This window comes from Perca fluviatilis, chromosome 8 (assembly GCF_010015445.1).
Source record: "Perca fluviatilis chromosome 8, GENO_Pfluv_1.0, whole genome shotgun sequence".
Lineage (NCBI taxonomy): Eukaryota > Metazoa > Chordata > Actinopteri > Perciformes > Percidae > Perca > Perca fluviatilis.
This window is the reverse complement of record NC_053119.1, coordinates 36,054,974-36,106,775: the sequence shown is the minus strand read 5'-3', so window position 1 is coordinate 36,106,775 and position 51,802 is coordinate 36,054,974. Positions and strand designations below refer to the sequence as shown.

Sequence of the window (51,802 nt, the reverse complement as noted above, 5' to 3'; positions counted from 1 at the left end):
CGGGCCTCCAGCGGCTCTGAGCGATGGGCGGAAGGCTGTAGTGTCTGAAATGTCTGATGAGGATCGAGGGAATGAGAAGAAAGAAAGACACTAAAAAAAATAAATAAAGAGGAGTGGTGGCAAATCACTTGGAGAGACGAGAGTTTGACAAGCACGTTTGACTTAACAACTTTGCTGTGTTTTATGACCAAGAGAGGGCGAGACAACATGTGCGTGCATGAGTCTCATATATATATATATATATATATATATATATATATATATATATATATATATATATATATATATATATATATATATATATATATATATATATAGTGTGTGTTTAGAAGTCTATAGCCATCACTACACAGTTATGTTCTTGGGTTTATTCATTCCTCCACTCATCCTTCCACTCACTCACTCATCCATCCATCCTTCCACTCATCCATCCATCCATCCATCCATCCCACCCCCTGGGGCTCCACGGCTGCCCGATCAGACAGTCCAGTTCCACGTCTCAAGGGGTGAGGCAGAGAGGGGGGGTGGGGGGGTGGGGTGGGAGGCGCTGTGAGGTCACAACGGATTTGACCCCCTTAAAAAAATGCCCCCTGACCATCTGTTACTTTTTTGACCCTCTTTTTCTTCAAAAGTTCCTAGCACATGGAGATGGTGACGTTGATGCCCAGGTTGCCGTTCTCGGCGAACAGCTGTGCGATGGACGTGTCGAACACGAGGCAGTCGCTGTTCATGATGGCCGTGGCGATGCCCTCGTGGATGGAGCGCGGCGTGGCCTCCCAGGTCAGGCGGCGCCGGTGCCCGTTGAGCTCCAGCCGGTAGGCGAAGTTCTCCGCCTGCTTGCGCGTGCCGATGAGCTGCACGATGGCGAAGAACTGCTGGTGGCCGTCGTACTTCTCCTGCTTCTCCAGCACCAGCATGAAGTGGAAGCCGAAACACGACTGCATCATCACCCAGTCCACGGCGCCCGGCAGGTTGATGTCCGTGGCCAGGAACACAATGTCCTCCCCCTGGACAGAGACACACGCAGGTCAAACTGGTTCAGTCGGCATTCGTTAAGGCTACAATTTCTATTAGGGACGGGCATGATTACTCGACAATCGATAATTGATTAAGAATTTCGTCGATGACGTTAATTTGTTATCGATTTAACTAATGCTGGTTGCGTTGCGTAGTGAGAGTCTTGAAGCAATTAAATTAGTTTCAGTGTGGCAGCAATTAAACATTTTACCACCTGGGGGCAATATTTGACTCCATATTCAGTTACCTGGCTGCGAGTTTCCGTTTTGATTTCAAAAGTAATCATGAAGAGGACATGGCGAAGTGTGGCGTGAGACCATTTAGATAAATATTTTTGTTTTTTTAAACGACTTAGTTCACTGCAAACACTGAGATGCCGTGTATAAGTACAACACGGCCACGACTCAAATGATGTAGCATACTGCTAAACAAAGTGCACCCGACCCTGGTTAATGTCGGTGGCGGCCGCGGTGCATCCCGCTCTCAGTCTCAACCTAGCATAAACTGGGCGTTAGCACGGAGGAGCTGCGATGCACAACGAGCGGAGAAAATGACCCAAGGGACCTGCGAGTTCATTGAGATGGATATTGGAACCAGCATATCACATTTCACGACGTACCATCACCAGACTGGTAGGAACTCACTACGAAGAACAGAACAAGGTTCCCCGGGCTGGCCCAGTTAGCGCGGATCGAGGTCTGTGCATCCCGGCAACGCGGCTGTTTTGGGCGGCTGGACTGGCGGTCACCAGGTAGCGTCTGACCCCCGATCATGTCAACATGCTTATCTTCCTCAACAGAAATCAGTAGACTGGTGCAGAAGTTGTATGCGAGTTAGCCTACTGGTTATTTTGTTATTGGGCTTTGTCCGTGTCTTGGATAGTTTGGAGTTACATTTTGACAAAACCTGTTAGATCCAAGTATTATATTTTTGGTTATTATTTAATAGGATTCTTTTTATTTATTATTTTGGAACAAAAAAGGGTCTCCGTTTAAGAACGCCGGCTCGCAGCTGCAGGCTCTGCTGCTTCAGAGCACCGCAGCGCATATATCTATAATCTAGATCTATAACCTCCAGTTTAAGATCTCCTAAAGGAAAAACAAGCTGTATTTTTGTATTTTCATTGCATTTTTAATTTATAAAAAGTTAAAATAATTAATTTTAATATAAAAATATGAATGATTAATCGATAGTCGATCGTTAACGATCGAAGAAAATTTTATCGAATGCCCATCCCTAATTTCTATGCTCTTGAAAACTAACATTTCAGCTAGTTATTTTGCAGAATGAGCCAACATTAGGGTTGGGCAATATATGGATATTATATCGACCTTGATATACAAGACTAGATATCGCCTTAACCCTCGTGTTGTCTTCCATTCGACCACGTACTTGTCGTCCTGTAAATCACCGCTTTTTCCCTTTATTACATAGAGACGGTGGATATGCAGCAAAGGGCAGCGGGCCAGACCCCAACCCGCGCCGCTGCAGAACTCCGCCAACATGGGGCGAACGCTCTTACTGGGTGAGCCTGACGCTGCCCCAATCAACGTTTTTTCATGACCTTTTCCTGTCTTTTATCATCACTTTCGTCTCTTTTTTCAGTGTTTTTGGCTCTTTTTATTTTTTTTAAACATTTAACGCTTCTTTTCACTACCATTTATAAACACTAACACCAACTTATTGCCAGTTTTACACTCATTTTTGGAATTCATGGTCAGTACACCTCATTTATAGCAAATTATACCTAATTATTGAGTTAAAAAAGTAGAAATTATGAATTAGACAAAAAAAAAAAAGTCAATGAAAGTAAAGATCCTATCTTTTGTTGTACTTGCGAAGCGCTGTGTGGAATCATCCAAATTAGGTAGAAGCCCCCCCCCCCCCATATTTCTGATCTAGACATTTTGAGAAACACAAGGGTTAAATAAAGGCTGTATTACAGTAAATTTATGTCATTTTCTGAATTTACCAGACTGCTGCTGCGGTTATTATTATTATTATTATTATTATTATTATTATTATATATATTTTGTAAAAGCACCAATAGTCAACCCTAGAATATCGTCGCAATATTGATATCGATGTATTTCGTCAAAGATAACGTGATATTTGATTTTCTCCATATCGCCCAGCTCTAGTACAATTAATTAGAAATAAGCATAAATTCAAATACTTTCTTACTAAACCATTTATCACGGAGCAGCACGTACAGCTTATTATTAAGCAATGGCAAATGTGGGGGTGTCATAGGGGGTAGTGTGAAACTGATGGAAAATGCAATCTGATGTCTGGCGAGTCACATATTTTGGATACCGACCGGACAGGAGTATGATGGTTGGTAATCGGGGGCGTGGTCATTTAAGAAGGATACTCCAGTGATTTTAGTAGTGGACTTTCATAAAGCACTTACAAGAGACGCGCTCAAAATAAGAACGGTCAGATACAGCAGCAGGAGCCGAGATGCACTGACATTTAGTCATTTTATCTTTTCTTAGACGTCCCATGCCTGCAAAATGCCAGCGAGTTTGTAGTAACACATGTGTAGTCTCCGTGCCAGCGCTGAGACAACCCTGATGGCATAATTATTGTCTTTGTGCGGACAAAAGCTCCTTCAGACCCGAACCGTGATAATTTTGGTCACAATAAACGTGAGGTTAAAGTTTCATATCGTTAGATCCCTATTCTCCCCCCCCACGCGTAGTTTATAAAAGAAGCCTGGGAGACGGGTCGGTGTCTGACCTGCAGCGTGGTGATGGACTTGTGCTGGTGCATCAGATGAGGCATTACGGCGTCCAGGGAGCCCTGCCACTTGCAGGAGGCGCCGGGGCATGGGCACGAGTACGGCCGAAACTCGCACAGCTCTTCGTGCTCCGTCTTGTCGGTGTGAGGCAGCGTGACTTCGCAGCCCGATGAGGCGTACTTGCAGGGGAAGAGGACAGAGTTGGCCACCTTCTCCATGGCCAGGTTCCTGATGGAGCCCAGGGGGCCTCGGCAGGTGGGGCAGCAGGTGAGCTTGGGCCGGCAGTTGGAGCATACCTGGGAAGGGACACATGAAAACAAGGTAAGCGTTTAGCCTCCGCGAGACCGTCGAGGACATTCTGAAACGTCATCATGGGCCCAAGCACCCACGGTTTGTATTCTGGTTGGCCAACTAAACATTCCTCAATATATACTATAATTTTCTTTCTAGTGCCAGCAGTTTGAACTACAACTTACATTTGAGCCTGTAACTTGGAACATTTTCCTTCACTCTCGGTCAATCAGTCCATTCATTTTGCAGCTTTGCTCATGACAATTTTTAAACCTAGTCAAACAATATTTTAGGTGAGATTTTAGGTCGAATATAGGAGCAAATACGAATGAATATTTCCTCCGTTTTAAAGCTGCGTCAAGCAATCGGCTGGATTTGACCAATTACAACACTGATTTGTGAAGCTCCTACTGAATGAATATTGACCGTGATTAGATACATAACATTGGAATTCAGTATCTTGTCATTTACTTACTCCAGCGGGACAGAATTTACCTTCAACTCAAATACTTTTAATTGCTGTCTGGATAATGTACGACTGAACCGCAGACTTTATTAAAATGCTAATTTGTACACTTTATATTTGTGCGTAGCACAAACACACTGCTGGTAGCTGTGCATACAGGTTCTCACTGAGCTTGGTAATGGTAACACGGGAAGCTGTGCTATACACGACTATTACTAAGGGTATTGTGACTATTAAATCGACACTATTAAAGCCTGACTTGTTCAACAGGAAAACTAGCCCAATAATGAAATAGAGCTGGGCAATATATTGATATTATATCGGTATCGTGATGAGACCTAATATAGTCTTAAGCCCTATTCGCACGGGATAAGTATTACCTGGGGACCTCTTGTAGTTTATAAATTACCCCCACACGTCTGTATTTCGTCTGGCGCATTCACACGGGATAACTGAAGTCTGTATTTTACTCAAATTTACAGACATTATCCCCCGGATATGATGTCAAAACTTTTCATTTATAATTGACAACGCAGCCAGTTAGACCCCAAATCACAGAGATGCCGATTCGCACGGGACTAATATTATCACAGGACCTCCGTTTTCGGCGAAATATGGTAGGTCATTTGCGGGGGAATTATTACTTTACAAATTACAGACATGACCGATTCGCACGGGATTAAGATCACAGACAACCTCCGCGATTATTACAAATGACTGGAGGTCACCAGGTAATACTTATCCCGTGCGAATAGGGCTTTAGATTTTGGATATCGTAATATAGCATAAGTGTTGTCTTTTCCTGGTTTTAAAAGACTGCATTATGGTAAAGTGATGTCATTTTCTGACCTTACCAGACTGTTGTAACTGTTCTATTATTTGCCTTTACCCACTTAGTCGTTATATCCACATAACTGATGATTATATCTCAAAAATCTCATTGTGTAAATATTTTGTGAAAGCACCAATAGTCAGCGCTACGATATCGTAACGGTATCGATCGAGGTATTTGGTCAAAAATATTGTGATATTTGATTTTCTCCACATTGCCCAGCCCTATAATGAAACCATCTTTCCCCATGAGGGAATGTTAATTACTTTACACCAAGGCGTCAAGTTTGGCCCGTGCTCCCTATGTTTTGGCCCACCATGGCATTTGACCTGCTCATGCTTATTCTCCTCTTAAATTTGAAAGTGCTGTAAAATTCTTACTGTAAAAAGGAGTACAAAATGTACTTTTTCTGCAGCTGAACAGTAATTAATCTGAATTTACAGCAATGTAAAGCTCAATGCTGATTAATTAAATTACATACATAAGTTTTATTCATGAAGATGTACAAGATTTATAGTATTCTCCAACATCAACATTTATTTTTGGCACGTGGCCTTCCATCCAGATACATTTTGGCCCTTCATATGAAAGAATTTGGCCACCTCTGCTTTACACATTCAACTTTATGCAGTAGGCGTACAACACATTTACCTTAAAATGTAATGCAAGTGAGAAACTCGACAGGACTGTGAAATGTACTGCGTACAACAACCGGCTCTGCTTACTTTCCAGGCTGGTCAGTACATACCAGGTGTCCAGACTGGCACTGCAGGATGGGGGGTAGGACATAGTCGAAACAGACAGGGCACTCAAACAGGCTGGCCAGGTCGCTGTTGGAGGCAGTGGTGCCTGACAGGGTGGGCACGCGCTGGGAGGGGGGGCACTTGGAGGTTCCTGTGGGCAGCGCGGTGGCAGTCTGGCGACTCATTTCTGATAAAGGGAGAGGGCCATGATAAAAGTGTTCGGACATGATAAAGAGACTGACAACATGGGGCTGGCATGTGTGATATGACATCAAATCTTATTTGTAATTCCATGCAAAAAAAACAAAACATAAAATAATTTCTTTATACCTTGTTTTTACCTTGGTGAATATATATTGTACTGTAGTAATGTTTACTAGCTCACTCTAGTTGTAACCACTTCTGGTGTCAATATGGTTTTTGTTTTGTCATCAGGTGAACAAGCTTTCATCATCATCATCGCCATCATCATCATCGCCATCATCATCAGGTGAGAGATTGCCATTTCAATGTGGCCCTCAAACAAATATTGTGCTGCATGAAATATAACTTTCCTCCTTGTTTGCCTTCACCAGTTGCACTTTTCAGTTTACATGGTGACATGCAGGTACTTGCTAAGCTAATCTAACCTTGTCAGTGCCACTCGCTTCGCTTTGTAGCGCTCAGCGATAGAAGCAGAGCCACATTCCACTGTGTGTGGGCCATACACTGCATCTTTAGCCATCAACAATAACGCACACATTTCTGAATAAAGTATGCAATCTCTGTGATCAAATGTGCATTGTGACTGTATTACTACGCATGTCATGGATTCCGTAAGCGTATACATGTAAAATCAAATATACAAACACCAAACAGCTTTACTGCCTTACAGAAGCATCCAGTGCGGTTACCCACTTGTCTCAAACTCTGTAGACTAGTCATCCTACCTACACCTCTCCATTTGTCTAACTGCTGTACAGCAGTGCTTCAAACCAATTTGGCTGTTCTTTGGAGAGTTTAGACACTGGTAACTGCAGGCATTTGGATTTCATTTGGAGCATCTGGACTCTTAAGGGGGTATATACCATCTTTCTATGCTACTATACTGTATGTGGAATGAGCACAGAACATGTCTGTATCCTATCTGGCTGTCTCTTTATGGTCTGAGCCTACCATGTGCAACATGACTATTATTGTCCCAGCAACAAGTCAGAGCTCTGCAGAATATATATATATATATATATATATATATATATATATAAATAAATAAATAAACCACCAGACACTAAAGTGAATTCAGATGTGGTGTGTGGAGCTGCTGTTTCCTATCGTGCTGAGCAGTTGCCTTGGTAACAGGTTTGTGGTTAAGTATGGGATGGCCTGTGAAGCAGAGAAAAGGAGAGAGTAGAGAGGAGGACAGTAAAAATGATGGGCAGTATGTGTTCGGGGGGGAGGAGAGTTACTGGAGACAAAAGGAAGCATGGAGGGAGGAAGATATGATAAACAAGGAAGGGGGGGGGGAATGAGACAGCAAAGTTTAGAATCATGCAGGGCAAGTATATCCGAGGTGGACAGAAAGAGCTTTTAAAAAAAAAAATTAAAAAAAAAGGTAACCGGAACATTGAAAAATAAATGAGGATGGGTTAAGAGGACACTGGAGGAGGATTGCAAATGTTAAAATAAGCAAAGAGTGGACGCAGCAGTGTGGGTGTTGAGATAAAAAGGGAGGGAAGGACAGGAGGATAAAGGAGATGTTTCACAAGTCAGGTCTTTTCTGAACAGTATGGGGTTTGGGGTGGGATGACCGTGCATAGTCAGCCCCCCCCCCCCCACTCCGCTACCTGGCATAGTTCATCCTTTTTATAGCACTACCCACAGACAGATGCAGCACACTGAGACCCAGAACAGAGGGGAGAAAATGTGGAGAGAAGAGAGGATAGTATGTGTGGGAGGTGAAGACAAAAAGAAGAGAATCAGGTGGTGAGACAGCGCAGCAATATGTACACAGACAGTACAACAGCTGGGAAATTAACACCCACCAGCAAAATCCTGCCAAAGCTTTAGTAATGGCGCCTCAATGTGCCTGACCTAGTGGCTAATTTAACAATTTGTACGTGTTGAATAAAAAACTCTGCTGGCGTCTGGGAACATCATAGGTGGTCTTTGCATGTGCTTCAGGAGCTTAGTGGTTAATGCAGCATTCAAGTCCTACTTTTTTTCTTTTGACCTCTTTTTGATGATTCGATGTTGACTACTTCTATGATTAGCACGTAACCATTAAAAAAAAAAAAAAAAGTGTTCTAGTGATCCTACCAAGGAGGCATTTTTTTTTAAATTGTGATTTTTTTTTTGTTGACATCTTTGACCACTCCCAGAACATTTTTGGTTGGCGAATACCAAATGTGATGCTTTTATCTACGTCATAACTACTTGCATAAGCTTCCCTTTTACATCTAGCTTGGTAGCTGGCAGCACTGCCAGCAGGCAGACCACTTCTGTAAGTGCATCTGTTAGGGTAAAGCCTCTCTGCACGCACACATGCCAACTGCAGAGGTTAAAAAACTGGACCTAATGAGAGACAGTATTAGCTAGCTGTAACTGTGTCTGCCGGCTTGTAAACACATCTGCTGTGGTGGAGATAATGCCTTAGCAGCTATTTATAGAACTTCTTAGCTAGCTAGCATGCTAGCAGCATGCCTGAGAGCAGTGGGACCAAATTAGCCCAGGACATTCAGCCAGGCCAAGGCCAGGGTCACAGTCCGCTAGCATGCAAGATTGAAATAACTAACACGTCGTACAGGCAGTTACTAACTAGAGAAATGCAGTTTGAAGACCATGCAATTCACCCAGAAAATGCTTCACATAGGAGCAATTTGTAGAATTGGGGTGGTACTACTATAACTATATTATATTAACTATATACATTGCTGTAATTTGTCATCTCTTTAAGTGGTCATCTCTTTGAGCTGCAGTTGCCTTAGTCTCTTTGCATAGCTCCCTCTTCTATCATCTCATACTCTATTCTTTACATGTCCTCTCCGTCTCCTCCGCTTCATCTCTTTCCACTTAATAACTTAAAAAAAAAAAAAAAAAATAATCCAAGGTAAACTTCTCTTGGGGAGGTCAACCTCTGAAAACAGCATCAGATTGCTGAGGTTTGTAATAGGCTACTCGGGGAATTTATGGATTTAGTTTTAATCCAGATTTGTGTGCTGAATCCCTGTTTCCGACATGCCGTTTTGTAACATGGGCTAACAAGGCGCAGCACCGTATATTTTACAATTAGAGCAGGTCATTTCACAGTTTTTGAATTGGTCTGAAACTTGTCTTTCGACTGCCACTTCTTAGTAACATTACCGGTCTGATAAATGTTTTAGACACACTGCTGTTTGCACTTGTCTTTCAAGTTCCAGTGATTTCCTTGAATGGGTTCCACACGTGGACGTATACGTTTTACCCAGGAGGTCCCATTCATGTTTTCATGCAGTGCTTCCGGGAAGTCGTCCCACATTCCGCACGTGACTCCGCACTGGTGCAGTTGTTGGCTGAATCTTATGAGACAATGCAGTTATTTGTGCTGGAATTTTCCGCATTATAAGTGCTGGATTTGCGGGGATCGATTTTTTTTAAAAAGTACGCCAAGAAATGACGCAAAATCCAGCACTGAAATTCAGGCCCTGAGTAATCCTGAATATTTCTAAATGTATGGTATTTATATAAAAATAACTACAACTTACCCATAGCATGCACTTAAATGTGTCGTGTATGTCCATGTTAGGAAAATAATGTAAATCCTTTTGCTAAAACTGGACTAGTCATTTTTGTAAGAGTTGAGGCTCACTGCCAGCGGTGTGTGTCTGCGTGAAACACTGCAGTGCCGTCTTCATGAAATGTGCGACCGCTCGAGATGACAAGTGTGAGTGGACCTCAGAGAGAAATGTGGCAATCTGCCAAGCTGGACTGGCTGGATCCAAAAAAAGAAAAAAATACTTAAATTGTAACAAAAAGATACATTCCCTCTTTAAATTGGTGAAAGCAGCCTAGAAAACGATACATGGTTTACAGTTAATACAACTTGAAAAAAAAAAAAAAAAAAACTGCTGCTCAGTCAGCAGAATTCCTGTATGGCTAAACACACTTCACTGAAATAGAACACCACTAGACCTCAACCAGGAGGCCAGGAAAGGGGGGGGGGGGTTAAGTGTTGTAGTCTCTCAGAGTTGAGAAATGTTTGAGCTGCCACACCCAGTCCTTGTAGGAGTGAATTAATTTATTGTTTTAATGTACTGTAATTCAACTATGAGGGTTTCATCTGTTTAGAGGTTATATTGATATCCACTTAAAATTTGAATTCTGATGAGATGGTCAGTCCCTGATTATCACTGGTGCACAGCAATGTTTGAAAAAGCCAGCTCAGTTGCGATTGATGTGATTAACGCATTGCTCCCGATTGGCTGAGCTATGGAAACACTTTTGGGATTTGGGCACGCCACCAACAGCAGAACCGGTGATAGTATAATGGCTGTAAGAACAATATAAACAAGTTCTATTCACTTTAAGAAAATATTAAATAGTTTTGTTAGTGGTTTAACGTTATATTTAAACATTACTACTATCCCTAATCCTAAATCTTGCCTGGCTAACTATTGCCTACAATAGCTAGTTGGCTACATCAAGTAGCAACAAGCCCAGCTAAAGAGATCCAGTGGGGGGGATAAACATAGTATCGCTTTTTCAGTTGGCACACTGGGAGCTAAGAAGTGACCATAACAATAAATGGATAGAAAGATCGTCATCGTAATAACGCGCATCAGTGTGGCCATAAACACGCAGCTCAGGAGACATCCTCCGGAGCAGTGGGGAGTAGAGAGAAGGACAGTTAGACCCAGCGGGTCAGCGGACTGCAATGTAACGATAAAAAGGGAAAAGGAGTGAACAGAAACATGTTGCACATCTCTCTCCGTGTTGGAGAAAGAGTAAATGGTGCTACATGTTGCCTAAATGGAGCAAACGTTTGTCACAAATTTGTCAACAGAAAAGGCTGCTGGAACCATTTTTCATCAAATACAACAGAAGATGGACAGGGGAGACCGATGAAGAGGGTGGGAAAGACACCAACAGAAACAAATACCAACCTTCGTCCATAAGATTTCCAAATAAGGCTTTCGTCTTCTCTTGAAATGTTGGGACCTCTGAAAAAGAGAAAAAAAACAAAGAACAAAACAGAAGGTAAACAACATGACTTTGGGGACAGAGCTAGAAAGTAGTGTGAGAATCATACCAACTAATCACACCACAACAGTACACCTGCAATAACCATGAAGTAACAGCGAGCAAAATACTCCTGTCAGCGAATGAAGAAGTTAGTAGGTTAGGCCTGGTTCTGTCATTTCTGACAGTGGGTATTACACATGCCCCGAGTCAGTTCACATATGAAGCAGATCTGATTTACACAATGACAGTCTAATGTTTAAAGTAACCATCTCTGCTGTGCCAACAGGCTGTAAGAGACCAGTAAAAAAGGCCCTACCCATCTTGTGCACCTCCATAGACTATGCAAAGCTCATTCAAGGCATTTAAGGCACTTACTGCGCTGTTAATGCAATGTACATTAGACTAGACTTTTGAAAGCATTCCTAATGTGCTGTCTCTGTTGGCTCCACACTGGTTTCCCATATTTCACACAGCAGATAAAGCTCCACCCGCGAGTTAAACTTTGTGGCTCCTACAGTATGCGGCTGATGCATCACTTTCCAGAAGTGATCGAACAGCTGGCTGAACGCCGTTTCCTACGCCGATATTAATGAGATTTTAACTAATTTACTATCAGAACTTAGAGGTTATATAAAAAAATAAAAATCTCTAGAATCTTGGCCCTACTGTGCATTTTCAGATGTTTCTGGTGGAGCAGCAAGCCCGCCTGCTGAGCCCCGTATATGAGCACGAGTAACGAGTGAATTGTAATCCTTTAAATCCTTAAATACAAAACTAGTTTGCCGTCTTTCCCATGGATCGGACATTTTATGGGCTATGCTTCTTTCGGACTTCTGTAAATTGAATAATTAGCTGCTGTAATATCGGCGATACAAAAATAGTAGCCCAACCCTAGTTCATATGCTCACTTTTGACCACATAGCTGCAATCAGCCCAAGAAGATATCATCCAGTCCTTAGTGTATTGTATATCTGTCATTTAAATACATTTACAAAGCAATGTTATTTAGCTATGTTTTAGCAAAATACCCATCACCACTTTTGCAGCCACTGAAACCATAGCAACATAGTAACGTAGTATACCAGCTGCAGAGAAGCTGTTCTCCACTGAAACAATAATAAACAGAGTCATTATTTTACGTGAAAAATACACCTACACTGCTTCAACAACCGTGACAGAGCCCTGAAATACCTGTAATGGGATAAGAGATCACTTCTGAAGTGGTAAACACAATCAGGATACTTCTAAATTCACTCTGGCCCTGGTTTCAAATGCACACGTAGTCAACAGTATTAAGATCACATGTTACAAGGTTTCGACATTTTGGACACAATTAAACACAACATGTCAGTGTGTACACCATAAACAGAAAGAGATCACCAGCTTCGTCTCTCCACTTGCAACACCGTTTTTTAAAACAACACAGCAGGCAAACCTAGCAGACAGAAAGTATATTTTCTAAACAGTGTGTACCTGCATGTCATCTTTAGTCAATTTGTTGTTGGAAAAACGGAAAAGATAACCGGGCATTCCTTTAAGAAGCGCTGTGACATTCCCTCAGTTATTAAGAGTCACACAAATGGTCAAATCATGTGACCGAGGCAGTGATGCAAGCAAGGTGGAGCCAATGTAAACAATACACAATGTATAAGCTATACTTGTTTTACATAATGACAGGGCATCCTCATAGAAAGACGTAGAGTTTCCAATTTAGGAACGCTAAAAAGGCATCTGTGCCATATAGATGGATTAATCCAACTTCAGCAGATTATTCGGTGATTTATGCACCACAAATGGCAAACCAATGCTTGCCAACACATGCCAAACGTGTTGCACTCAGACTGTATATTAAACGGACAGAGCATGTGTGACGTCACCCACTGGTTTGTGGAGATCGGCTATGAGTCGCCGAGTTTGCCGTTACGAGCGCAGCCGTCCTGGTCGCGGATGTGACGATTTTAGACGAGAGGGAGGAGTGAGGGAGGAGCCCTTACACTCTACGTTACACACTTTCACTGGCAATCACATCATAGCCACACACTGAAACACCCCTTGCTTTATCGCCGATTTTAAAATCAACGAGACTAAAATTCTAAAAATAATTCTGTGTTGCAGAAGATTTTAAACTAGCGATTGAGACCATAAACTCTTCATGAGAATATTTACCGAGGTAACAAATCAAGTGAGAAGTGGGTCACTTTCTCATAGACTTCTACAGAAACCAAACTCCTTTTGCAACCGCACGTGTCGCCCCCTGCTGGAATTCAGATAGTATGCAGGTTTAAGGCACTTCCGCATTTGTAGCACTTCGCCGAACCGGATGCTTTGTCCATTAAAATTATACACAGTCTATGGTTGCACTGGGAAGGCAGTAAGTCCAGCTCTATTGTTTCATTGGTTATCAACACTGTCTAGGCAAAAAAAAAAAAATCTTCCAGTGGTTCAAGCTGCATTATAACATACGAGTGTTTTTTTAAGAAGAAACATATTTGCTTTATCTATGTTGAATCCAATAAACACAATGGCTTCAAGCAGTTTTAGTACAATATCTTTACTAGGGCAGGGCAAGTTAACGGGTTCTCATTAATTAACGCAATTATTTTATTGCGCATTAACGCAGTTTTTATTATTTCTTTTATTATTGTAAGTCTGTTGCTCACAGGCTTTTATTTTGTAAAAGTCTGCGCTGACTGCTGTTGCACTTGCAGGAAACGGAAAAGAAAAGAATTGGCGGATAAACAAACCAACAAACATGGAGAAGGGTACGGAACTTTTGCATGGCCATTTTCATTTTAAAAAGTTCTTCCAGACGGCGCAGTCGACAGAAACAAAGTTATTTGTAACCACTGCAAAGTTGAATTTTGTTATCACCGGAGTACTTCCAGTCCGAAAGGTTACCTAAATGCAATACACACCGTTGATACCAGCAAATCATTCAACGAAACAAACAGTGGCGCAAGGCTTCGGCAGACTACGTTAGATGCAGCGTGTGGGAGAAGTATAGATTAACAAATGCCATAGCGAAGCTGATAGCTACACAGTGCAGGCCCATTAGTGTTGTGGAGGACGGCAGTCTGAGAAACGCAACAAATGACGGCAGGTATGAGATTCCCTCAAGACGCACCATCACAAGAAGAATACACGTGTTGTATGAAAAAGGAGAGGACCGCAAAAGCGACACCTTTACAACGTGTTACTCTCACTGGGGACTACTGGACATCACTGGGTAACCATAATTACCTCGGAGTTGCAGTGCATTATATTGATGAACAGTGGGCGCTGCAGTCACATGCTCTGACTGCAATGAAAACAGAGAGACATTATGCTGAAACATTTGGGCTTCACCTCACTCTAACAGGGACATTTGGTACTGAACATAGACTGGTTATGAGTAGGGCTGAAACGATTCCTTGATTAACTCGAATAATTCGATTACAAAAAAATCCTTGATACAAAAGGACTTGCCTCGAAGCTTCGTTAAATCAATGTTACCAACGTTGTATCGCTGACGGACGGTGTTTCCGCACGGAACATTATTACTGTCGCACAGACACGGCTCAGTCTGCTGCTGGCGACCTATGCTGGCGACACTGTCTATGTGCTTTGATTACATTGTTTAAGTTGAGATTTACACAAAATATTTTATGTAACGGCTACTGTATAAACAAAATGCTGACGTTAAGAGTTTGCAAAACAAATGTTATGGCAGAACATTTTAAATAAAAATTGTAAAATACACTACTTTTTAATTCATTATTGGATTTTGCGTATAACAATGCGATTAATCAGGGAAATCATGCCCAGCCCCAATTTTTACACATCGCAAAAACTGTGTACTATGTGAGAAGTCAATAAAATCTAGTTTGAGCTAAAAGCTATAGTGCATCTTATATTAATAAAGATCCGTTACAGTCAAGCAAATGCAAAGGGAGTTGAGACAAAGCTAATTAAGCTCCACAAAACTCCCTCTGTATGGCTATGTTCAGATAATGGTGTAGTCCGGCGACATCTGCGCGCAGGAACTTGAGTGATTTGCTTTACGTCACTGTTGAGAAAGAACATCAGCGTTCAGCTTTGCAAAGTTTGCAAAATACGTTTTTTAAAACTTTAAAACAAATGCAGTGTCCGACATCAATTCACAAAAAAAATAAAATAACTATCGTTCATTATCGTTTGAGGTAAAATGTGCAATTAATCATGATTTTGATTTTAGGTCATATCGTGCAGCCCTACTATTTACCTCATCAAAAAACAAATAGTGCGTGTGTTTGGAGTGTTGTGAGCTCCTCTTTCTGGCTCGCTCATCACTCATCACTTTCCACACCGGGTGTTAGATACTTAGTAGATACTCCAAAGCCTACTTTTTCAGTGGAAGTATAATCACCTTTGACATGATTGTTGTTGTTCAAATAAGCACCGTTCAAATAAAAAGTTACTGAACTAAAATAAAACCGCAGATTGTAGTTTCTGTATTTATTAGGGGTGGTAATCACCAGAGGCCTCACGATACGATATCCTCACGATACGATATTATTGCCGTTTTAAACATTTTGCAATATTCTGCGATATATTGCAATTTACGACCTTCCCCCCCGCCCCCGACTTCAAATTTTTCCCAATTTCAAATGATGTCCCCAAAAGGAAAATTTTGTCAACATCTGTTTTATCTAAAAAGATAAATTTATGTCTGTTCATCTCACTTCAATTTTATTGCTGCAAAATGGGATTGTCAAGCAGACAGACTGACCAACACATATATCATAAAAGATCGATACTTGGCCTCTGTGTATCGATACAGCATTGCCATGAAAAAATATCGTGATATTGATTTTTTTCCACCCCACCCCTAGTATTTATTACTAAAGCATTCATCAGCAATACAGTAAAAATGGGGAAAATGTAAAAAAATTGCCTTGCAGGTCGATTTACGGTGTGCGCCCCTACATTTAAAAAAATATAAATAAATTAAAAAAAATAGTCTGGAGCCCTGCACAGTGCACAGCTGTTTGGGCGGGGCTATATTTTGTTTGGTGTATTTGAAGAGTTTCTCCATTCTCAGCGGAGAGGGATGACCTAGCGATGCAGTCTTTCAGGGTTTACACCAGAGCTGTATAGTAACGAAGTAGAACTACTTCACTACTCTACTTAAGTAAGTACTAAAAAGGCTGTATCTGTACTCTACTGGAGCATTATTTTTTTCTCTTACTTCCACTTTTACTTGAGTACATATTTTCGATGAATAAAATACTTTTACTCAGATACATTTTTTTTTATGTGCCGCATCGTTACTGTTGTGAATCCCTTGCGCTACGGAGACTGTGCAAGTTACAGTGTGTGTAGTTACGGCTACGTTAGTTACGGCTACGTTAGTTACGGCTACGTTAGTTACGATAATTATGTAAATTACGTAAGAAATCCCAGAGATTGCATCGGGTTTCTTTTTATTATGGCAGTCGCCAGTTCAGAAGTCAGAGACGATTTAAGTTTGTATTCTTTCTATTTAGCCATTGTTGCAGCAGAGTAATTTATTCCCGAGTTGTTTCAGTCTGCAGGGAGTAGTGAATGTTAACGGTCTGACCCTGTGATGTGAAGCTGCTAGTTTATCTGTAGGTTGCTAGCTTGCTAACTTTCCTGTACATCACACACGTTACTAGCTAGTGGCGGGGGTCATAATCTTATTTTACCCACAAAGAATTGGCTAACGTTTTAGACCAAGCATTAGCAACTTGTCAACCAGCACCTTTATAGTAGGCTAACCTTAAGCTGGATCGATCGATATTGAAATCAATCAATATCAATAAATAAGGTCTCTGTTGTATTACTGTGTTGCAAAGTGGCATGTAATCAATGACAAAACGATGCCATGTGGTGGGAAAAAAAACACGTATTGTGAGTTACAAATCGTCACAGCCCTAATAAATTATGCATATTTATCTAGTCATTAAAAGGAAATTTCAACAGGCTGGACGAGGCCAGCTCTGTAGACCTGTATAGGTCCTGCGACCACCTGCGACTGTTTGGTTTCCGTTGCAACGAGTTCTGCGAGGCCGGCGTGCCCTGCGTGTGCCTCATTTGCACGGAATCTGTTGCGATTGTCAAAAGCAGAAATATTAAAAACGCCACTATGTGAAACTAGACACAGACACTTTGAGGCAACTTACCCACAGTAGTCTGAGGTGAGGACGTGGAAAATCAATGTCCTCAAAGCCTAGATTTCAGCAATCTACACAAGTCCTGCCTCACTCTCTCACAGTGCAACACGGGCACCCTAGGTGTCACGGCTCTTACAACACATACCAAAGGGGAAGACCATCAGGCCATAAAAGAAATGTTGACAGAGGGTTCAGCCTGAAAAATGTCAATGTGTCTGATCTTATGGATCGGATTTGTGATTCATTTTTAACCTAAGAAGTTTGTGCTTCCATCTTTAAGCAAATATTACGCTAAGGTCAGCCTAAAAGAGCACTTTATTTAGTTTTCCTTTGAGGTTTTATTCTTTTTGGACTGAAATAAATATTTACAAAGCAAATTTAGATAAGATTATGGCACTTTGTTTTTCATTTCATCAGCCGGTTTGAGTTTAATGATTTTTGCATTTTACCAAAAAGTTTTAACAAAGCAGCCTGAAAGACAGAAAAGAGCAGTGTTCTATCCTTTTGTTAAGGTCCTCCCCAAAACATAAACAAAAACATAAAAGAACTTTGTAGGCTGCATTGTTAAAATAAAAATGTTGAATAAACTGATTCCTTTATTATTTGTAGGTATCGAATTGTTCGGACCTCAGCAGGGGCAGAGGGTTGACTTACTGGACCTCTTGCAATTTAAAGGGAAACTTCACCGATTAGCATTAAGCTTTGTATCAGTAGAAACCCGGTAGTATTTTTGAATGACCATGCTTCCCTCCCTCATGTCCCCCTGAGAGGGGAGATCTCTGTATTGTGAGTCTGGAAAAAAGCCTCAGATGACGCAAAATGACGATTTTTGCGTCATCTGAGGTTTTTTTGCCCAGAGGCAAAAGACTACAGCCTGTATTAGGAGCCACTTCCGCATAGCCCAAAGGGGGTTGGACTGTCGGCTTTTTCCGGAGATTGCAGAGGAAAAAACGAGTGTCAGCCATCTTGAATCCTCGCTTAGCTTCTCAGCAGGAACAGAAACTGTTCATCCCGACGGAAATTTTAGAACAACAATTATGTGCATTCAAACTACCACACACGTGTACCACCGGGATACATTGGTACAGATCGGAGAATATGAAGGACACTTTATTACAGACGCAACGCTCGACACACTACGCGAGCTTCGCCTGCATGGAGACCAGCGGTGGTGCGCCACCGCTGGTCGATTCCTGTGGCATGCTAGATTCCTGTGGCCGGTAAAGAGACCTCATCAGCGGGGAGCGTTGAACGAGTGTGCCGGTGGAAAGCTAACGCTAGCCAGCCATCTCATTCACCAATCCTGCTTGCAAGTGTCCGCTCATTAAACAAACTGGACTACATCCAACTTTAACGAAACTCCCAACGTGAGTTCAGAGACTGCTGTGCTGTGTTTTTGTTGTTGTGGAAATATTGCTGTGGACAATCCAGCCTGCTCTCTGTCACCGGGTAAGACTACTAGTGGAGGTGGGCTGTGTTACCCCGGACTGCCTGTTGCAGAAATGGGGTGATTTGTATCCAACTAACTGCTAGTGGAGTTTGTGACTGTAAAATGCCGACAATTCTAGCTACATCCCACGCAAATGTACGGCTGTGTTTATACTCACCCACCAAGAGCTAATGCTAGTAGCTATGTGTTAGCCTTCTTTTATTACATGGCTTGCTTGAATTCTAATGTAGAATGCGGTCTGTTATTTCTTGATAACAGACCGCTGCTAAGGATAACACACCGTTGCCATGCAAAAGCAGAGCGTTGCCATGGACGCAGTTCTGTTCACTCTGGAGGACAGCTATCAATCAATCCGCTGAAAGAAGTCTGGATAATTTAGCCTATCAGCTGTGGCAAAAAGTGGGGAAACGTGGAGCAACTTCTGTCCTCCAAGCAATGACCGCAGATCTGATGAGCGTCTATCGCTAGTATCTTTCTATACCGTCTATGATTGCTAGCTACGCAGTAAAAGCCGTAGGGACAACAACGCTAATTAGTTAGCTTACATTGCAACTTGTTTAACGTTAACTTACAGGTGTGTCAACATGCAGCGGCTCTGCAAAAAGGAAACGAGATGAATGAGGACATAAACGTCCACATAAATATTCCCAAAGAAGCCATTCACCGTGTCTCACTTCACCGTCAACAGAAATGTTCAGTTTACTGTAAATTAGAGCAGCCGATAGCCCGCTAGCTCACTACAACGCTTCAGCTAATGTTGTGTCAATTCCTGCAGTGATTAAAACAGCAGTATGGGTCATTTGTCCACCACGGCAGCACCCCATAAAATATACGGCTACTACCACAGCCCGTAAGGTGGTGTTGAGTAGCAAATAGACGAAGGATTGCATTACAGAGTTTTTACGTTGCTATGGACGCAGGATTCCAACCGTAGAGACGGAACGGACTATTTTCTCTAGTGGAAGCAATACAATCGTATTTAAATCAATAAACTCCCATTTAAATCAATATTTTGTCAAGTTATTAGTCAAATTATTGATTTATTTGGTAAGTAGCCATGTAATAAGCGGGATAATGTAGAGCGAGGCGGTTGTTATAGCGAATACAACCCCTTCAGGCTGATTCAAGACCTGATCAAGTCCTGATCACCCTGTCGGGGTTGTATTCGCTATAACAACCGCCTCGCTCTACATTATCCCTTACTTATTTGTATTTATTGGCTTTGTTGAATTCTAATGTAGAATGCGGTCTGTTATTTCCTGATAACAGACCGTTGCTAAGGATAACACACCGTTGCCATGCATAGCAGAGCGTTGCCATGGACACAGTTCTGTTCACTCCGGAGCTATCAATCAATCCGCTGAAAGAAGTCCGGATAATGTATCAGCTGTGGCCAAAAAAAAGCATGTTCTAAATGTGTAACACCACTTGAGCCACGGTGAAACGTTTTTTTCGTGTATATGGTTGAAATGACAATAAAACACACTTGTTGAGTTGATCGTCTCACTTTCTGTCTGTAAAGGGTAGGCGTAGCTTGGGAGTGGCCTCATACAGCAGCAAAGCAAGTGCATTCTGGGATTTGGTGTCTTTCATCCATATGAGCCAAAAACACATTTTCTGGCTTATCTCGGCCTAGAAGGCACCAATTTCAATTTTCTTTTCACATTTCTACTACATTAGTGACCCAATTTAAAGATATATTCAGCTTTCCAGCAGTGAAATTTCCCTTTAAGTTGAATACCCCTGTTCTACAGTATTGAGGAACAAAAAAAAAAAAAAAAAACTATTGCGAATCCCAAAATTGAAAAGTTAATACCAACTCAAATATCCCGATATTTTTAACCAAATAATGTTGATATTGTGGCGATATTGTAGGGTTGACAATTGGTGCTTTCACAAAATATTTACACAATGAGATTTTTAATAAATAATCAGTTATGTTGATATAATAACTATGTGGGTAAAGGCAAATAATGGAACAGCTAGAACAGTCTGGTGTGTTCAGAAAATTACATCACTCTAATGTAATGCAGCCTTTAAAACCAGGAAAAGACAACACTTTTGTTATATCAGGATATTACGATATCCAAACTTTAAGAAGATATCTAGCCTCATATATTGATACAATATTGATATATTGCCCAACCCCAATATCAACACAATGAACAAACATCCAAATACTGAATATTCAGGTCCAGCCATAGTAAATCGGTGTCACAAGTAAGGCTGCAACTAACGATTATTTTCAGTGACTACGTTTACATGCACATAATATTCCGGGTTTTGCCCTTAAGGACGATATTCCAACTAAGCTGTTTACATGGCTAATGAAAGTGCATATTTACATGTAGCCATGCACGTAATCTGAGTTAAAAACCCAGATTGAGACTCATATTTCCAATAGGCTTTATATACACATGTCCAAAGAATGCCTCTAAAAATCAAATAAGACTGGAATATCCCACGTCTTAAATCGGAAAAAGGCCTTATTCAGAACACCAAACCGGAATATGCTGTTTACATGACCTGTATCAAATTCGGGAAAATTGTCATATTTGGAATAATAGTGAATATTGGTGTGCATGTAAATGTACTCAGAGTTGATTAAATCGGTCATTTATTAGTAAATAAGTTGTTTGGTCAATAAAATTGTGAAAAATGTAGTCACTGATTCACCAAGTCCAAGATGACGTCCTTAAATGCCTTGTTTCGTCTACAATTCAAAAGATATTCAGTTTATGGTCCTACAGGAGTGAAGAAAATAGAAAATATTCACAATTAAGAAGCTGCAATCAATTTTTCCTTTCTTTAAAAAAACAAAAAAAAAACATTTATCAATTATCAAAATAGTGGGCGAGTAATTCAATAGTTGATTAACAGCTCTAATGGGCTAGTCACAAGTCTATTAACCGGTGGGAAAATGTCCTTACCATGGCATCACTAGCCTGCAGCAAGTGTCAAATTGCCTTAGACAAAAGTTATTTATTTATATTTATTTCTATATATAGATAACACTACAAAAAGATGCATATCGACATACAGACGCCCTGCAGCACTACACACAGATGAAGAATGGATACACAAAAAGGCAAATATTTCCTGAGACAGCTAATTCTACACTGAGGATAGTGAGAAATAAAACCGAAAAACACAAAGGGAGAGAAGCCAATAGGAAGGAAGGAAGGGTAGCATACAACTGAGGGAAAAGATAAGCTACAGTAGAGAGGATATGGAAGAAGACAGATGAACGGAGCACGAGCAGAGGGGGGAGAAAGAAAACTAGCTGGGCTTCTACACAAAAATGCCACTCTTTGTGCTCAACTCATAGCCCACTCTTTATACACACACACACACACACACACACACACTTTTGTTAGCCAAGCTCCCTGAACATAAAGTACCAATTTATCAACCTAACAGAGCTACGGCCGGACTGTGCACAGGAATTTACGACATTTTACAACAGCTCAGCTGCAGCTACGAGGACAGTTGCACATAACATATTAAGCTAATGAGGAGAAAAGGGTGTAATGCGTTTCCAGAAGTAAGAGCGCTTTCATGTGCATTATATTTGTAAAAGCTCATTCACCTTTAGTCCTGTGCATGCTCCTTGTGGCTACACATGAGAAGAGTCGGTACAAGGAATTCCAGGGCGGAGCTTGCAGTGCTACGCTAGCTGGCTTTGGTTTCACTTGGACCAGAGACATAGGAGTCGAGCATTCACGCAGCCCGTCAACACCATATTTCGCTGGCCTTTTCCATGGAAACCACACTGTTGCCGCTGGCCAAAACTCACCACAAAAACAGAGGATCACATCTGTGTCCAGACAAGGACAAATAGTAGCTCAATACCGGGAAAATAATAGCCCGTGAGGGGATTGGACCGGAGGACACCAGAGTGTCTATGTCCATGGAATCCAAAAAAAAAAAAAAGTCCCAAGTCCCTAAGTCACTGGAACACCAAGCAAAACTGGCATTCACCAGACCTGCCTATCCAGCCAAAATTGAACGCCAAAATAAAAAAAGAACACCACAGTGCTTTTGCTGCAGCACAGAGAAACTCACTGATTTGCTTTCTGTTAAAACTGAAAGCCTTGCACATATAGTCAACAGTGTGTGAGCAGTTTGTCAGTGTGGTCAACCTGCCACTCCCTGGCTCCTCCCAATCAGCCACTAGGAACTAAAGGCAACATGAGGGTTGAGCCAAGTCACTGCAGATTGTATTCAACACTGAATTATCATCCTGTTTAAAAAAGTTCCACAGTTGTATTTCCTGGTGCCAGATCTTTAGGGACCATTTGGCACAGCACCACTGCAGCCTTAAAAGGGTATATCCTCTTCCAAAACCATTTTCCAAACTTGCAGGTTTGTGGCACAAAAGCACAATTCCCACAGAAAAAGAAGGGCTGAATTGTATAAAATAAAAAATAAATCTTGTATGGTTTAAAAAGAGTTGCTGGAAGAATAATCCTTTGCTGGAAAACAAAGCCCTGCTCTCTCTTGCTTTCCCGGTGGAAGAGGAGAGGGTTGTAGCTCGAGAAAGGAAAAGGAGGGAAAGTCCCGAACAAAGTAACTCTCCCTCTGACTTTTTTTTTTTTTTTTTTTTTTAAGCCATGTTCTTTCTGTCCCATGGAGTGTGGTAGGTGTCACTGCTGCTGGGTGTGTTTCTCTGCAAGACTGAGAGAAGCTAAGCCGGCATCCAATGTCAGTCCAAACAGAGCATGCTCACTCACACCCTTCCCCTCTTGGCGGCTCCCTAAACAAACACATAACCCCTTCTTCTCCACGACACATCATTTCTCTTTCACACAGACTAGGACTTGATTTTTACAAATTGTGTCTGCCCCGCTACACTTCATCCTTCATGTCAGTATCACTCCATTTTCATCTCTCTGTCCCACACTTTCTTGCATGCTTCCCCTGCCCCGAGCCTGCATATTTTGCCTTCTCTTTTCCTCGATGGCCATTCTTGCTCTTGTTTTTTTTTCCCCTCTGCCCCCTCCCACCGCCCAGCTCTGTGGTGTGCAAGTCTCAGATTTCAGCCTCGTCTGGCTGGGAGGCTGCACCACCAGCTGCCCTCAGTGACACCATACCTCACTGCCTTTTCTTTTCATTCTAGCCTTCTATTGACTTCCCCTCTCAGTTTGCCACAATGTAATAGGAGTATGTATGACATTCAATAACTTCACACCGCTAATTTTGAAATATGTGTTAAAACTCTGGCAGTGTGGTGGGTTACCACCGAGATCTGACCGATTTGCGAAATTACAGATTTGACCAAAAGCCACAATGTGCAGATCAAAACAATGTGATGCATTTCTCAGATCATCATCCCTCATGATGATGAAATTGTTAACCGTTAGCCCTTTAGCATTCGGCCCCCTGTTTTTCTAGGAGCGGTAGGAGAGGGAGACAGGGAATGTTTAGGGGGAGAAGGCAGGTCAACAGTAGGGGTCACATAATTCAACTGAATTAGTCTCTTCTCTGAAGTGGCATACATCATCTGAAAACTGGGAATCTAAAGATTAACTTGAGATGCAACTCAGCCCCTTGCACCAAACCTGTGTAACTAAAAACTTGACACACAGTTTAACTATTTTTAGTACCTGAGAAATGACAAAGAAATTGTCTAAAAAAAAAAAAAACTTCAAAATACAACATTTAGACACCAAGACCTCAAGAAACAAACAATCCATGCTGTGATTTGGTATTAAAAAACTTGACAATTGGAGATTTCTGCAAGAATTGCATTTTTTGAGTAATTCTGTTCTAAAAACTACTTAGAAACCCCCTTATTATCAATATACCTAGGGAAGCCATACATCCTCTGAATGCCCTAGGTCTCTAGTTTCTGGTTGTTTCATGAGGCTGGGATTATCCTAGGATGTCACAACAGGTCAATTTATACAGTGACAAAAGTTTCCAAAAATGGTCTCACTAAATTAAAATACCTACTTTGACTAACAGCATAATATAACACATTTACAATGCATGAGAAAAACTGCATGGATATTGCCCAAACAGCATGAGATTAGCCTAAAGTGGGCATGTCTGTAAAGGGGGCACTCCTGGGTAACCCATGGAATAGGCTTGGGCGATCTCTAATATTTTCAAATCGTCCAATCGTGGTTACTAGAGACCACCGATAGGCAATCTGATGAACATGTAATTGGTCATAACATAATAAGGACATACAGAGCAGCTTTCACTTTCATCAATGAAACTGGCAACACCGGCTTGGCTGTCCTGCTTGACATGCTTCTGTGTTGCTAAGAGCTTCAGTAGCTCGTTGCAGTTATTTTTTATCATATTCTTTATTACAGCGGCGGATGGGTGACTGTCCGAAAGAAGCACAGCCCATTAGGGCTGTTATCTTGCACCCGGTGCGGCGCAAAGCTCGACCCAAGTGTCTTTGCTAGTTTAAGACCGACGCAGTTGTCAATTCCCCGTCCAGTGCCCATGTCGTTAAAATAGAAAATGCACCCGCCCATGGGCGTGCTGGTCTTACAGGGAGGTGTGTTCAGGTGAATTTTTGGCGTATTGCCATCTTGAGGAAGCGGAAAGTGATGGCGCCATTGAACAACAACAAAGGCAATAAAGCAACATTTCATTGTTATTTTAACAACCCATTAGTACCTCTCTCTCTCTCTCTCTCTCTCTCTCTCTCTCTCTCTCTCTCTCTCTCTCTCTCTCTCTCTCTCTCTCTCTCTCTCTCATATATATTACAATGTAAAATAGTATGAGGATAGGATCTGCTTTCACTTCACACACGAGAAGATCAGTTTCTTCTCCTGAAAATCTCTCCTTCCTGCTTAGCAAATCCGCCATCATAATAGCAATGCGCTAAGGTGCAAACGCGCCAGGCTTTTAAAGGGAATGGGAGCTGACACTCAGTTTGGTTTATGGGCATGTTACGCCCAAAACACACCTATGATTAATTAAAGGCACCACGTACAACCTTCTTGAACCATGCGCCTGAACCCTTTCTTTCCACCGTTAAACTAGCAAAAGTGGATTCGTACACGCCCTAAACGCACCTGCGCCAGGTGCTTCTTGCCGTGTGCTTCGATCGTTAAAATAGGGCCCCAGATGTCAGGTGCATGAAAAAGGGACGGCAAACTGCTTTGTAATTAAACGTTAAGGATTTAAAATTCACTTGTGCTGATTAACGTGGCTCAGCGGGCGGACTTACCACTCCACCAGAAAATAAACAGCAGGGCGCAGATTCTAGATATTATAGTTCTGATAGTAAGTTAGTTAAACATCGCTTTAAAAATATGCATAGGAAAACCCAATTGTTGATTAATCTAATCGCCAATGGGCACAAGCCTATTAAGGGTGGGGGAAAAGAAAAATCTACGATAGCGATATTTTCCATGGCAATACTGTATCAACACACTACACTAAGTATCGATCTTTTATATGTTGGTCAGTTGGTCTGCTTGACAATCCCATTTTGCAGCAATAAAATTCAAGTGAGATGAGCAAACAGAAATGTATCTTTTTAGATAAAACAGAAACAAACAATTTTCCTTTGGGGACATAACTTGAAATTGGGGAAAAAGGTAATACATTGCAATATATCGCAGAATATTACAATGTCACAGGACCGGCTACAGCCCCTGAAAAGTTTGACCGGGCCAGCCAGCGGGCCGTCGGAGTGGCAAAGGGATTAACTTGTTACTTGAATCATTCTAGCTGTGAAAAAATGTTCACCCCCCTCCTCGGCTCCTTTCTTTTACAGACTCCCTCTCTTGCACACACTCTGACTCCCTCCCCCTCCATAAACACAAACACAAAACTGATCTAGCCAGGAAAAGAAGCCCAAGTGAAACCAAAACATCACTGTGAGCCAGAATCTGTCTGTCAGCAGGAGATAAAGTGATAGCTAGCTTGGTGCGTACAGAAAGACTCTGGCCCCTTTCAAACGTAGCACTAAAATACACCTTGGGTGATTCAATCATAAACAGTCAAACAATTCATGGTCCACAACGCCGTCATTATAGGTGCCCATTTCGAAACCAGCACACAGTTGCACTACCTCCCTTAAAAACGGCAAAGCAGTGAATTAAAGTCCTTCACTACCCTCCTAGAACTATGCAGCATTAAGTTGGGCTTTAACGTCAATCTCTGCTAATACATCATTATGGGGCTGCAACATGATTTTCATTAATGATTACATGGCCTGCAACATTTGATAAAAAGGATGATCCAGATTTTTATTTTTTTTTATTTTTATAAAAACAACAGCCTCCTAGGCTTTGGTTTACTTAATTTGTCCCCACAAACATAGCAAGTGTGAGATGAGTAGGGGGCCAAAATCATTCTACGTTTAATAATATATCTGGTAGCACTAACATACATTTACAGTGACATCGGTGCTTGGTCCACATTAGAAAAGCTACAGGCTAGGCATGTGTAACCGGGACCGAAGACTGGACACTCTTTGCGTCAACCCAGCCTGAACTCACGGATACAGCTACTCATACGGACGTTACCCTCTGATAACGCCTGCTTTCCAGCCTGGACGGTGAACTTTACCGCTGATGAGCACGGCTCTCCCAATTTCCCCGCGTCCTGTCAGTGACTATGTTTACAAGCTGTCAATTTTCAGATTATGGTCGGGTTAAGGTCACTATTCGGGTTTCTGAAACATTCGGAATAAACCGTTTACATGCGTGAGCAGAGAGAGTTACTCCTGTATACATGGAATTTGTAATCAATTGGCAATATCCGACGTAACGGGCGACGTACGGTTAGCGTGTAGCGACTACTGGACAACCACTTAACCAACTTTTCGGTCACCTTCTTATAAATCTCACTATCTCGGTACTTTCTGCCATCAACAAAGACATATTCATGGTTTTCACCACACTAATAAAGAAATTTGTTTCCTCCTCGCTCCAAAAGTGTGGTGCTGTGCCTCGCCATGTTTACCTCTACTTCTTGTTTACTTCCGGTATACTGCGCGCAGGTTTTCTGCATTGAGACACACACACACACACACACACACAACACACACACACACACACACACACACACACACACACACACACACACACACACACACACACACACACACACACACACACACACACACACACACACACACCTATGTTTTCTGGCACATACAAGAAGTTCCTCTACTCAAAAGACCAAGATTCCTTGCGAATAGAACATGCACAGAACACAAATCAATGTTCCTTTTGATGGGGATATGCTGATACGCGTTTACATGACCAAAATTTCGGGTTAGAAAAGGGGTAACTCAGGTAGCATATTTGGGTTTTTAAAAACCGGAATATGAGCATATTCGGGTTTTTGCCGGTGTTTACATGGCCGGGTTATTGCTAATATTCCGGTTTTGAACAGGTTATTGGCTGCATGTAAACGTAGTCACTGTTTCAGTTGCTCATCCTCCTAGCAGAGAGAGAGCTGATGACTGTTCACTTGAGTTCAGTAGAGTAGACCGCTCTGCAGAGGTGTAATTGCGACTTCATGACATTCCAAAATATTCTGAAGCGGCCTGCCGCCGTTATGTGTATATAGCGGAAACACTGCAACTGCTAGCATCAACCGATAAAAATTAGCCGTGTGACGAGACACCCAGCTCACGAGACGAGACACGAGGTTGGGTTTATGAGGTCGGGACGGGATTTTAACACCATTTTAAAAACGGTCCAATGGCATGAAAATTTCACTTTGAGGTTTTTTAACACTAATCTGCGTTCCCCCAGCCTGCCTATGGTGCCCCAGTGGCTAGAAATGGTGATAGGTGTAAACCGAGCCCTGGGTGTCCTGCTCTGCCCTTTGAGAAAATGAAAGCTCAGATGGGCCGATCTGGAATCTTCTCCTTATGAGGTCATAAGGGGAAAGGTTACCTCCCCTTTCTCTGCTTTGCCCGCCCAGAGAATTTAGCCCACCCATGAGAGAGAGAGACACACATCATGGCTTTCAAACAAGCAAAGTGGCAGTTGGTCAAGACTTCAGATACAGTATTAGGGGACCACTAAGGTCTATATAAAAGCATCGAAAGAGCACCATGTTATTGTACCTTTAAAGAAAGCGTCAATGAAGAAATACAACTGAAAAATGTGTCCTTTATTCAAATCGAAAGTCACAAAATCTAAAACTTCTCTCCAGTATAACTAACAGTTGCCATTACTTATTCCATATATGGTGGAGAGCTAGTCTCTTTACTCCGAGAACCAAGGTTACAACATAACCGAGCATTTTCTGGCAGTAGTTGAGACCAAACGTTTTGTACTTTCAATTTGTCATTTTACAGTAGACAGAGAAATAAAGCTTATTTCACTATGGTTTCACAGTGATTGTGTTCTAAAGCACAAATAAATGACCAACAAACACTCAACAGATGATTTTGCGAAGACAAATGCTCTTTTCTCCTCCTCTGCATTTTAATTCATTGCAGCAGTAAACAAGGAAGTAGGCTACTCTAGAATCGATTCACGACCATTATAGGACAAAGGGAGAACATTTCTCTTTGTTTAATATCATTAAAAGTAAAGTTAGGTTTTGCTGTCCGCTTGCCGACTCATTTTAAAGGGGTGATAGAATGATTATATAGGGTATTTCACACTGTTCCTTATGGTCTCCTAATGGGGTATGTAACATTGGTTGGGCTGAAAATGGCCTGGTTGATATTTTATTGGCCCTTATGCATCCCTGTGTTTTGGCCCTATTTGTAACAAGAGCTTTTCTTCCAAATATGGTATGGTCATGAATATTTAGATGAGCTGCGCTGATTGGTTGAGCCGACTTGCCATAACGCGACATTAGAGACGCCTGATTGGTTGGAGCGAATCCCCAATACACATACATTAGAGAAGGACAGAATCTCATATTCCAGACACTGCAATGTTTCATTACCAAATTCACTTCTGAGACTTTTTAAGCGAGAAATCAACTATATAAAGCTGAAATATGGGCCGTTTTACAAAAATTGATGGCTAATTGCAAATTTGGTAAGACGGTCGGACTTTAGGAGCTCCACACAGTTTGACGAGAAAGCGGCAACCTGCTGGGCTCCATACCCAGGGCAAAGTCACCCTTTGTGGATACTGCACTACGGGCTCCGCGGCCAGCTGCCGGCATAACTAATATATTTACGGTTTGAATTTCGTCACGCCACTTATAAAACATCATTCCCCAATGTCTTATAAAGCTAACCGTTGTGTCCGATTTGATTTTAAGGCATTTTTACGGACGCGAGGCGTCTTTGTAGGACGAGCAGCTGCTTATTGCTATATGTCCCATTCATTACAATGGGGAAATACCGCAGCTAGCTAGCTACACTGTCGCCATAACTAAATTATATTTACAGTTTGAATTTCGTCACGCCACTTATACAACATCATTCCCCAATGTCTTATAAAGCTAACCGTTGTGTCCGATTTGATTTTAAGGCATTTTTATGAACGCGAGGCGTCTTTGTAGGAAAGCAGCTGCTTGCTATATGTCCCATTCATTACAATGGGGAAATACCGCAGTTAGCTAGCTACACTTTTGCCATAACTAAATTATATTTACAGTTTGAATTTCGTCACGCCACTTATACAACATCATTCCCCAATGTCTTATAAAGCTAACCGTTGTGTCCGATTTGATTTTAAGGCATTTTTATGAACGCAAGGCGTTTTTGTAGGTGGAGCAGCTGCTTGCTATATGTCCCATTAATTACAATTGAGAAATATCGCAGCTTGCTCACTTTCGCATAACTAAAGTATATTTACAGATTGAATTTCGTCACGGCATGAATATTATAGGTTCCTCAAGGTCTTACAAAGCTTAGCTAACACTTGTCCGATTTCGGATTTCAATTGAATGTATTTTTGTGAATGTCAGAGTTAGGAGGAGGCTAGCTAGCTCTCATTGATGGACTCCATCTCACCGCGGCTCTATCAATGAGACTCGCGGACAAGAGGCTTTATTCCCCCGATTGTTTCTTTAAATAACTCAACACACATACCCATTATAAGATTAACTGGAACCTGCGGGCTGCGGTAAAAGATTGCGGGCGTAACAAGCTCGCTGACACTGCGGTCAGGGCGGCGATGTAGCAACCCAGGCAGCACCAACACCGGCACTAAACTCCGACACACAGTCGGAGAAAATTTGCAATTAGCCATCCTTTTTCGTAAAGCGGCCCATATTTGAGCTTTATATGGTTTATTTCTCGCATAAAAAAGTTTCAGAAGTGAATTTTGTAATGGAATAGCAGAGATCTGCGTGACCTATCTAGACTCAGAAGACTACCTGATCTCAGGTCAGTTGTGTAGCCTATGTAAATATTGGGGCATGACTGTTCTCTTAAGGTTCCGGATTTTGAGACGCTTGCGTAAGCAACTCAGCTTTGTCGGGATTCGCCCGTTTTCAGCGGCAGTTTCAAAATATGAGATTTTCATAGTAAAGGGGTGTCAGTGGGACTTTGAGCTTCTATCTATGTCCTATTTACCCACCGAACTGTCATTATTCAACTATGACAAGGTAAAATCGGTTTTGCATTCTATCACCCCTTTAAAAAAGGGGCAGCGCCACACTGAACTGCACGCTGCAGACGTGTGTGTGTGTGCCTCGGCCGAGAGAGAGCACGCGCAGTGGCACTGTAATGTTGTGATTTACAGGTAGCTTTTTTTCCTTCCACTTTCGCTCTGCAATTTAGACTCGTTCAATTTAAAGAGAAGACCGGAGGCACACTGCTGCTCTCCCTCGGCTCTATTCTCTTCACTATCGTTACACTACATCTGTTCCCATTATCATTAGACAATATATAAAAAAAAATAAAAAAAACTTAATGCAGTCAGAAATCCAGCAGCACAGAAAATATCGGCACAAAGAGAACCCGCTGGGACACACACACACACACACACACACACACACACACACACACAAAAAACAAACACACACACACACACACACACACACACACACACACACACACACACACACACACACACACACACACACACACACACACACACACACACACTTAAAGGGGCAGGGCAGCAGATACAACAATGAGCCATCTGGACCAAGCAGCAGTTCATCACCAGGGACACAAACACTTCAGAGTGAGAGACAAATTATTTACATCTTCAACACACTTTGGCGGTGCAAGTGTCTGAAGGTTCTCATGCTAATAAAGCATTACCGAGTTGAAAATAAGGGAGTAAGAGAAACAAGACAAGTGAGATGTTAAAAGCTCGCCTTGGTGGGGAGGTTGCAAAACATGCTAGAATAGAGTAGGGCTGGGCGATATGGAGAATATCAGATATCACGATATTCTTGACCAAATACCACAATAGCGATATTGCGGCGATATTCTAGGGTTGACAATTGGTGCTTTAACAAAATATGTTCAAACTTAGATTTTAAATAAATAATCATCACAGGGCTCCAGACTAACTTTTTTCACTAGGAGCACAGTGGCCCCCTACTGAAAATTTTAGGGGCGCAACCAGAAAATTTAGGGGCACACACCGTAAATCAACATGCTAACCAAAGATTCACATTTCTACTAATTTCCACTGTATTACTAATAAATACTTTGATAATAGATGCAGAAATTACAATGTGCGGTTTCAAATTCAGTGTCACTTTTGAAGATTCAACATAGAAGGCACTATTGCGGTCATGACAGTAAACTAAATATTTAAAAAATATACCAACTCTGGTCTACAACTACAATGAATTCACCTTAAAATTAAACATGCATTGTTTAGGCTACTACCCTTAGGGTTGGGTACCTTTCGCATCTGAACCAATATTGGTACAGATACCTGAAATTATAACGGTATATTTTTTCGGTACTTTCCCTTTGTAAGTACAAAACAATTATTCCAGTTGTAAAAATAATTCCAAACCTATTTATCCTATGTAGTTAGAACATTATATATTTTATTAGAATATGTTACACTCTAAAGAAATTAAAAAATAAAACCCCTCCCTCTCTCCTCCCAAACCCATCCCTAAAACCTATTAAATTGAATAATTATTAATTTCTTACTCACTGTAACTTGTTTAGCCTGTTGTATTTTCATCATGACCGTTTTTAATTGCTCTTTAATGTTTCATGTAAAGCACTTTGAATTGCTTTGTTGCTGAAAGGTGCTGTAGAAATAAAGTTGCCTTACAACCTCAGCCTGTCAGTCAGTCACCAGGGAACAGTTGCACACTGTTGAGCCTGCTGCTTGTCTCAGAGGAAGTGTAACGTCAACAGCACCGTGACTGTTTTTAATATTATATAGCAGCAAACGCTGTCTGTGTGAAGTTTTTAAAAACTAAGCATAACTGAAACCACTTTATCGGCATCACTCACTGTGACTTCAACAAAACTCTGCGAGTGTGTGTGTTTGTGTCGGAGCACCGCTCTGTTAATTATCAGAGAGGACAGATAAGCTTGCGCTTACGCGCTCAGGTACCTACGTTTCGACATTTAATGTGTAAAAAAAGGGGGCAAATTTACTGGTCGCACATGTGCGACTGGATGTAAAATTCAGTCGCACACTCTGAAATTTTGGTCGCAAAATGCGACCATTTGGTCGCAGTCTGGAGCCCTGCATCAGTGTGGACATAATGTCAAAGTGGGGAAAAGGCAAATAATAGAAGAGCTAGAACAGTGAGGCAAGTTCAGAAAAGTACATCACTTTACTGTAATGCAGCCTTTAAAACCAGGATAAGACAACACTTGTGTCATATCACCATATTACAATATCCAAAATCTAAGACAATATCTAGTCTCATATCACGATATCGATACAATATCGATATATCGCCCAGCCCTAGGATAGAGTTGAGCAAAAGCCCACATTTCCACATGAAATGACTGCTGCCGTTACTTCCATCGACAGTCCGGCTTGTACCAATAGTGTGTTCCATTTACCTCGGAAGCTAGGGCTGGGAATCGTTCAGAATCTTTCGATCCGGTGCCAATTTCGATACCTCAGTTTCGATACCGATTCCTAACGATACTTTTTTCGATACCATATGTTTTAAAATCCATTTCAACATCAACAAAAATACATTAAACACAAAGCTTTTATTTTCCACCTTAATTGTGAATCAAAACAGAAAAACTGCTCACTCAGAATAACATTAATAAAAGTGCCTTGCCACTAGTCAGTCAGTCATCAGGGCAGAGAAACCACCGTTGTGGCTGCTTGTAAGAGGAAGTGTAACGTCAACAGCACCGCGACCGCTTTTTTTTCGATACCATGAAAGTATCGACGTTGGGTACCCAGCCCTATCGGAAGCCGAAGCTGGGAATGACGTCGCAGCCGAGTTGAATGCGTTCCATTTACAAGCCAAATTTTCAATGTTTTCATTAGCTCTAGCCAGGTTAACCATTGTTAGCAATACCAGCTTTTTTTGCCCCCCAAATTAGACTTTTTAATATTGAATATCTGCGAGTCCTGATCAGATACTTGTAGTTGCTCAGATAATAGAGCTGCACTGCGTTTTTGTTTACAAAAATAACTATGTAAACAAAACTAAAAAGGTCTTACGCTTAATACATTTAACTTAGTGCAGCAAATTAGTCTTTTCTCTCTCAACACCAAAACCGTTCTCTTTAGGATCCCAGCAAACCCCCAACCAAAGAATAAACAAAACAGTCTCAAGTTAACCACTGCACAACAAAAAATTAATAGCGCTTAATAGTCAATCTTTGACTTTCTTCTTGCGTTAACCGATGTCTGCTCCAGGGAATAAACAGCCTGCAAGCGCGTTTTCCTGGTGGAATCACGGAAGAAGTGTGGAGAATTAGAGAAATCTGCATCTATAAATAACCGATGACCAAGAAAGAGTGACTTTTTACTCGCTGGCAAGCTACGAGACACTCTGACGGACACCGGCGATTGGATCTTGGTTGGTTTGAAAGTGCCGGCATCCAGGCAGTCTGGCCGGCAGATTTTGTACCGCCTCATGCGTGAGGCGAGCATGGCTGGTCGTCATAGCGACGGCGCAGGAAACTTTTCACGTCAACTTTTGGTATTCGCTTGGAACCTCGACGGAGGTGATACTAAAAATAAATAAATAAATAAAAAAAGTACATGCCAGCAGGTACCAGGGACTTTTCATAATGGAAAACTAAAAAAGGAGAGTAGAGTCTAGGCGAGCAGAGCAGGTACCATGTAACGGAAAAAACGCAATATGTATTCAAACTAAAAGGACATTTTGTCAGCTAAGAGTGCCGGAATATAATAAATGTAACAGATGTTGACGTTTCCCTTCAGGGACATAATTTGAGGTTGGAAAAAAGGTAACACATTGTAATATATCGTAGGATATTGCAATATGTTTAAAAACAGGGCTGCACAATTAATCTCAATTTTATTGAAATCGCAACATGAACTAGTGCAATGTCCAAATCGCTGGGGGGGCGCAATATTTGTTAAGGCAGAATGTGTCAAAAAAAAAAAAAAAAAAACACATTCTAAATTAAAGTATTGTGGTTCTGCAGAGACATCCCGGCCTACAATTCGTATCCTACAGTCTAAAGAATGAAAAAAAAATATCAATGATCAATGATCAAAATATCATGATCATGCCCCAATATCGTGAATTATAACACAATATCAGTCAAAATAATTGCAAATGGATATTTTCCTAATATTGTGCAGCCCCAGTTTGAAATTGCAATATCATCGTATCGTGGGGCCTCTGGTGATTTCCACCCCTATAAGGTGGTAATGTTGTAGGCTTCTTTTGCGTCTGCAGTCACATCTTCAGCTTACTGTACGTACACACCGCCGCCGACTTGAGCTTCTAAAGATACCGGAAGTCATTAAATTGTCAATGGAAGCTGGCTTCTCTCAGCTGCAAGAAGCGGCAAATCTGTCAGCGTCGCGTTTGAGCGTCCAGAGCATCAATCAGAAAGTTGAACTTTGGCAGCAACCAATCGGAATATAGACGTCCGTCGCACTGGCTGATCCCAGAGAAACATACGATGTAAACTTTTGTTCCTACCAAGACATTAGTTCCATGAAAATGGAGGAAAAGCTCATAATCGCCGTTGCTGGGTTCCCCTATCATTTATGATATGACATTGTTTGCGTATAGGGACCAGTTAACGTTACCTGCCGGTCACATGGTCTCTAAACTGTCCGTTCACAGTGAAGTCCTGCACGGATCAACAGCTGGCGGCTGCTCGCTTTGCCTGCATTCTGCTGCGGTTCAGAGGCTAACGAGCGAGCTAACTGCTAACAGACACCGCCGCAATTATTTATTTATATATATATAATTTTATTATATAATTTATATATGCAATTTATAAAAAGGTTTCTAGTGTCAATGTATTGGCCGTGCAGTGGCTGCTTGTGCTTTTTCTTCCATCATGTGTTGAACATGATCGAAGAATGCTGCTACGTCAGAGCGGCCAAAGCGTCAATAAGCTTCCCCGTACTTTTTGACAGGGCGGCCAGAGCTTCTTTGCAGCTCAAGTCGGCGGCGATGTGTACGTACAGTTAGCAGCTCGTTGACATGGAGAAGCCACACAGAGCTGGGACATCAGGGCAGAGGCAAAACTCAACTCTAAACACCAAAAAAAGCCACACACCCCTTGTGTTTTAACAAGCAGATATGGGACTGACACACGACAAACAAACACACAGGGACTCCCTTTGGCATTAGTAACAGATCTAGAATTACCTCACTGTTACAGAATGAATCTCTCTCTCTCTCTCTCTCTCTCTCTCTCTCTCTCTCTGAAGAGCTGAGCTTTATTCACTAGACACGTGCTGCTGATGTTGTGCCAGGACAGTTATTTTTTTTTTTTAAGAAAAAAAAAAGGTCTGCTGTAGGGATGTCCCGATCTGCTTTTTTGACTCCAATCCAATTTTTTATTGAATAACTGCCGATACAGAGTCCCGATCCAATACTTTTAGTTGCTCAGATAATAGAGCTGCACACCATTTTTTTGTTTACAAAAATAACTAAGTAAACAAAGTAACTAAAATATGTCTTACGCTTAATACATTTGACTTGGTGCAGCAAATTAGTCTTTTCTCTCAACACCAAAACAGCATCCCTGATCTGTTTTAACCCAATGTTGTCTGGTCTAGCTCAGCTAAAATACACCGAATCAGTCAGCAGGTTAGTGTGCAGTTCAAGACCAAGACTGTTTGTAACTGGTAGGTTACCGACAACTCTATCTTAACTTTACCCGTTCAACTAACTCGCCTGTTCAACTTCCTTCGATCAGTTTAGATAACACACTGTTGGCTGTCCGGTTATTGCAGACATGTGAACCAACCACAGACACTTGCCTCGTTAATGGACTCACAGCTGTGCGTTGGTGCAGTTCAGTTCGTCGGCCCGCCAAGCATGTACAGCCTTAACGGAAACACGGATGTTACATGACTCAGAGTCGGAGCTCTTCTACAGCCTGGATCAGGATCCAACTCTCCTGGTTGAATCATCAATACTAAATACTGCCTCAAAAACGTGCACTATGCCATTTTCTGCCAGTAGGCCTCTCTCGATCAAAACAATAACAAAAGATGGACGTTTTGACGACATTGTGAGCGTTGATCTGTTAAACTAGGGCTGGGCGATAGGGTGAAAAATTAGATATCACGATATTCTTGACCAAATACCTCGATGGCGATATTGTGGCGATATTCTAGGGTTGACAACTGGTGCTTTCACAAAATAGCTTCACACTTAGATTTTAGATAAACAATCATCAGTAATGTGGACATCATGTCTAAGTGGGTAAAAGGCAAATAATAGAACAGCTAGAACAGTCTGAGTTCAGAAAATTACATCACTTTACTGTAATGCAGCCTTTAAAAGCAGGACAACACTGATGTCGTATCACGATATCTAAAGACGATATCTAGTCTCATTGCACGATAGATATATCGTTATATTGCCCAGCCCTAACTGTTGATAATTGTTACGCTCCTCTTAACGTCTCAAATGTGAGCATTTGCAGCTTTCATTTTCCATATACGACAGTAAATCAGAGTATTTTTGGCTTTGGAAGTGTTGCTGAGTCATACCAAGCAATTTAAAAAAGGTGTCATCTTGGGCTTAAGAAAATTATACAAGCATTTCTTACCATTTTCTGGTATTTTATAGATCAAAATATTAATTAAGGAAATAAGTATATTATTATTATTATTATTATTATAATAATTTAATAAAAGATGCACTGATCATAATGAAAAGCCAACATTTATTCCACCCCCCACACCCCGAGTATGAGGATGAGTCTTTCCTATCCATGACATAAATCACAGTCATCTTGGCATCTGTCAACATCCATCCACATATGAAAACCGCCATTGTGGCTACATTACCAAATGACTAAGCCTCTGTAAAAGCTATGAAAAACCCTTGGGTCAAGACTAGTTCATCTCGGCTGCTGCATTTGTGTAATACAGACACCCAACGCTGTACAGAGCATACTCAGCAAAAAACAAGAAGCCAATTGTTTTCCTCAGGATTGTATGCATGTGTACTTCTGCTTATTTTAGCTCATCAGACCTCATCTCAAGACTGCAAGGGCATGTGCAGACTGACTGCACTGCCCGTTAAGTTTAGTTGCACCCATTAGGGCTGGACAATTTAAACCTGAGCCAAGGTCTAACCGGTCCAAATAACGGAATTAATCTCCAAAGCCTTTAAACAGAAAAGGTTTCAAAAAGGATTTTGTACTCAAGCTTTAGGCAGGTTTCAATTTGGGTCTGGAGAGAAGGCTTTTACCTGGATTTATTCCCACAATCACATCTTGTACTTGGTTGTAAATGTGTAAAGTCTGGATGCTGAATACTCTTTAGTGCTGTTTCAATGTGGCAAAAATCACTAAATTTGTTGTGTTGTTTTAACAAGCTTCCTAAGGTACTAGGATAGACAGGACACACCAGTGTTTTAAAAGTACATTCCTCTGGACCCCAAGCATCACTGGTTTTCAATTAAGTTATCCAAACAGGTTCACATGTACAAATTATTACAAGCTGTGGGCAATTCCAATCTTTAACACCACATGGGACAACCTCTCTCCCTATGGAAGCAATGCCGCTCTCAAGTCTGTCTTCAGCTTAAATGAATGAAAACTGAATCCATATCGCAATGTAATAATACTTCATTTTCAAATCCTAACCGGCAGAGCAAAAGGACTTCAAGTCCACTCAAAAAAGACCACTTTATAGTTCTGTCTCATTTCAACAAAATGCCCAATATGCTGTAGGTATTTATCAAGTTAATGTCGATAGAAGCCCAATTTGTGTGCCATTAATAGCTGTAATAGAACCACCAATACAGGGATGACATTGAGGTTCTTTCGCTACGGTTTTACAAATATTTAATGAATTTTAAAACAACTCGGATTGACTCAGGGGGTTGCCCAGGAAATTGGTAAGAGTTTACCACCTCTGTAGAAATCTTAACTCTTCTGACAAACTGCTGTGTCTTAGGCACAGCGTCGATGAGTTTGTATAATATGCTATTTGCTAGGTTTGAAGTGTGCGTGTATTTTCCATTGACGAGATGCAGTCAGACTATTAATGTGGCTGTACTTGTGGAGTACTCTACCGTGGTCAGCGAAGACCACATACTAAACTATAGATAGATAGATGGATAGATAGATATCCCCCACCCCCATACATACTCATTTCTGGTGACTCAAAACAATAACCAGACAGGCTCACCAGCATGTCCTATGATTACTAACACAATCACACATTAAAAGTGTGTCATTTTGCATGTGAATATCGTTCTGCTCAAGTGTGTGTTTCTTACCTGCGTGCCTTCCCTTTGTGTAAAGACTGAAAATCGTTGACAGAATAAAAAAAAAATTACTTTTTCCATTCTATATTCCCAACTGTCAATAAATCGTCGCTCGTCACCGCAGGGTGCAGGGCCATAGCAAGAGTTTTCAAACTGGCAAAGCTAACATTAAGCCTCAGTTTTTGGCCTTTCATGTTGCAGCATTTTATTTATTTTTTGGTTTTGCATTGGTGACGACAATAAGGTCACTTCCACACACTAAAAGTTACTAAACTGATGTACATTTTAGCCCTGGATAACTTACTAGCACTGGATAACTTACTGACCTTGTCTTTCTTGAATGGGTTCATTAAATGTGTCGACCTCACGTAATTCCCAGCATAGATCCATCCCCCCTCCCCTCAACCTGAGCAGAGACCTTAATAGCCAGAACAACAACAAACACAAGTGATCATTAACGAGCCTCTCTTACTTGACTATAGTAACTTAAACATAAGGTCACACTGGGATACCATTGGCTTTGTTTTTGACAGCTTAGCTCATAACACGTCTACAAGTGTCAACGTTAACAATAATGTGACCTGTTCAACTGCTGCACTAGCAATGCACACATAGGTTAACGTGCAATAAAGCAGATCAGAGTAATCTCATGAACAATTTAAAAGCTGACATTCACTCGTCCTCCCCTTCAGACAGGTCATACACACAGTCACGATGGGTCTCTGACAACAGCCGCAGTAGTTGCTTTGAGTAAACATTAGTCATCACTTCCTCCACAGCCGTCACTAAACCAGGTTATGCTAGTAACGTTGCTACACAAAACAAAGCCATGATGGGCTTCTGTTGACCTGGACTAACCTGCTTTGAAAGCACAATGGTCTGACAAGGCGGACAACGGCGTAGCCTAGCTGGCATCAACTGTTTCAGACATACAAGGCCTTGTCTTACCGTAAAGCTGTACCCCCATAGCATACTAGCTAGCTTGCTGAATCGGGGACTTGTTAGCTTAGCAAGTGTGTGAACAAGCTAGCTAAGAAACCAAACACCATAACGTTTTTCGTGCACAGTTCAGTGGACGTTGACAACCACGTTTGCTCAACAGGCCTGCAAATCGACTGCACATCTCAGACAAGTGTGCATTTTAAAACGTCACGAAAACAAACAAGCTAGCGACACGGCTAGCTAGCTTTCTGCCGAGCACAGCTAGCTAGCTAGCGAACAGCCAACATTAGCACCGCGCTAATGAAGGAAGCTAACGTCTGCTAACAGCAGGGCTGTTGTTTGCCCCAGTAACGTTACACACACTGCACTCGAAAATCCGATGTTTCACTTGCCACGGCAGACCCGCTTACCTCGGACGAAATATCCTTCAGTTCACTGCAGATAAATGGGTGACTGTATGGCGAGGTGATAGACCCAGGATCCCTTTTTATCGTCGTTCATTCGGTGTACACACTCGCACTGCTGCTGTAACAGCGACCAGACGCCAGGCGTTAAGTACCAGCCGCTCCAGAGCGCGCACAGTTGTTGAAGTTTGTCGCGGGAGCGCGCTCTGCACGAATCGCATATAGTAGGCTGCGAATATAAAATTCATCATTTCAAAATGCATATATGCATATACATACCTGCCTTACACTCAGTTTCCAACTTTGATATTGTTTTAATAAATTTCACCCAATATGATATTCAATTAATCATAAATAAACTCACCCTCCCCATCACACGCACGCACGCCCACACAAACACCTGCAATATCCCCCAGAGAATCAAGGTTGGCAGTCAGCAGTGCTGTTTACATTTCATCTTACTTTCACATCATTTTGCTTTCACTTCTGCAATTCATCCAGAAACTGCACGTGTTTAAACCAAAAAGCTATACAATTATTTGAAAAGTTGATAATTGAATGTGAGGCAAAAAGTTTTCAAAAACAAGTGTGGTTACCTTGAGATGAGTATCAGTATGATAATCTGTTCTGGCATTTCACTAGTGTGCATAGAAAAGGTTCTAAAAATGGGACATTTTAATCATGATGTCCTTTAATAACACATGGTATGATAAATTGAGCAGCTGTCAGTATTTTATTTTTATTTATTTTTTTACAGCAAATTAGAATAAGGTGACAGTCTGAAACTATCACGCTTCCTAACACAAAACCAGGGACTCAGCAGTTGAAATTGCAGTCATGTGATTCAGTCTTGATACTGAGCATACATGTAACTGGGTGAGATTAAGATTAAGAGGTCATGTTGCTTCCTCCATAGTAATCTGGATATAAGGGAGTCCCCCTACCAACACCGGGAGTACCAGGAGGGCGAGAGATTGGAAGAGAGAGAGAGAGAGGGAGAGGAGAGACAGAGAGGAGTGTGGGGAGGGGGTGGGAGGGGCTACACAGGCTAGGATTACTGAGAAAGATTGGTTATGTAAGTGCATTGTCCCAGTGGGCTATAGCAGCAGTACAGGACAAATCACATGTAGAGTTCAACATGACCTCTTTTTCTGGATGTAAAGAATATGTTTCTCATTTATCCTTGGTATGTAATGTCCTTATAGTAGATGGTTAATATACAACAATTTTTTTCTGGAGATATAGGTTATGCAACACGTTGTTTTCTGGACAAATAGCATGCGCCACTTTCTATGTGAATATGCATTCTCTACACAAAGAGTTTACCATCGTTTAAGCCACGCTAGCGCTGGGTTTTAAGGTTTTAATTATGTCAACAACTATAAGTTGGATTGCCATAACATTTTGCAAAGACATTCATGCTCTCCTCAGGATAAAGCCTAATGCTTTTGGTTACCCCCTGACTTCCCTCTAATGCCACCATGAGGCTGACATTTGTGGTTTTTATTGAAATGTTTTGACAACTGTTGGATTTCGTTTGGTGCAAATTTTCATGGTGCACAGATGATGACTTTTTTCTTGAAGTGCTCATATTATGCTCATTTTCAGGTTCATAATTGTATTTAGAGGTTATATCAGAATAGGTTTACGTGGTTTAATTTTCAAAAAACACCATATTTTTGTTGTACTGCACATTGCCGCAGCTCTTCTTTTCACCCTGTGTGTTGAGCTCTCTGTTTTAGCTACAGAGTGAGACATCTCACTTCTGTTCCATCTTTGTTGGGAGTCGCACATGCGCAGTACCTAGGTCAGCACTACTACCCAGTCAGGAGCAGAGTATAAGGGTGTGCCCGGACAGTACCTAGGTAAGGACTACTAGCCAGTCAGAAGTAGAGTATGAGGGCGTGCCCTAACAGTACCTAGGTAAGGACTACTAGCCAGTCAGAAGCAGAGTATGAGGGCGTGCCACGCTAGCAGCTAGGCGAGCATTATAACTTGTGTTACAAAGTGACGAGCGTTTGTCTCTGAAGTAAAGGCTGGACTACAACAGAGCTGTTTGGAGCAGTTTGTGAACAGAGTTTTCTGTTGGAGATGGTAAGTCCCTTTGGGGGGGACTTTGGGCTTTTTCACTTTGTACACCTATTACATGCACAAAAAAGATATACAACACAATAAAGCAAAGGGAAAAAGCCCAAAAGCATAATATGAGCACTTTAAGCCCCAATATGAGGTCAACATTTGTGGTATTTGTGATATTGGACGACTCACAATTGCATTTGTTACTGACATTTATGTCCCCCTCAGAATGAATATTAATAACTTTGGTGAACACATAACTTTCCGTTTAGTGCCATCATCAGGTCATTTAGCTCAAAGCACCGCTTACAGAGCTGCTAGCATGGCTGTAGATTAGTTATCCACCACATGCTTATAACCATGTTTATACCATGCTTATTCCTTCAAACTAAACTCTGGAGGGTAGAATAAATAGAAAGCTATACAATTCCATTACTGCTTATGAAGGAGAGAATTAAGAGTCTTTGCTAACTGGATCTTCACTGGACAGTTATTTTCAAACTCAACGTCATATAATGAGCTTTTTGGATATCCAGTTGTGGATGTTTCGGAGAGAGTTGTGAAGTGAGCCCACTTCCTTATGATGATAAGAAGAATACAGTGAGGGCAGACAAAGAAGGAATGAAAGTGCAGAAAGAGCGGCAAGGAGTATGTGGGAGAGGGGTTGGGGGTTAGGAGGGGAGAGGAAGTGGGGCGATCCAAACCCAAGAGAATGTTAAGCTGCGCTGGTATGCTGTTAGAATTCGAATTTCCGGTAGGACATAACAATGTACGTTGTTTTATTTTTTTCCGTATCCAAGTGAAAAGGAAAAAGACACTGGAAGAGAGTTTTGAGGAATGGGAAAATGTGGAAGGGAGAGGTCAAGGAAGAGGAGAGGGGAGAGTTAGAGAGAAAGGGAGGAAGGGAGGAAGGAAGCGAGGAGACAGGGGCGGTGGATGGAAGGAAGAGGGGACAAGGGCAGAGACAGGAGAGCGTGGAGTGGAACGACAAAGTTAAACGAAAGGAGAGAGTGAGGGAGAGGAAGAAGGTGACCGGGAGCCGGAAGAACTGAACTGAATCAGCAAATTCCAAACGTTGACGCTGTTTGGGTGTAGACGCTTATCCTGAAACCAACGCAAATTCTTAGCTGTGGATTTCTCACGCTCCCCGCTGAGGACTTGTTGACTGCTGAGGTTCTTGTGGAGAACCCTGACCGGACTCTGTCCTTTAAGCTCCAGCTCGAGTTGGCTGACTGCGACAGGGGAGGTCAAACGTGGGAAATAGCCGAGTGTAAGGCAGGCAGCTGGTTGGATTGGGAATGTGCATGGTATTCAAAGCACTTGCCGCTGATGATGTGGCACTGTGCAAGAGCACTTTCTCCGAATATGTTTGTCTGAAAATGAATGTACCATTCAATATTATCAGATGTCAAATGCATTTTGCATGGAACCGCCTGTGTGTGTTGTGTGTGTGTGTGTATCCGTGTGTGTGATTGCTGCCGTTTACCAACGATGCTCTGTTGCTCTTTTAGCGTTTCAAGGGATTTCGATTATTTCAATAATTTCATTTTTGTGTGAAACAAATAAGGTATTGTTATTAATTTTTTTTTAAAGATCTTTTTTTGGGGCATTTTAGGCCTTTAATTCCACAGGACAGATGAAGACATGAAAGTGGAGAGAGAGGGGGAATGACATTCAGCAAAGGGCCGCGGGTTGGAGTCGAACCCCCGGCTGCTGCGTTGAGGAGTAAAACCTCTATATATATGTGCGCCTGCTCTACCAAGTAACCCGGGCACCAAAAGCATTGTTATTTTCATGGTCATTTCATGGATTATTAGTGGTAAATTGAAACCTATATTCTGTGATTTAAAATAACATTTTAATGCTTAGAAGAAGAAAAAACAAGCGTTCATTATAAAGAATTTTAAAGAAAGAGCCCTATGGGTTATTTATAATGAAAATAATGGGTTTTATATTGAATTGTTTAGGGGTGCCATACTGTATGTACTAAGATATGGAACCTGAAAAAGATTCAGTATAAAAAGAACGCTTGTTTACACATCTAAGTGTCCAATTCTAAAACTCCACAGGGAGACAAAAGCCTTTGTTCTGTTCTTCCTGAAATCTAGAGTCAAACAGTGTTACTGCCAAATGAGTTGTGGCAGCAGCCGGACACGCTTTGCATGCAAAGGCCCCTCACTGCAACAAGAAGCACCCCCAATCTGTCCCAAATTAGACTGCTTGGCCCTGGCCTGCAGGGAATTCCCCCGAAGCAATCTTTTGGCTGGAGCAGACCTGCATTCGATAAGCGTCAGTATTTATCTCTGCAGTCAGGGAAGAATCTCTGGACACACACACACACACACACACACACACACACACACACACACACACACTGTCGGCGTTGGCACATTGTCACTTTGCCTGAAACACAAGCCACATGCATTTGCAAAATGAGAGCCAGGTTTGCGAGCTGCATGTCGCTTATGTAATGCTGCTCCTGGTATGTGTTTGCAAATGAGTGTTTCTTGTGTCTCTGAATAAACAGATACAATAAGGGATAGTATGATAATGGGAATCTCCAACTTTTCATAAAAAAAGAAAGAAAAAAAAAAAGAATTATTCTGGTCAATAAAGACAAACATGTGTAATAAGTTTACCCAAGTCCATGTGTTTGCTTAGCAGGGATCAGGCTGGATGGGATCTGCCTGAAACACACACTGCACACATTTGCATGAAGGCAAAGCGACTGAAAGGTGTGCCCTCCTTATATAATCATTTACCTCATACGTGTGTCTGTGTGATCCCGACACCTACAGGGCTTCCCCCCCCCCCCCTTAAAATCCCTCCATATCCAGTATCAGGAAGTACAATATTGAGTTTCAGTCTGGCAGGATTGATTACCTTTTGGCATCCGTGGTAGCCTGCTTTGCTTGGTATCAGCAGTCACTTGTGTGTCTACACGGACACAACCTTTAGCCCCGTTGTCTTCCCTTCGACCAGGAAACTTTCTGTTTTTCTGGGTCCAAATTTAAAATACAACCTTTTTTTTTTTTTTTTTTCTTTCAACGTTTTGGTCGTCTTTTCCTGATATTTTTGTAACTTTTTTTTCAATTTTTTTTTTGTCACTAGATCCACAGTTTTTGTAGATTTCTTTCTTCGCTTTTTGACGTTTTTGTTGGTTTTCTCCCCCACGTTTTTGAATCTTTTTCCGACATTTTAGTCACATTTTTCAATGTTCTTTTATCGTCCCCCCCCCACCAAATACTATAAAATAAAAAAAATTAAAAATGTAATGAAAGTAATGAACTGATTGTTTATTTTACTTGTGAAGAGCGTTGTAGGGAACCATCCAAGTTATTTTTTTTTTTGACAATTTGGTTGAAAGAAAACCCAAATTTCTGATATAGAAGCTTTTTGAAAATGGGTCAAATTTGGTCTGAGGACAACAGGAGGGTTAACCCTGGGCAGCATTATTTGATAGGATACATTTTAAACTTTTAAAGTGGGAAACGGTTCAAAAAGAGAATCCTCACTCTACTAAAAAAATATACTACCATTTGACCCTACCAGCTGAATAGTTTACTTTCTTTTTTCTTTTCTTTTATAATATAGAGAAAAGGAAAGCTGCAGTTTTTTGCAATGTGGATGTAGGACACGAGGTGGAATGCAGAGGAATGCTAGTTGGTCAAAGACCCTTCACAACCAAACAGATGTTTTCAGTTACTCCGGCTCATTAGCCCTCGCCTCTGCACATGTTTAAGTTGGGTGGGGCTCTGAGTTTCCCGATGAACTAAAATGTGCGTGAAAAAAGAAAGAAAGGAAAAGCAAAGGGAAAGGTTGTCCCGCCCTAACAGGTGAAACAAACCAAACAGGAGAGTCAGGGACGTGTTATCCAGGCCCAGTTTATACACGGCACACCCACACAGTTCTTGGAAAAGGGTTAAATCAGGAAAAAGGTGCTTTTAAGCACACACAAACATATAGGAAAAGGAAAAAGCATTTGAAATGCACAAGCTTCAGTGTGGTGTGCAGAGGGCCACAGGTTTGGAATGAGGTTGAATACACTACAAAAAATGTCTCTGTGTCTAAAAGAAAAAATATTTGGGTTCTTTCAACCTAATTGTCAAAGAAAATAACGTGGATGGTTTCGTTCTTCACAAGTAAAATAAATCAGTTCAGTACTTTCATTGAATTTGGGTGTTTTATTCAAGTTGATAGCATTTGAAATTTTTTTTTTTAAAAAAACGTTGAAAAATGTGACAAAAATGTCAGAAAAAGCTTAAAAAATTCAGGAAGAAAAAAAAAATCGATGAAATCATCTTTCAAAAAATGTCGAAAAAAGTGACAAAAAAAAAATCAAACAAAAACATCGGTGTTCGAAAACAAAACATTTAAAGGTGTCCTGCCACACAAAAACGTTTTTACTTGTATATTTATTTAGGTCCGTATGTGTTTGTGTTATGTTGTGAATGTGAAAATGAACTGCTACCTCCTCTGTCAGCTCTAGCTGGTCAAAATCTGCAGGGCCGTCTACGTCATTGGCCGAAACATTCGTTGTGTGCTAACTACTTTAGCTAAAACCCAAGGGGGTAAGCTTCGCTTCAGAACTCGAACCTCCGATGGCGCCATTTTGTTGCTACAAAGGTATCACCTCCTGTTAGCTTTCCACTGACCGCCATTTTTTTTTTACATCACTTGACTGCGAATAACTTTACATCTGAAGCGTTTAAAGACTCTATTTGTCCATTGTTTAGTTCTAAAGTAACATAACAATGTATAAAAGGCTCCATTACCTTGTACCTCACGTTATGGCTACGTAGCAGACGTTTTTGTAAAAAAAAGGCTAACGATTGTGTCATAACCAAGTGACTTACTGTCGCACAGTAGAGGAATTACCGTATAGTACAGGAGAAGCTCGCAGGCAGTTTCGACTTACATTAGCTGTTTAGGTTTAATTACTAATGTTAACTAGCATGTTAGTTAGCAATAATTAGCCTGTGCCTATGTTATCTCCTTACATATACCTACGCTCTCCGTCTCTGCAAGATTGGGAATGATTGAGATTTCTCTTGGCGCAGCTACCAGAAGACTTACAACTTTCAGACAGGTTGCTCATGTCACATCTACGTTGTCTCCGTCAGTTGGAGGCTGTGCAGTAAAGCAAGAGATCACCGGAAAAGTGCTTCTACTATCCTTCACTGGTCTCCGTCCAGAGCAACAGGGTCTATTGGTCCATTATATATATGTCAATGCTAAAACCACATCAGCTAGCTGTTTCTCCAACTTCGGTCAGTACAAGGCAGGATTAGCCGGGAGACTTCTTCTAAACGAGGGTGCACTATAGGGTTCTATAGTGTTGTAGCGAGACGAGACGTAATACGTCTCCATAAAAGCAGGCGGCGCTAATCTGTATTGTTGCCCAAAAAATTAAAACCGGCAGCTGATTGGACGAACGCTCCACGTGGGTCTGGTTTCTCCGGAAATTCAAAGACAGACTGTCATGGTGGCTTGTTCAGAATACGATCTCATATTGTACTAAAATAGTTCACCGAAACGTGTTTCTGAAAACATTTTAGGCGAGAAATAGGCCGTGCAGTTGCTGAATCTGTCTTCATTTCAGATCGACAAAGGTCAGTTTAAAAGATTTTCGTCAGATTTTGAGAGACTCTAGTCACGCTCATTCCGCTCCCCGTTTTCCGGGTTAGCTCTCCACCAATCAGATGGGTCATTTGAGTCCGACTGCCGGCAGTGCCCGCCCCTCCGATTGTACATGTCAAATCGGCCAAAATGAAGGACGACGGCACGGAACACACCGAACAGACTCGAGTCACTGACCTCGCCAGACTGTCCGACGGCCGGTTATCGGTGTGTCCGGGCCTTTACCTAGCTACTGCGCATGTGTGACTCCCAACAAAGATGGAACAGAAGTGTGATGCCTCACTCTGTAGCTAAAACAGAGAGCTCAACACACAGGGTGAAAAGAGGAGCTGCAGCAATGTGCAGTACAACAAAAATATGGTGTTTTCTGAAAATTAAACCACGTAAACCTATTCTGGTACAACCTCTAAATACAATTACGAACCTGAAAATGAGCACAAAGTGTCTGTGTGTGTGTGTGTGTGTGTGTGTGTGTGTGTGTGTGTGTGTGTGTGTGTGTAGAGAAGAGCTCGTCCTGGAGCGGCAGCCGTCTCCTCCGATCGACCTCACACCTTCTCCACTCAGTGAGTATCTGACACACACAGATATGTGATGTCAGCACCAGAGTCAGCTGACTAACTGTGATGTCATATGGGAACTTTAAAGCTTGAATAGCCTTTTCTAAATACCTGTGGAATTTTAAATAGTCACTCTGAATTCATTTATTTATTTTATTTTTCTACTGAAATACTTATCTGCTTTATTGTTTGCTTATTGACCAATTGATATTTGACCAATCCTTAGACGGGTGGACTATAAATGTTTAAACATTTAGGGTAGTTATGGTTCCTCTTTTCTTTTTCTTTTTGTGTAGGTTGTAAATGTTATTGTATAATTCATGTTAACTTTTGTAATCCAAACAATATGATTATATATTTATAATGTGTATAATTTGCTAGTGTCTGGACCCCTTTACACAAGCTTTTCAAGGTGTCCCATTTCACACATCTTCATTATGTCTTATTATTGTACCTGTCTTTTTACTTTTGTGAATAAATTGTGAATTGTGAATAAAGGGACACCTTTTTAAATATAGAAGAGTGTATGTGGGAGTTTGATTGTAAGAGACTGGACATGATTCACATTTACGCTTTCACTGTTTGTACTATAATTTGTTGACAGACCATGTCATCGCGATACAGACAGGAAAAGACAGCACTGCATAGCACAAAGAAAAAAAGTAGAAATGTGAACATTGTCAAGGTGTAGCAGGGAGGAGTAGGGAATGGTGGACCCAAAATGCAGAGAAGATTTATTAAACAAGGAGTCCAAACAACAAAAAGGGAATCCAAAAAAATCCAGCAGGTGAAATAAACAAAAGAGAGTAAAAAGAAGCAGGCAAAACTAAAGCCCAAAAGAGAAGCAACAAAAGAACAGAAAATCAATAACAAAGGAAATCCAGAAACAACTGACAAAACTCACGGACGAGAAGACTGGACTGAACACGGTTGGGTATACACACAAAATGATCTGACACTGGACAAGGGAAACACAAAGACTAAATACACAGGGTGACAGGTGACACAAGGGCTGGGAAACAGGTGAATCACATTAGGCTGGGCAGAGCAATCAAAAAAGGAGGGAAAACACAAGACAGGAAGTAAAACAAACAAGACAAGACAGCAGAAAACCAGAGACTTCAAAATAAAACAGGAAACCGAACAAAATACAACACAGAAAACAGACCACCAAAATAAGACAAAACCCCAAAACCATAACAAACATAGGACATCTCCTTAGGGAAAACTGTACATGCAGTGCTGTAGGAATTACAGTGCAGTCTTCCTACACTTCCTGACGTTCATTGTAACATTGTGTTGGGCTCCGGCTATATATATATATATATATACGTGCCAGTTGATGGTTCATGAGATGCACCTTCGTTAGAGAAAGTCAAGATTCACCTGGGAGGAATTTACCAATTCAGGACAGATTTAGAAAAAAAAGTCTAATGGAAATGTATAGAAATATTCTTGACACAATGATGTGAAGATTGAACAGGTAGTTTTGAGAATTTCAATTCTGATCTGAGAACAAAGCGACAAAAACTGTAAAACAGTATTGTGACTAAACTTTGACATAAACCAGTCTGTGATTCACTCAACATCCTTTGATCTTAACTATTAGTCAAAATAATTCATAATTTCTGCTTTTTTAACTCAAAAATTAGGTATAATGTCATATAAATTAGGTATTGACCATGAATTTAAAAATAAAACGTTGAAAAAAGTGACAAAAACGTTTTAAAAAGTGTCAAAAGCATTACAAAAAGAGCCAAAAATTATGGAATATGCATGTATTTTCCTTTTCCTTCTGCTTTTTTTAAACTCTGGTGGATTTCTGAGGACTATGGTAAACTGCTCCTCAGATCTCTGCAGGGTAAATCCAGACAGCTAGCTAGACTATCTGTCCAATCTGAGTTTCTCTCGCACGACTATTTTTTACAGCGGCTCTGTGCGGAGTTTAGCACCGCCCATGACGATTGTGATTGGTTTAAAGAAATGCCAATAAACCAGAGCACGTATTTCTCCCATCCCGGAATGTTGTGTGGACTAGCCAGACCCTCCTCCGAAGTGCTGTGGAGGAAGGTCTGGCAAAGCGAGAGACTACCCCAAAAGTGGCAAAGTCAAACTGAATGCATCAATAAATATTTAAAGAATGTTGTTAAATAATTATGAATTATTAAATATTAAGTCCTGACACCGTTTCTAAATACAGGTTGTGTGCATTTCTCTGTGGATTGAGCGTTTTAAAACCTTCACAGTATTTAGATAGCGCCTCGACCTGCTTTATTATCTACAAAGACATGAAAATCAGACTTTTTACAGTATGGGATCTTTATTGCTTTATGTAAAGCGCTTTAAATCCCCCTGTTGCTAAAATGTGCTTCATAAATAAACTCACCTTGCCTTGCCTTTGTGGCCCTCACCTGATTGGCTAACGCCCCTGCATGGTCCTCTTGCCCCCTCTTCCACATGTTTAAATAAAATTATGTATTTATGTATTGACTTATATTTTTTGAGCTTTTATGATAACCTTTTACTACATTTTGGGGCTCTT

At 41.3% G+C, this 51,802-nt stretch overlaps 1 protein-coding gene across 7 annotated transcripts; it reads right to left on the bottom strand.

Moving 5' to 3' along the window:
- Positions 1 to 325: 325 nt before the first annotated feature.
- siah1 (siah E3 ubiquitin protein ligase 1) lies at positions 326 to 41,148 on the bottom strand. 7 transcript variants are annotated; one of them, XM_039809667.1, is made up of 6 exons: positions 40,994 to 41,148; positions 39,968 to 40,059; positions 39,654 to 39,679; positions 11,210 to 11,266; positions 3,760 to 4,056; positions 326 to 1,007 (listed from the first exon to the last, which is right to left on the bottom strand). In XM_039809667.1, the coding sequence occupies exons 2-6, from the start codon at positions 40,029 to 40,031 to the stop codon at positions 636 to 638; spliced, it is 816 nt and encodes a 271-aa protein (XP_039665601.1). In that variant the 5' UTR covers positions 40,032 to 40,059; positions 40,994 to 41,148; the 3' UTR covers positions 326 to 635. The 7 variants fall into 7 exon arrangements, with proteins under 7 accessions (XP_039665601.1, XP_039665596.1, XP_039665598.1 ...); XM_039809662.1 differs by lacking the exon at positions 39,654 to 39,679 and adding an exon at positions 6,098 to 6,279; XM_039809664.1 differs by lacking the exon at positions 39,968 to 40,059 and adding an exon at positions 6,098 to 6,279.
- Between the last annotated feature and the right edge of the window lie 10,654 nt (positions 41,149 to 51,802).

Bases quoted from the DNA above. Each gene is read 5' to 3' on its own strand.
- siah1 (XM_039809661.1), bottom strand. From the start codon at position 22,597: ATGTCTCTGGTCCAAGTGAAACCAAAGCCAGCTAGCGTAGCACTGCAA. The intron at 11,267-22,479 runs GTGAATGAGCTT...TCTCTTTTTCAG, and splicing joins GAGCATGCACAGGACTAAAG to AGGTCCCAACATTTCAAGAG. The intron at 4,057-6,097 runs GTATGTACTGAC...GTCCCTTCCCAG, and splicing joins AGTGCCAGTCTGGACACCTG to GTATGCTCCAACTGCCGGCC.